At 33.5% G+C, this 72,089-nt stretch overlaps 6 protein-coding genes across 6 annotated transcripts in view; 5 read left to right on the top strand and 1 right to left on the bottom strand.

Moving 5' to 3' along the window:
* The window catches only part of LOC129291844 (protein LURP-one-related 10-like), a 1,642-nt gene extending 977 nt beyond the window's left edge, over positions 1-665 (top strand). Inside the window, exons 2-3 of the mRNA XM_054929395.1 lie at positions 1-80; positions 360-665. The exon at positions 1-80 is cut by the window's left edge and continues 151 nt beyond it. Of these exons, the coding sequence (XP_054785370.1) occupies positions 1-80; positions 360-530 (251 nt within the window). The 3' untranslated portion in view covers positions 531-665. The remainder of the gene's footprint in view (positions 81-359) is intronic.
* An 11,060-nt stretch (positions 666-11,725) lies between these two features.
* On the top strand, positions 11,726-16,112 carry LOC129291487 (alanine--glyoxylate aminotransferase 2 homolog 3, mitochondrial-like). Its single transcript, XM_054928861.1, has 9 exons — positions 11,726-12,058; positions 12,312-12,542; positions 12,886-13,056; positions 14,033-14,176; positions 14,368-14,547; positions 14,786-15,011; positions 15,170-15,283; positions 15,387-15,473; positions 15,875-16,112. The coding sequence occupies exons 1-9, from the start codon at positions 11,813-11,815 to the stop codon at positions 15,922-15,924; spliced, it is 1,449 nt and encodes a 482-aa protein (XP_054784836.1). The 5' UTR covers positions 11,726-11,812; the 3' UTR covers positions 15,925-16,112.
* Positions 16,113-21,125: 5,013 nt separating this feature from the next.
* On the top strand, positions 21,126-22,376 carry LOC129290086 (receptor-like protein EIX2). The gene has a single exon (XM_054926793.1). The coding sequence runs from the start codon at positions 21,126-21,128 to the stop codon at positions 22,374-22,376; it is 1,251 nt and encodes a 416-aa protein (XP_054782768.1).
* Positions 22,377-24,595: 2,219 nt separating this feature from the next.
* LOC129290085 (receptor-like protein EIX2) lies at positions 24,596-25,803 on the top strand. The gene is made up of 2 exons (XM_054926792.1): positions 24,596-25,535; positions 25,577-25,803. Exons 1-2 carry the CDS (start codon positions 24,596-24,598, stop codon positions 25,801-25,803), a joined length of 1,167 nt encoding a protein of 388 aa, XP_054782767.1.
* A 10,919-nt stretch (positions 25,804-36,722) lies between these two features.
* On the top strand, positions 36,723-56,858 carry LOC129289800 (regulatory-associated protein of TOR 1-like). The gene is given in 25 exon segments (XM_054926566.1): positions 36,723-37,378; positions 39,622-39,724; positions 45,515-45,597; positions 45,683-45,841; positions 48,482-48,598; positions 48,716-48,873; positions 49,035-49,189; positions 49,311-49,455; positions 49,543-49,621; positions 49,810-49,911; positions 50,477-50,495; positions 50,498-50,559; positions 50,661-50,771; positions 51,676-52,032; positions 52,139-52,328; positions 52,778-53,139; positions 53,142-53,367; positions 53,516-53,821; positions 53,911-54,025; positions 54,699-54,823; positions 54,910-55,055; positions 55,179-55,277; positions 55,510-55,595; positions 55,870-55,954; positions 56,084-56,858. Coding segments are annotated over 25 exon segments (4,029 nt in total). The 5' UTR covers positions 36,723-37,078; the 3' UTR covers positions 56,423-56,858.
* A 3,595-nt stretch (positions 56,859-60,453) lies between these two features.
* Positions 60,454-66,307, bottom strand: LOC129291045 (TOM1-like protein 6). The gene is made up of 9 exons (XM_054928150.1): positions 65,794-66,307; positions 65,182-65,260; positions 64,950-65,048; positions 63,978-64,091; positions 63,124-63,287; positions 62,909-62,990; positions 62,749-62,834; positions 62,222-62,518; positions 60,454-61,749 (listed from the first exon to the last, which is right to left on the bottom strand). The coding sequence occupies exons 1-9, from the start codon at positions 65,904-65,906 to the stop codon at positions 60,690-60,692; spliced, it is 2,094 nt and encodes a 697-aa protein (XP_054784125.1). The 5' UTR covers positions 65,907-66,307; the 3' UTR covers positions 60,454-60,689.
* Positions 66,308-72,089: the final 5,782 nt, after the last annotated feature.

Here is a 72,089-nt window from a genome sequence, read left to right as displayed (position 1 = left end):
GTGACTTTAAGATCAAAGGAAGCTGGCTCGAGCGATCTTGTGTTGTCTATGCTGGCGAATCCAATACAATTGTTGCACAGGTATTTAAATTTTTAAATCTTTTTATATCTTGTAATTATTATTAAAACATAAAGAAGCCTCACATTCAAAGATTAAAAGATAGATTATAAATATATAAGCTTAAAAAATATTTAATCAAATGGCTTAAACTATTTTGATGGAATATACTATCCTTAAGCATACTTAAAATAAGAAATTTAATAATTAAAGGTAAAGAATTGTTATATTAAAACATGGAGCGCAATTATGATGGGAATAATATATATATATATATATATATATTGAATATTATATTGCAGATGCATAAGAAGCACACAGTTCAGAGTGTTATGTTTGGTAAAACAAATTTCATGGTGACAGTGTACCCCAACGTGGATTATGCTTTCATAGCGGCACTCATTGTAATTCTGGACGAGATTAATCAGGACAGTAAAAGTGATTCATCAATAGCTGATGAGTTACTTATGTAGTTTAATTTGTGGTTGATTTCCAGCTGATCTGAGTTCTATTTTATTTTATTTTATTCTGTTCTGGGACATTATTGTATAATGAACATATGTTGTAGCCGTTAGCTGGGCCTTGTGTTATATATTGCTTTATACGTACTACTACCTCTTCTTATTCTTATTATCAGAATCTGTTATTTACATAAATCTAAAAAAGTACTTCATCCATTTAAAAATATAAAGCGTTTTTAATTGAATCTCACTTCTCAATAAAGTAATTAGTTATTTTTAAATTGACCCTATCTTTTTTTTATTTACCTTTATCAAATATCTTATAATAAATATAAAGTCATTATGAATAGGTGTATTTTTTTAAAAAAAAACAATGATTATATTTTAAAAAATTAAAAATACTTTATATTTTTTAATATTTAATTCTTAAAAAATATCTTATATTTTTAAATGGAAGGAGTAATTAAGTCAAAGTAATTAACAAGGGGCAAATTTTTTTTAGTAATTCGTCAAAATTACTCTAAAGAAGTTGAGAAGAGATTGATAACAAGAGTGATGGGGGGATGGCATTTTTAGAAATTAAAATATTTTCGCTGGTTTTTATAAAGAATATTGCGTGAAGGATGATGATCGATGGATTTTAAAGGATTAATTAAAAATTTGTCAATATTACGTATCTCAAATTGACAATCTCAAAAAACGGATGCCTATACAATATGTGACAATGTAGATAAACATGACATTTAACAATACACTTCGATGATCGTTAGTGCAAACTGACTGACTTTTAAGTCATATTGCAGCTTAAATGATGCAAAATTCTTTGGTTAAAAAATGGTTGTAAATTTCCCCGCTTTATTGAACTTTAGCATGTCAATTACTCCTCTGTCGATATTTTACGGGTAAAAATAACCTGTTACTTAAAATCAATCTAAAACTAATATTTATTAGTTTAAAAGTAACATTGCAAAGATTTTGATACTTGAAGAGCACATTTCTCCAATGAATAATTTATGGAATACTCGTGAGGAAATAATTTATTAGTAAAAATACCTTTTGATCTGAAAACAAAAGCCGGCTTGGAAAAAACCTTTGCAAAGCTTTTACAACTTTTTTTTTTTGGGACCTCTTAGTAAGGGCAAGCCCAAAGTGAATAAGTTTATAGGAGCAGAAAGTCCAAAAACTTCTTCTATGTTTTTGGAGGGGGTGTGTGGGGAGGTTCAACGAAAAAAATCTCCCCACTAACTCTGGCTGAATTGAAATAACAAATTATTATTTTTTAATTTCATTTACAAATTAATTTCAATATATTTAATTAAAATTAAAAAACTTTAAAATTCTTTAACTCTTTTTAAAAAGTTAATAAATTATTAACTTTTCAATATACATACTTTAATAATATGTTTTTCTTTCCAACATTTAATAGATGATAAAAAGAGAAATTTTGTAATAAAAATTTTATGATGTATTTATAAATAAGAAAAAAAAACTTGAGTACGATTTATATTATTACTTTTGTTAAATCTATTCTTTTGGACTATTTGAGTATAAGGGCATGCTCGTCCGTGTCTCCATCTTCTAGCTTAGATCTGATTGATCCATCAAGACTTCCGAAATTTCCCCGTTTTTATCAAACGAAATCCTAACAATGACTCGTTTAAATGAAAACATTTCAAAAGGGAAGAAAATTGACAAAAATTAAAAATCCTCATCAGAAATTTTATTACTCTAAGATACCTAGAATTTATTAAATTAAAGGACCAAGGTCACTTGATCTTCGACCGTGTCGATATTTGAGGCCAATAAATGATTTAAATGTCTTTAATGAAATAAAACAGAAAATTGACCCAGATTCTTTGATGTCAATACGTGGAATCCTTCAGTGTCAATATTTGGAGTCTTGTACTGTCTATATACACTACCACATAAATTATATTGGTGCAATGATTGATGCACAAGGAAAACAAGTTGATGCACAAATCCAAAAAAATTAAGGAAGAAGATAATAGTGTTCAAAAAGAAGGAATTGATGATAATTAGGTGCTATAGATTTAGTCATTTGCAAACAAATCTCAATTTTAAATTGAGTTACATTTAAAATTTAAATATCTTATTTATAATTAGAAGTTTTGAATTTGCCATTATATTTTAAATTAATATTTACAATTTATTTTTTAAATTTTTTTACTGAAAACCTAATTGTTTTTAATTCCTCTTAAGATTTTTTAACTTTTATTCTCCCAAAAATGGTGTGCGCCTGCAGCCTGGTTTTGGCTCCTATCACAAAATGAATCTGGACGGCTCTAATAATTTAACATTGTTGGCTGCCTCAGGAATCAATCATCAATCAATCTATGTTCAAACTCTAATTTTATTTATCTACCTAATGTGACATAATCTAAACATGAATATTTAAAATTAAATATGTAAATAAAAAAAAGATAATATACAACTTTAATATAATCTAATTCAATTTGATGTATAATGAGTATGTAGTTGGCTCCTAACCTTCAGGTTCCTTTGGTATTATGTTTGGATTTTGTCCTCTGCAAATGCTATGGGGTTCTTTCATTCATGTGGCACACTTCAGGATCCAAAAGTAACGATGAAATTAAGAAGAGATTCACTTTCGCCATTCTTGATCATTGATCAACATGCCATTAATTTTCCCAAAGCTTGAATTAAAGATTTTTTTTTTCATTTTTTTGGTAAAATAAAGTTAAATGAGTTGGGTCTCGGGAGAGCTCATAAAAAATAAAACATGCCTCTAGATCGTTAAAAAATATTTAGATGTGTACATACAAATCGCCCACAAATTATTAGATATTAAAATAATAAATTATGATTATCTATTTGGTTTTGTTATCACGCATGCACATATTAGATGTATATTTGTTAGCTCTTTGATATATTTCAATACCCATTTAGTATGACTATTAGGAATGGCAAGAGCAATAATGGAAGTATATCAGATTTTAACTCAAAATTTAAGACTTAAGTGTATGATTTTTTTTCTCTTTATTTTATATTCGGTATTAAAGTTAACTTTATTTAACGTGAAGCTTTTCATATTATCTCAGGTTGATTCATATTTAAACAGCCTAATTTCAATTATGTGCCTTATTTGGAACACTCTCGAACTTGATTTTTAAATCTTCATCAATAATATGATTGATGATTCTGATTCCTCATTGAAAATGATGTCTTCCCAATGGATTTCAATAATATCAAATAATTTAAGATTATCTAAATGAATTGTGCAAATCCTACACGGCAAACATGCGCACAAACATTATCACCGTATGAAGTTATGATGTTGAAATTGACAGCCATTTTGACTCGTTCTTCTCAAAAAATGAAAGATAAAACAAGATGATCCTGATGATATGCATAAATTGTACATATGGTTTAGTTTCACTATATTATATATTCAAGGTTATTTTTAAAATTATAAAAAAGTACAAGACACACGATATAATGACAGAAGTAACGTGGCATAATGAATATAGTAATTCGTATTTGGCAGATACCCCTTAGTGATAATTTATCGCATATCGCAACAGCTCTGGCACTTGTGTGTTTATTTAAGAGATACCCTTATTTAATATCATTAGTTATGCAAAAAAAATATTTACACTTGTATGAAATTAAAGTTCTACTTCATTTTCAAATAAATTTAAATGATTTTTCTTTGGTTTGGCCTAAAAAACATATTTCCTTTATTTCCGTAAGGTAATTAGATGTGTGAGGAATAGTAGTATTTATTGGCCATAGCATATTTCTAACTTTATTTAGAAGCTTTGTATATATCTAATCTCTCCATCTTTATATGTACAGTCGTGTGAAAATTCTCGGTCATGGTTGTCCATATATAAGTTATTATAAAATTTATAGTTTATACAGATTCTGAGTTAACTAAATATATTTCTTTGGGGATTATACGAAATAAGTTTAATGTTTATAAATGGCAAATAATAATAGGACCTGTGATCAATTTTACATTTTACAGTGATTAAAGTATATTAAAAACCGGACCGATCATTGAATTGATCAAAGTAGTGATTTAAGGGTTGGTAGTCCAACCAGGGGTCAACTTGAAATTGGTCACAACTAAAATAACATAATTTAATTAAATATGCAAAAATATTTATATATATGAAAGACCGTAATATTTAAATAAAATTCATCAATTCTTGAGTAAATAAAAAATTTATTCATAAAATCTTATGCATGTTCTTATAGAAATAATAATTATAAGTTTATGATAATAATAAAACACAATAACATCAAAATTATTAGCTAAAAATTTATTTTTGATTTAAGGTTTAATATTTAGAAGAAGAAAGGAAAAACAATGAAAAATAAAAATAATAACATCTGACCCAAGTCAACCCATTAACCCTCCAAGTGGCTGAATTTGACCGGGTTGAAGTCGGGTCATAAGTGACTAATTTTTTTAATCAATTAGACAATTAGGTGATTGGTTTACCAATTTATAAATATATCCGGTCGAGTTAGTTAGTGGTGATTGTTACTTGGGAGCATGGTATGAAAACCTGAACCAAATCGGTCTGGTCAACCCATAAGCTAGCAATTTGGTCTCTTTACTAGTTTGGGTTTTCACTTAACCCATTCAGTGGCTGACTCAGTGTAACTTAGTCAACCCAAGGTTAACCTGGTATAATTCAATAGGTTGATTGAGTTATTGGGTTATTATTTTTTTCTGCAAAACCCCCAAAACGATGTCATTTTAGGGGATTTTTTTTAAATTTTTCAAATTTTAAAATTGAATGAAGAAATGAAAAACGAAAAATGAAATTAGAGGCAAAGCAGAGTGTATCAGTGTAGACATTCATCTCTCGCCCTAGCCTAATTAGCCAATCGCTCTTGTCTCTGTCTCTTCTTTTTTGCTCACCATAAACCTTTGCTTGCCATAAATCTAATCAGATGTTATAGTTCTTCTCACCGTTGACAATGTACAGCCCACCTCAACAGCTTAGCTCGGCAATTGATGCTCGAGTTTCACATCCCAGTTCATGCTTAAGTGATGCTATAATCAACCATCCTAGTGTTCGTGATCAATGTTCTTTCTCTTCTCACCTTCACTATCAAAGTCTTTTACATCCTAGCTTATGCTTGCATTCCCTTTGCATTAGGTCAATCTCTGTAGCTTGTGTCTCATCTTCTCTTCCCTCTCCCCTTTGCATTTTTTATTTTATTTTGGCTGATTGTTACTTTACACTTGAATATTTGAATGAGGTTAATGATGACTTTAGTGTTAGTGGATATTAGTTTTAGATTTTTTAATAATTAAAGAGTTGTAATTGTAATAATAAATATTTAAAATATTGTATTTTATTATTATTAGATTTTTAAGCGGTTGGATTTAATTGAATGATTTTACAATCAATGCCTTTTTATTTAAATTATATTATTTTAATCATGATCAGTTTGTCACCAACTCTCAGTTCAATATTAGTTGACCCGTGATCTAATATCATGATCGATTCAATGATGGATTTAATGTTACATACCTTGCTTGGGAGGGAATGTTCTTAGTGAAGATGAAGTCCACGGGAACAGAAAGTGTGAACGTGAGACGGAATCAAGGGCAGATACATTATAAATGGATGAGACGGATAATAGAGTTTGTGTATAGGTCTCGAATCTAGGCCAGGGATTGAGGCAGATGCATAGCAAACTGTTGCATATATATGCGCGCGCGCTCGCAGACTTGCATTGTATTGTCGTTTAGTACAGAGCCTATGTCATTCATTATGGCCAATCTGCCATGCTTCTTTTTTATTTTTCACCCCTCAAAGAAATTACTTTTATAACTATTTCACGATTATAATTTGATTATATTTTGTTAACAGTAGAAAGAATTGAATAGAAAGAAGAAAATGAAGATTTGTAAAGATGATGATTGAACATTACGCCAACATAATCCTCCACTTGAAAGATATACGACAACAAATCATGACTAATTTAAGGGTGGTGACATGTGGCCTCTTTATACAGGAACCAAATAATGAAGGATTACACATTAACTTTTCTAACTCAACTCAATAATATGTGCCCACTTTATATAGATTTAAGAATGCCAACATACTCTAATATTTTAACATACTTTTTAATTATATTCTCATTAAATGTTGTATATAAATACTTTAATATTGATAATTAAAATTTTAATGGACCACTTTTCAAAATAAATAATAACAAAATAATCTTTTACTTGGATGGAAAGAAAAATAAGGAAAAAGAAAATTAGAACAAAAATATTTTTTTTACTATTTTTGAAAATTTCTTCTTCCAATTTCGTTCCACTTTCCCCGTCATCCAAACAAACTCTGAGTATATGGTTAAGAAAATTACAAAAACTATCCAATTATATTTTTTGTTATAGGATTTCTTAAAAAATGTCTTATACTATAGACATAGGAACTAGGGGTACTAATATATGCTCATATTCTTTGCCAAAGTGCTTGGTGGCAAATGTCTCATTCCACATCTGAATTTTGTTTTTTAAAGAGATGACGAAAAAAGGTTATAGAACTTAGCGATGATAATGTATGTCGGATAAGTCATGTGATAAGAATAGGATGTGGTTGAATATTGTTGATATATATAAATATATATAGAATAGTTGGGCCGGGATTGAATATTTTTAGTGTAATATTATATATATATATATATATATATTGTCTTAATTAAGAAAAGTTTGTAAAACTATTTTTAAAAGATTGATCAGACTTCAGAGTCGTCTAAGATCAACCTTTTGCCTCTAATACTTTATTTTTGGCGCCAAAATGCATAACGTAATCCTTATCTCCGTTTCCGTTTCCTACTGACTAGCCTTAGTTGTTATGGATGCAGACGCCTCCTGTCACATGCATGTCTAGTTTGTGACAATGTTGGTTGTCATGACTTTTTTACAAGAATTCCTCTACCAATATACTATTATTAACTGTTAATTTTGCCTTATTTTGTCTTTTAATTTGCTTTTCCGTTCGCTTTGTGCCGTTTCCTTTTCTTTTGTAAGGTTGTATTCTAGGTTTTTTTTTAGTGTTTTTTGACTTTAATGCCAATGATTGTAATACATGTTTTTTATGATTAATAAAATTGATATTTTAACAAAAAAACAGTTAACAATCTTGAAAATTTAAAATTTTCAAAAAGAACGATTCTTGATCGAGTTGATTTTTTTTTAGTATTCATGTTTCGTATTATCATATTTATCTTTCATATTATCAAATTGACAACTAATTAATCTTACAAAATTTGTTATAGTGTTTGCATAAGAATATGACAAAACTTTTTCTTTTTATAAATTCCTTATACTAAGATTGTTAATTCTCGTGTGAAAATTGTCCGTGTGGAGTCATTGACATGAAAAGGTTTCCTTTTTTTATTCCCCCTTCTTAGCAAACTTCACTAGTATATTTTGATAAGTCTGACAAGTAACAAGTATCAATATTTTAGACTTATCCTTAGTTCACATAGGGAGAAATTTTAGATTTATCCTTAGTTCAGATAGGTAGAAAAATAGGATGGAGGAAAAATTAGGAGGGAACTTGTATTAATATAGTTGAACGCATGTATTGACAAAACAATTTTCATGTTTTTACAACATTACATTATAGTTTTTCTCATTTGGGCTCTCGGGCAATTTCAGATCCAATTAAAGAGCTTAACTTTCACCCTGTGCATAATGCAAATTACAAATTCACTTCATGAAGTAATGGGTCTCAAACTAAAGGCTCACTCAATTGACTTTCTACCTAAAACTTCACACAGCTTTAATACAACCATCATCTCTCTGCGCACATTTGCAATCTCCAAAATGTGTGAATGAGAGAGAGAGAGAGAGAGAGGTAACTTTTAATTCAAAGTCTTGTCCAAATACCCCCACTTTACCATCTTCATAATTCTGGACTGAATCATCATCTCTCCAAGATTGAATACAAGATTTGAGATGAAAAAAGGAAGTATGAGAAAGAAAAGTGGTGATATGAGACTCGTGCACGTGCCTTGATTTCGCCACCATTAGCCCCATTTATGACCATCAGAAGAGAGAGAATGAAGAGAACGGAAGAAGAAGAAAGGAAGAAAGAGAAGAAGAGAGTCACTAAAGTTGATTATGGAAAGGGCAAGTTAGTCATTTTGCCAAAAATATAATTGCAAAGCTAGTTGGATTTTCATAATAATTTTAAAGCAGTTAAGTTCTCAAAATAATTTCAAATTTTATTGGACCTTTCTACAAATTTCTTATTTTTAGGGACCTGAAGGCCATTCTCCCTAATTTCTTCCCTAAAGAGTACAGTCAATTTGAATTTTACTAACCCACATCAACGTCCTCAAAGACATGACGTGGCATTTGTGTATGAGAATCATTTATGCCATGTACTTCAATTATAATTTTTCATCCTCTTATCGGGGATCAATTTTATATTTCACATGGTTTAATTTGCTTTGGACCAACTTGGGAGAAATTTGACCCTTTCAAGAATTAATCTCTTTCAATACTCGTCTTCCAGGAGATTGAATTTTTTTAATGTTATTTGATATTTTCCCCATGACATCACCACATCTCTACCTGAAGTGTTGAATCTTCTTTTGAGGTCAGATTGTCGTTGACGTTAGGAATGATGATGCTATACATGTTTGTCATTGTTTTAGGAATTGAAGTTTCCGTGTTGTTAATTATATATGCCTTTTTTATACTTAAAATTTTACGTGAGTTAATCATATGATCATTTCGGTGATAATATTTTTGCTCATGGCATTTTCATGAGCTAACTGCAATTAAAGCAATTATTTTAGCTGGTAATTAATGCCTAAGATCACTTTAGTATTAGGACTACTTTTGATCAACCACCATCTTATTGTATTAATTAAGGTGGTGGATGATGAGAAGAAGTTTTCTTTTGATTTTATTTTAAACACATGTTTATGGTTATGTTATGTGTCCCTTTTCATTGAAAAAAAAAAATAAAGCAATTATGATGCAGTGAATCCAAAGGGAGATGCGTTTCGGGATCATCCCAATAGATGAACCTAGCTAAAATTCAGCCCTCGAGCTGCACATGCAAAAATTCTAGATTATTTTAAAGAATAATCAATATAATACATAAATAATTTTATTTTTAATTGTAGATTTATTATTTATTTTGACACATGAAATTTGTCCAAGGTTCGGTTACTCGGTTTTTTTTTTTTAATGAGTGCTTTATTTATGGAGTAGCTAACATTTAAATTCGAATAACCCAATGCTTCTGCAGAAGAAGATTTTTCTGGTTTCAGACTAAAAGTTCAGTTAACGGGGAAAAAGTTACAGTTTAAAGAACCTTAAAATTTTTTATTGAAATATTCTTTTAAGAATTTTGAAATTAAAGATATTTTAAGTTTTACTCCACTTACAAAGTGAATGTGTTAAATAGATTATAAATAAGTTTGATATAAACTCTCCCCTCATTCGGCTAGAAAACCGGCAAACGGGCGAACTCAACTCACATTGGTTCAGGCCCATAAGCTTGTTACTTTAAAATTAGGGAGAATGATAAAAATGTTCCTAATTGTTTTAAATTAGATCGCAGGTCTCCAATCTCAAGAATTTACAAATTCAAATCTTAACTTTATAATTTTATTATGATGAATTGCAGCTTATGTTTTAAATTTTAATAAATAAATAGATTTATTTATTTTTCAACCGTTAAAATTTAAAAAAGTAAATTATAAATTTATTATAAAAAAATTGTAAATTTAAGAAATAAACTTTCAATTTTTTGAAATTTGGGACTTGGGATAAGTTGAGGGGATCTCTCTCTCATTCTTTCTTAAAATTAATTATTTATTCCAGCAAAGCTCTTATTGATAGGTTTTGGATTGTGTCCACAAGCTTTTTTTTTATTATTATTTTAAAAGTTTAAATTTTATATGATAATATCATACATTCTTTTTCTAAAATACAAACTATAATATTTAAAAATTAAAAAAGATAATATAAATTTTAATTTTAAAGTATAAACATGTATTTTAAAGTATAATTCAATTTTAAAATAAAAAATATTTTCTTTTTTAGAATAAAATAAAAAATATACTTAAATACGCTGTTCGAGCTTGTCTGTATGGGGCTAAAATGAGTTAACTTTAAAAGCTTGATTACACTAAATTTTTTGAATCTTTCATCCTAAAAAGTGGACAACTCGCCAAACCCGACCTGTATGCTTGATTTTACATTGAGTTATCAATTACGTTCTCTTAAAATTTCTAATACAATTGTGTAAGATCTAATTTTGTACCTTTTATTTTACTAAATGTTCTTGACTTGCGTTTTTTCCTGACAAAACACGCTGCTTTTTTGCCTTTTATAAACACTCTATATTTTAATTCTATAGCTATGTTTTCTGGATTCAGATTTATTGTACCCACAAATTGAACGTGACAATTTTTTTTTTTTGGTTGCTAATTGAATATAGAAAGTGAGAAAAATGAATGCGGCAATTTAGTTGGGAGGATTCTATTTTTTATTTAGTATATTAAAACAAGCACACACATATCTATAATATATAATATATAAATCTATATATAAGATGTGATATAAAACTAAAAACATAATATTATTTATAAATTATAATGATAACTTCAAACGTACACTGCTAAGTCTAATAATATAGAATCCCATCCCATTAATAAGATTCTCTTCTAATCAGTAATATCAGTAACGATAGAGGGTGTGTTTGAATTTTAATTAGAAAAAATTGATTATAGAAAAAATTAATTATTAAAACATGATGATGTTGGACAAATTTTTAGAAATTGATTTTGATAAATTGAATATGTTTGGATGATTTTTTGAAAATAATTTTGAATGTGTAAATAAATGATATAAAGAAAAGGAGCCAAATTGAGTTTTATAAATAGAATACATTTCAATTTCTCTAAAATAAAGTTTTTTAAATTAAATAAATTTTATGAAATGAAGGTGTTTGAATAAATTTTTATAAAAGTATAATTTAATTTTAAAATTAATTTTTAATGAGTATCCAAACAGATTCAGTGTAGTCATTTTGGAGGGTGTAATTTAATAAGTTTCGTTATTACTATTTGTTACTTACAACTCACATCCCAATTTCTCCTTCCAATCAAATCAGGGAACCCCCTCCAAGTTTGTTATTTAAACCTTCCTCGGTTCTGCATTCTTCTTCATCTCCCTCTCCTTCACAAACAAGTAGAGTCACAAGCTCATACCCTCCAATTTTGTCGGGTCGGGTCCTGTAATCTCGGACCTCATGGCCTCCGCGCGAAAAATGGCGGGACTCGTATCCACGAAATTCTTTCCGCGAGGGAATCCTATGAGATGGAAACACTATGTATCTCAGTTGGCCGAGAAGCAAAACGACGCCGTGGCCGCCATCCCTGAACTCCCACCCTTCGATTACTCTCCCCTGCCCTACTCCGGCCCCTCCGCCGACGAGATCCTCGCCAAGCGCAAGCAGTATCTCAGCCCCTCCGTCTTCCACTTGTACAAGACTCCCGTAAGAATGATAAATTTATTTAAGAAGTTCAATGCTTTATAATTTCTTAAATTCACAAATATTTGACTTAGCACGGTGATTCGATTTCGATGCTGACGGCGAGGGGGAGCACAAAAGCCGTCGCCCCGTACACAAACCATCATTTCGTTACTAAATTGAAGAAATGTTCTATGAACTAGTTACAGAAATGTATAGTGTGCTTTGATTCTGATCCCGATTTTAATTCTGATGAATACGATGGTGGTGGTGATAGGTGAACATAGTGGAGGGGAAGAGGCAGTACTTGTACGACGACAAGGGGCGGAGGTATTTGGACGCGTTCGGAGGGATTGCTACGGTGTGCTGCGGGCACTGCCATCCTGATGTTGTGGAAGCCATAGTGAACCAGACAAAGCGCTTGCAGCACTCGACGGTTCTTTACCTCAACCATGCCATCGCCGATTTCGCCGAGGCTTTGGCTTCCAAACTTCCTGGCAATCTCAAGGTGCCTCTGCTGATCATGATTTCTATATTTCAGGGTGTTCTTGTTTGTTTGTTTGTTTGTTTTTTTTAAAAAAAAGCATCCGTATTCGTTCATTTCAATATGCGTGTTTCTGTAGACTCACGCTTGTTGCTCTTTTTTTGTTTTTTGGGATCAAGTCTTCACTTGTTATTACTCTAATGAAAGTATAATTCAGTCATGGATTAAACGACTTGAAAGAAGAAACTGACGTGCTTCACGTGAAACGACTACGAACATATATTACAAAAATTGATGACGACACTTTTTGGACATGAATAATAGAATTGAAATCCGTTGTGCTTGTGCTGACGAATTATGGACACAGGTGGTGTTTTTCACAAATTCTGGAACGGAAGCAAACGAACTGGCAATATTAATGGCAAGATTGTATACGGGATGCCACGACGTTATATCTCTGAGGAACTCCTATCACGGAAATGCAGCTGGGACGATGGGGGCCACAGCCCAAAGCATCTGGAAATTTAACGTTGTTCAAGTATATATATTTATTCTCTCCCACTCTTATTTATTTATTTTTTCCTGAACCACTCCTATTTAATTTGACTACCGTCATTCTTAATTTATCTCTAAACTAAATATTTTTTTCCCCTTGTAATTTCAATTCTACTCTTTTTTTTTTAATATTTCAAAGCATGTTAGAGATTATTGTGCGATAATACAAATTTGGTTACACACACACACACAAACACACACACATTAAAAAATAGACCTTTATTATTATATTTCAGAAATGAATTATGATAAACTATATAATTTCTTAACAATGATGTAAAATTTCTGGAGTTTTTTATAAAATAAGAACATAATTTATGTGTTTGTGTAAGATATTTGTATTTGTACTAATTAATAAATATGACTTCTGCGCGCCCGCAAGAGATACATACATATAATACTTGGTTTTTTTTTATTTTTATTTGGACAACCTTTAAATTCAATATTATATCACTGATTCTCTCAGAAAGGCTTCTGAATGTTTTCTAAATTTACCAAGACGAAAGAACACTATCACCAAGGATGTTAGTGGATTGTCACATCAAAGTTGGCTGGCGCATATTTTCACCAACCTTTTAGTTCCTTGCCAACGTAGGTGTGATAGTAACATCAACGGAATTCCGCATCGTTGGAGTTGGAGGCTTTCACTGATCAGCTCATTGAAGTTGGCTTTTACTTTGAAAGCAATGTCTAAAATGTGGACACACTTGGGAAAATAATGTTATAATGCGTGGTATCTGCTCTGGCCTTGCATTACTAGGAGGAAACAAAAATACGGCTTTCAAATGATGTCTTTCTCCTTTGTTTTATCACTTTCTTCCTTGCTATGTGAACTCATTATATGTTGACCATATAAAGTTGCATACAATACTTAACTTTTGGCCGATAGCGTGACATTTTAAATTTTCATATTACACAGTTTCTTAATATATATGCTGTTTTGCTGATGTGGCCAACAGACTGGAGTTCATCATGCCGTAAATCCAGACCCTTATAGAGGTATTTTTGGTTCTGACGGAGAAAAGTATGCAAGAGATGTCCAAGATATGATTGACTTTGGCACTTCTGGAAATGTTGCTGCCTTCATTTCTGAAGCTATACAGGTATTTCCTTTGAAATGAATTCGGCCACATGGAATTCTTCTGACTGTATGAAAGCATATTAAATGTGAAGTCTCAGTGAAAACTGCTTGAAATTATCACATATTTTTTCTAAACATTATAGCCGACCGAATCTATACGGAAATTTATCAGAAAACAAACCCTTTGACGCCACTGTTACTTACATGTGGCAGGGAGTGGGGGGCATCATAGAATTGGCCCCAGGTTACTTGCCTGCCGTCTACAGCAATATTAAAAAAGCCGGAGGGCTCTGTATCGCCGACGAAGTTCAGGCTGGGTTTGCTCGCACTGGAAGCCATTTTTGGGGATTTGAGGCCCATGGTGTTGTTCCTGACATTGTGACAATGGCAAAGGTGATTCTTCTCTCCCCTTCAGATGCTAAAACTGTAACAGTTTGCACCATGCCAACAAGGACTAGCTCAATTAGTAAAATCAAAACTGCAATAACTAAAAGATCATCGATTTCTATATTCTTTGTTACCTATCTAATTCTAGTAAATTTTGCTAACCGAGTAGAAGAAAAACAGGGTTTACCAAAGTGCACAATTGCTTTTGTATATATGTTATTGTCTTGTGATTTTCTTTTGTTAGGGGATTGGAAATGGCATTCCCTTAGGTGCAGTAGTAACTACTCCAGAGATTGCTGAGGTCTTGGTTCGCCGAAATTACTTCAACACTTTCGGAGGGAATCCTGTTTGCACTGCTGCAGGGTTGGCTGTTTTAAGAGTGATAGAGAAAGAGAAACTTCAAGAAAATGCATTTGTGGTGGGATCTTATTTGAAAGAGAGATTCTCTGCGCTCAAGGATAAATATGAATGTAATACTTCTATTCCTTCTTATTTCCTGACCTTGAATCATAGCCAGCTTTTTTCACATATATAGGGATCTTTCTTGATTGAAGTGGATTTATAATAATCAAAACATAAGAAACTATTTTTTACTTCATGATGGAAAACTAGCTGGTTTCTTGTGTAGTAATTGGGGACGTAAGAGGGAGAGGGATGATCCTTGGAGTTGAACTTGTGACTGACCGTAAATTTAAGACACCAGCAAAAGCTGAAACATTGCAAGTATTGGACCAGATGAAGGGTATATTTCATGGCCTTTTCTTTCTCTAGTTTTGGTTAATTATTCGTATATTTTCTCCTTTTTTTGGTTGCTAACTGATAATCTCTTTTACGTTTACAATCAGAATTAGGAGTCCTCGTTGGAAAAGGTGGGTATTACGGGAATGTCTTCAGAATTACACCTCCTCTGTGTTTCACCAAAGAAGATGCAGGTTAGTCTTTCTATTATATTCCTAAAACCTAAGAAGCACAACATTACTCGGGAATAATAGATGGCATTTCTAAGAACTTCTAGGATGTGAGATTTGTGAAAAAAAAACTTATTCTGTATTAATTTTATACTACAGGTTAAATTTTAGTTGATCTTTTGTTTTTTGTTTTTGGGAATACAAATGAGAAGGATAAGCTTGAAAAGCAAACCCATAACTTATAACTAGTCATCGGGGTGACTTTAGTGTGTAAGATGATGAGTGTCGTCATAGAAGACATTAAGATATTACATAATAGCAGTAGATCTATAATATTTCATATATACTAGACGTTATATTCCATTTTGAATTTTCTCAAATTAATTATTACTAATAATTTGTAAATCTATTTACTATGGATGCAGACTTTCTGGTGGACGCGATGGACTTAGCGTTATCTAGGATGCAATCATAAAAAAGATAACGTCAAATTGTAGATAAAGAAATATTTATGTGATCATATGATATTACCAGAACCAGATATCACGTTTCTGGTTTGTTAGTAAAGCTAGAAATATATTACGCAGGCTTGGATTAGAGTTACGTTACAATTTTCTAATGTGACCTTGCTAAAATTAAACGAGGAGTTAACATTTCGTTGTCTCGCGAATCTCATCTCTTATTGTAGCATGACTTTTATTTATCTTCTTTATCTCTCGTAATTGATTTCCCTGTATTTAGTTTTTTTTTTTTTGGTTAATTATCCACCATATTAAACTTAACTGCGTCCTCCTGTTTTGTTGAATACTTTAGATTCAAATTAAGACCTTTGGGTTAAATTTTCATCTATAGGTACATCAAGTGCAATGCTAAAACACATTTTAATTTAGACCGGAAGATACAAGTGAACTGTGAACCACTCAGCAGAAGTAGCAGTGGTACTGGTGTTTTCTGGCCAAAGTCATGGTATAGATAGGTTTACTTCATCAGTTTTCACATTTAATCAAAAGAAGGCCAAATGCAATTTTTAATTAAAATATTATATTTTTACTTATAAAATTTAGCATTCTATAATACACACACATTTTATGAAACAAGTTGAGGTGAGTTGAATTTTAAGATTTAACAGGTTTAAAACATGTCTCTAAACCTAAAAAACACTTATAGAAATGCTTACAATTATAAATTGATTTCATATTAACATGATTTAAACCACAATGTTATAGATTATTAGTCTATTTTTTTTCAACTAACTGCTAACTATATATATAATATAAGTTGTAATAATGTAAATTAATAATTAATATATTATTGTAGGTTCTATGCAACACACAATCTCATTATTTATTTACTTATTCAACAAGTGACAATTTAAACGCACATGAACCTGTGACCTTCCACTAGAAAGGATTTAAGGGGCCACATACACATAAATTTGATTGATGTAAATTAACTATTTTTAATTAAAAATAACAATTAAAACTAAGAAATTCAGAAATTTAAGCACGTTCAAAAAGGAAAAAATCGACAAAATATATGCAGTATTTTCCCAAGTCATGATTAATATACCTCGTTCTTAGATTTTATGTAATTAAGGAAGAAATTTATATATTTAGTTTTATATATATTTATGTGTTTATTTTCAATTAAATCAAGATATGGTTATCTTTTATAAATAATTTATTATATAATAAATCTTGTTATTAATTTTATTAACATATTAAAATTTATGTATTATAATTTGATTCGATATAAATATATTAAGTATATAAGACTAACTATATAAATCTTACCCTTGATGTAATGCATATATTCTAATATCAAAACCTGTATTAAGTCATATTATTAATAGATCATGAACGAGAGAAAGCAAATATGGATATGATGAATACTTCACAAATTGATATATAGTCCCACGCGGGTATTGCTGTTATAGATGGCGTTCATAACCAAAACCTTTCCTGACTATATAAGCAACTTTTCTTATATAACCAACCTATAACAACTTTTCTTTTAAATCAATTAACCAATTAAAACAAATTTAGTCTAAATAACATTCTTTATTTCGTGCATACGTAAACCTTATGTTAAAGTTAACACAATACTTCTAACAAAACAAAGTTAAAGCTAAGTTGGCGTTAGAGGTAAGTAATAACTGCCTTGAACATGATCTTTAATTTCTTTCTCAAAGAATATAAAGAGGAAAGGTGGTTGCTTGCAAATGGAAATCATGGAGAAAGCCCTTCTTGAAATCTTACCGCTTCGTTTAGACAAAGAGAGAAATAGGAAGGAAAAGGAAATTTAGGAGGAAAAACTCCTAAAAAAAAAAAAAAACTATTCCTCTTCATCCAAATCAAGCATATATAAGTATAATTAAATCCCTCTATTCTCATAAATCGATCCATCATGCCAAAACGAACATGAATATATATCAATTGTGACAATATTTTTGTTATACTTACGTCTCTTCTTCCAACCACGTGCTGTATTACCTACCTAAATTAGTTTGTACTGATAGATCATAGATCCGACATATATGTTCAAGTAAATTTATCAAAGCATCCCAACTCCACGAGGATATATAGACTTGAAGACAAATTAAAGCAAGCATATGGAACATTACTAGATACAATACAGTATGAAATGTTGACATAACAATTTACTATGTGCAGCACAATTGTAGTTAATTAACAATCGGGTCTAATGATCGTCAATGGTGACAAGGGAGAGTACCTTTGGGCAGAAACCGGTGAAGTTTGCCGGAAAATCAGATCAGAAAATCTTAATGAAGACACGAAAACGAAAGCCAGATCGGTGAAGAGATAGGAATGTTCATGGTAAACTTGCATACACTTTCTCAGAATTACACTGCTCATCATATATAAAAAGGTTCTCACGTCCATTGATCTTTTCTTCTTCTCTAGCTACTTCCTCTTCGTCGTTCTTCTCACCTTGTTGGTCTCCACCTTCTTGAGCTGATTAGTCAATTGATTGTTGTTCACCTACATCCTGATAGAATCATGTTGTTTTTACTAAAATACCCTCGCTTCTTCTTATGTCATAACAAGTTTCAGTATCATATTATATTCTTTTACGAGCCACCCTGCTAACTTTTTTCTTTTTTCTATTATTGGATGCACTGCATGTCCTCATCATAACCATAACCTTAGTTTTAGTGTATGTATGTATGTATATATATATATATATATATATATATTTTAATGGATCAAAAACACAGACCAACATATCTACCCCTTCCCCCACAGAGTAGGATGACTCTTATTTCAAAAGGAAAAAGTAAAACACGCTCACTACACCCACCCCTTAATCACATGCATGGGTTATATAATTCACAAACCTTCTTTTTTGGTTTTAGTACTGACCTTGCACATTTGAAATAGTTTACGTTTTTTTTTTAATTCAATATAATAGGAAGCAAAACGCTTAAAGAAAGAAACAACTTATATCAACCAAGCCAGATCTGTTGGGTTCATTAATGAGATCATAGTCCACATAATAGCTAAACATTCTACAATCCTGTGAGAACACGTGTCTAATGATAAGAAGAATACACATACGTGCAAGCCAATCAGCACGGTATTAGCCTCCTTGAAAATGTGGTCATAGAAAACAGCATAGTCTCATATAATCATTTTCCTTACGCGATGCGAGTTTAAGTTTTAATTATTTCAAAGAATGATCGATAAAAAAAATTATTTCAAAGAACGAAATAGATGAAGATAAAGTCAAATGAGGCTAGCTGATCACGTGGTTAAAATTAAACTTAGGGTGGGAATGCAAGTAGTAGCAGTAAGATGTGAAATTCAATTCTACAATGAATGCTATAGAGAAGAGTCAAGAGAGAATAACAATAGGAGGAAGGAAATGACATGAGGGGTAAAAGGGTAATTTAGATTAGATGCGTGAGGAATGAATCAAATAGATAGAAACAAAAATGGAGGTCAGAAGAGAGCAGCAAAATGAGGACATAATGAACACATTCCCTTGATCCCTACGACCGTAGATTTCGCTGAGTCTCACTGTGTTCAAATCTTTCTCTGCATCTTAACGGCTATATATCATCTGGATGTCGACACCGGTTTCTACATTTTAAATTTTATGAGCTGGGAGCTTCCAAAATGCCTTCTAATGTGATGGCGGTTTCCTTTTTTTTTTTTCATTTTTTATAATTAACTTCTATATAAAATAAAACACATTTTAATATCTTGAAGTCATGAAATGATAGAGTTTTTGTAATATGTTATGATTTTTCAAGGAAAATTATCATAAAATTTTGTAGTTTTGATATATATATATTATATATATATATATATATAAAATGTAAGAAAAAAAATATAATACTCTAGTGTTTCAAGATTTCAAGATACCAGGATGTCTCTTATTTTATGAAAGAAATCAAGAGAGAAGGAAATAAGGTTAGGAAAAGTATCATACTTTATTTATATGAAGAGCTTATAATATATAAATTGTCCTAATAATAACTAATAAATATTCTAATAATATATAATGAATATAAAATAATCTTAAATCTCAACAAAATATAAATTTGAAAAGATAACAAATCTCAACACAATAAATCTTCAAAGATGATATATCCTAATACTTTCCCTTAAACTCAAGATACTTAATCTCAAGAATAAATCTCAATAGATAATAAATTTCACCACAATAAATCTCCAAAAATAATATATCCTAACATCTTATATAGAAGACAATAATCTAAAAAAAATGAAAAACAAATTGAAAAGGTGAGGTATTACAATGGACATTAGAAAGAGGTATATTAAAAAGCCCTTGTCCCATATTTTATAGAATTGCTTTTTCAATTATTGTATTTTATATTTTATTTATGATTTATGTTTCTCGATCCTTCAATTTTGTTAATTATCAATTGTTTATGAATGTTTTTATCTGTTTTCCCGGAATAATTATTTTCTTGAGAACTGCCCCTGAGTAAAAATAAAATAAAATTTTACTTATAAAACCCCAAGCGTGGGTGTAATATGGTTAGTTATGATAATTATAAACCTATAAACCAATTAAAACTTATTTGGTCCAGATAATATGTTTAAAAATGATCATTTCACCCCAATTAAAAATATTTACAAATATTATTTTAATTGAAAATATTTATCATGACTAGAAGCCTGGAACAAAAGAAACCCGGGATCCGGCAAAAATCTTCGTATGGCGCCAACATTGGGCTTCATCATGTTCCCTGATGGCCTGGCCCATTTATGTATAGGTCAAGTCATTTTGCGTGTTTATGAAGTTGCTGTGCCAAATCTTGAAGACAATGAAAAGATACGAAGGTGATAAAGTCGTTGTGCAAAAATAACAATCACTCATTTCTCATTGACCCGTGTTTGATGGGTCATGGCTTGTTCAACTCTGTAATCAATTCTTTGGGGAGAAAAAAGTAGTGTCACAAATATGAACAGTTCATATAATTTATTTCTCACATCTTAAACCAGTTGTAGAATTTGTCTTATAAGCACACTTTATACCTACTTGCTTCTTAAATCGCTACGAATTCTCTCTTGTTTGGCCATGGCTACCTCCACTTCCTAAGCTAGTTTTCTTTTGATGTGGATGATACTATTTGCATCTACCTTGCACTTAGGCTCTTGTTCATTAAGAACCCGTTGCAATGAAATGGAGAGGCAGGCACTCTTAAGCTTCAAGAAAGGTGTCATTGATCCAACAAGTTCCCTCTCTTCTTGGTCTATCAAGAAAGATTGCTGCCAGTGGCATGGTGTTCAGTGCGACAACATCACAGGAAAAGTCACTAGTCTTAACCTGGGTTGCTCACCAATTGATGTAAGTTCCAATTGCTTGAGGTTAGGAGGTGAAATCATCTTGCCTTTATTTCTGCTTGAATCTCTGAACTCATTGGATTTGAGTGGGAATGACTTCCAAACTTTTCATTTGTACCCTTCAAATGCATATCGCAACTTGTTAGGAACTATGCCTCCTCATTTTTGTGGAAATTTCTCCAACCTTAAGTATCTTGACTTGTCATATAATATAAACCTTCACATGGATAACATTCAATGGATCTCTCATCTTCCATCATTGAAAATTCTTGATCTTAGTGGTATTGATCTACACAAGGAAACTCATTGGATCCAACACATGAGTGTGTTGCTTTCACTGTCAGAGTTGTTGTTGAGAAGTTGCCAACTTACTGATGTAATTCCTGGTGTTGGATGGTTTGTCAATTTTACTTCCCTTCAATATCTTGACCTTTCGGAAAATTATTTTGATTTTGAAATTTCTAAACTAGTGTTAAATCTTAGTGATGAATTTTCTGCTCTCATCCTTGAAAGCAATAAGTTAAAGGGCCCAATACCAGACACCTTAAGAAATCTTAGAAATCTGGAATACTTGATGTTATCTGGAAACGAATTGAATGGAACAATTCCAGATTGGCTTGGTGAATATAAGCATATGCAATATCTTGAATTTTATGGGAATTCATTGCAAGGTCCCATTCCTGCTACCATTGGAAATTTGTCAGAATTAATCTCATTAGAGCTCAGTTACAATCACCTGCATGGCTTTTTCCCATCAAGTCTTGGAAAACTCTCAAACTTGGAAAATTTGCTTGTTGGGGGAAATTCATTGGTTGGGGTGGCGTCAAAAATGAATTTCACTAAACTCATAAAACTGCAGATGTTAGATTTGAGTTCGTCAAGCTTTATCTTTGATATGGATTCAAATTGGACCCCTCCTTCTCAACTTGCTTATGTATATTTACATGCTTCAAAACTAGGGTCTGTCTTTCCAACATGGTTATATTCTCTTGAATATGTTCATTATTTGAACATTTCTAGCTCAGGAATATCCTCTATAGTTGAGGACAAGCTCTGGAGCTTGGCTAAGAGAACCACTTGTCACGGATGATATTTCCGTGACCGTGTAAAGACCAAGATAATGAACGATCCGCTGGTTAGCCTCGCACAATATGGGTAAAGGGGGTGACATTAGCATTGGGGGTATTCTGCCTCAGTCTTCGGACTGAGTGCACAACTGGTCGGAGGCTGGTGCCGCCTCCCTGATGAGCCCATGGCAGGGCGAAACCAGTGTGATCCGTATGTGGTAAGGCTTGTCTTGAGGATTATGGGGTCCTCCAGGACGCCGCACGGGCGCCGTGTGCTGCGCCAGACTCTCAGCCCGTGACAGAGAAATGTCACGGATGATACCTCCGTGACCGTGTAAAGACCAAGATAATGAACGGTCCGCTGGTTAGCCTCGCACAATATGGGTAAAGGGGGCGACATTGGCATTGGGGGTGTTCTGCCTCAGTCTTCGGATTGTGTGCACAACTGGTTGGGGGCTAGTGCCGCCTCCCTGATGAGCCCATGGCAGGGCGAAACCAGTGTGATCCGTACGTGGTAAGGCTTGTCCTGAGGATTATGGGGTCCTCCAGGACGCCGCACGAGCGCCGTGTGCTGCGCCAGACTCTCAGCCCGTAACAGAGTGGTATCAGAGCAGGACGTACTTTACTGTCGTGTGCGCGTGGGGTCCCACGTTGGGACTGGTCGGCCTCGGCACCGCTCCAGAAAGGCCTCCGAGTAGGTGGGTCCAAAAGTGGGGACTCGGGCGGGAAGGTTGGCCGTTGTCGACTTCACTCCTGTTGGCTCGCGGGTGCGAGTGGGTCCGAAGAGTGCAGGACTCGGGTGGCCACTCAGCAGTAAGCTGATGTGTTTGTGGCAGTACTGTACGTACGATCCTTGGGCGGAGTCGTTCTCCCCTAGCACGAGGGCGTGCTAGATTGGGTGTGGGAGAATGTCACGGATGATATTTTCATGACCGTGTAAAGACCAAGATAATGAACGGTCCGCTGGTTAGCCTCGCACAATATGGGTAAAGGGGGCGACATTAGCATTGGGGGTGTTCTGCCTCAGTCTTCGGACTGTGTGCACAACTGGTCGGGGGCTAGTGCCGCCTCCCTGATGAGCCCATGGCAGGGCGAAACCAGTGTGATCCGTACGTGGTAAGGCTTGTCCTGAGGATTATGGGGTCCTCCAGGACGCCGCACGGGCGCCGTGTGCTGCGCCAGACTCTCAGCCCGTGACAGAGTGGTATAATGTCACGAATGATATTTTCGTGACCGTGTAAAGACCAAGATAATGAACGGTCCGCTGGTTAGCCTCGCACAATATGGGTAAAGGGGGCGACATTAGCATTGGGGGTGTTCTGCCTCAGTCTTCGGACTGTGTGCACAACTGGTCGGGGGCTAGTGCCGCCTCCCTGATGAGCCCATGGCAGGGCGAAACCAGTGTGATCCATACGTGGTAAGGCTTGTCCTGAGGATTATGGGGTCCTCCAGGACGCCGCACGGGCACCGTGTGCTGCGCCAGACTCTCAACCCGTGACAGAGTGGTATCAGAGCAGGACGTACTTTACTGCCGTGTGCGCGTGGGGTCCCACGTTGGGACTGGTCGGCCTCGGCACCTCTCCAAAAAGGCCTCCGAGCAGGTGGGTCCAAAAGTGGGGACTCGGGCGGGATGGTTGGCCGTTGTCGACTCCACTCCTGTTGGCTCGCGGGTGCGAGTGGGTCCAAAGAGTGCAGGACTCGGGTGGCCACTCAGCAAGTAAGCTGATGTGTTTGTGGCAGTACTGTACGTACGATCCTTGGGCGGAGTCGTTCTCCCCTAACACGACGGCGTGCTAGATTGGGTGTGGGAGAATGTCACGGATGATATTTTCGTGACCGTGTAAAGACCAAGATAATGAACGGTCCGCTGGTTAGCCTCGCACAATATGGATAAAGGGGGCGACATTAGCATTGGGGGTGTTCTGCCTTAGTCTTCGGACTGTGTGCACAACTGGTCGGGGGCTAGTGCCGCCTCCCTGATGAGCCCATGGCAGGGCGAAACCAGTGTGATCCGTACGTGGTAAGTCTTGTCCTGAGGATTATGAGGTCCTCCAGGACGCCGCACAGGCGCCGTGTGCTGCGCCAGACTCTCAGCCCGTGACACACTACTCTCGATTTGTCTAACAACTTGATTAGTTGTGACTTATCAAATGTTCTGCTAAACTCTGGTGTGATTGACTTAGAGAATAATAAATTCATGGGTGGGCTCCCACGTTTATCATCAAATGTTTTGGTGTTAAAGATGGCAAATAACTCTTTATCAGGATCTGTTTCATCACTTTTATGCCATCCAATGAATAAAAACAGCCAATTGAGGTATCTGGACCTGTCACAGAATCTTTTGTCCGAGGAACTTCCAGATTGCTTCACAAACTGGAAATTTTTGGTTTATGTGAATTTAGGAAGCAACAACTTGAAGGGTAGCATTCCTGAATCTGTGGGCTCTTTATCTAATCTTCAATCTTTGCATTTGCCTAAAAACCAATTCTCTGGTGATTTACCTTTGTCTTTGCAAAATTGTAGAAGCTTGAGACTTCTTGATGTTGGGGAAAATAACTTTTCAAGATTTGTACCTAGTTGTATGAACCAGAACATAAGAGCTCTTAAACTGAGATCCAATCAATTTACAGGCAATATTCCCTCAGAAATATGCCAACTTTCTTCTCTTATGATATTGGATCTTGCAAATAACAAATTTTCTGGATCAATACCAAGGTGTATTCATAATATCACCTCCATGATTTTCCCTAATGCTTCAATAGAGCACGAGTTTAACATTGTCTCAAGTAAATCAAAATATGTTAGTGATTATTCTGACACTCTCATGCTTCTTATGAAAGGTCAAGAGTTAAGCTACAGTAGCAACCTCGAGCTAGTGCATATGATTGATCTTTCAAGGAACAATTTATCTGGAGTTCTTCCTCCCGAATTGTTTGCACTTACAAGCTTGCAATCTTTAAATTTATCTCAAAATCATTTGGTAGGCAAGATGCCAGAAGAGATTAGAGACATGAAGCTCTTGGAATCATTGGATGTCTCAAAGAACAAACTTTCTGGTCCAATTCCAGAGAGCCTATCTATCCTATCTTTTCTCAGTCACTTGAACCTATCGTTCAACAATTTCACTAGCAAAATCCCTACAGGGACCCAACTTCAGAGTTTTGATGCACTAAGCTATATAGGCAATCCTGAACTTTACCTTTGATAAAGAACTGCACACAAGGTGAAAAATTAGACAAGAAAGAGCAACATGGAGAAGAAGATGATTTCGAAGAATTCTTGTTTGGGTTTTATGCCAGCATGGGAGTTGGATTTGCTGTAGGATTCTGGGTAGTCTGTGCCACCATTTTCTTCAACAGGAGATGTAGACATGGTTATTTCAAGTTTGTTGACCATGTGAAAGATAAGCTTTATGTCTTCATTGTCTTGAAGATGAAGTCCCTCCGTTGAAATCCATTTAGCTGCTATCTTGTTGAAATAGTAAGCAAAAATAAAAGAAGTTTTGTATGAATGATTTAAAACTTTGGTCAGTCCTATATAGTATTTATAATTTCCAACCTCATATTAAGATCCATCAATTATCATCATCATTTATCTTCATCTCATTTGATTGAAAGGTATCTCTTTTTAATATTACTGTTTCTTTATTTTACTGCAAGTCTTATAAACTATTGTAATCTCAATATATATGATATATATTTTAGGTGAAATTTTATGTGAGATGGATTATAGGGGCTTATCAAGTTAGCATATAGTTCACAATTCAAAAATCATTTATAAAAGTTTTTACAGGTTGTCTATTTATAGGATTCAAGCTTATGTCCTTCTAAGATATAAGTTGTATTCTTATTAACTGAATCAACCTTAAATATATTTTTAGACAATTTTTATCAAAATATGTGAAAACACTAGAAAATTCAAGAAAAGTGATTACCTTTTCCAGTATTTTAAAAACTAGATTGATTATACCGTTGGCCAAATGGCATGATGGCTTGATTTTCTTCAAAAAACTATCCATAGGGTTAAGCCTGGTAAAGAATTGGAAATCGATGTTAGATCGGGAATCAGACTAAGCTAGACTTGTTTAATGCTTTTTTTTTAAAAAAAAAGAGTGAATCCAAATTTTTACTTTTAAATGACAATATTGGGTGAGCTGAACTTGAAACCAAAATTGTAAATCCTCAATAAGTGTACTTTTTTTATAATTCACATGGCAGGTGCTAATTCTTTTATGCACATTTTTTAACAATTTCATATTTATATTGTTATATATGTGTATAATATTATTTTATTTAATTATTACATCATTAGTTTGACAATCAGTTTGACCATAAGAACTATGAGCTTTTGGCCTTTTCAGTTCGTGGTCTAGTTCAACTTTTAAAACACTGCCTTTTCCTCTCTCTTTTTTGGCACATGGAGAAGTGAATTCTTTTATGATTTTTTTAATCAAAATGAATGGTTATATTTCAATTTAATTTCTTTCTTGGGATTTCAATTTAATTTTTAAACATAATTCGACATAAGTTTTTAAATCCCTTGTTAACTTATTTACTTAGAAAAACGTCTTGATGGAGGGAAAAATCAAAGATACTTTATACTTTTGGTGTTTTTCTTATCATTTTGTTCTCTTTGTACTATTTTGTTGTGGAGTTATGCTTTTCTTGGTGTCATTGTGTTTTAGTTGTCTTGTTCATCTTGCTTGTTTGTGACTATGATGTAAATTATGCAATAAAAGATGGCTTATCCCTTATGACAATATAAAGCTACTACCCTACATGTGGAATGTTACTTTCACATGTAAAATAAGTAGTGTTATAAAGATGACATAATTTCAAGAATATAATATTTTGACAACATCCTTTTCCTCTAATAAACAAACCAACACTTGTTATTTTTACATAGAATTTGAGATAAGTCAAACTATTTAAGAGATTCAAGATAGTGAGTATCCCATCTTTAATATTGTTGATGATATCAGAAAACTAATGTTACAAGATTGGAAGGTTGCCTGCAAATATGTTTACAGAGAAGTTAAGAGACTACATGAATTGGATCGTGACTTTAGTTGTAGTATCAATATTGAATCTACTATTATGATTAGAACTTTTAGATCACGTTTGATTATTAAAAAGAAATGGAATTGAATGGATTGAAAGAATCAAAACAAAAATAAACTAAATCAATTTTCCCCCCATAATAACATGTTAAAACTCATTAATTATTTTTGCCTTCATTTTTTCAATCCATTTTATGTCATTCTATTCTAATAAACAACGTGACCTTAGAATTGTAAATATTTGCTTAGTTTGGAATTGTATTATGGGCAATAATACAATGTTCTTCTTTCTAACTTTATTGGTCTTCCTTCAAACAAATACATTTTTCTTTGTATTAACAAAACTATTTATAACTAGTAAGTTATAGCTCAAATGCATGATCTTTCCCTTCTAATGCAAGGGTTTTTGAGATCAATCCCCAAGTGGTCAAAAATGGGGAATAGTGTGTATGTGAGATGCATGCGATATGTGTGAGATTTCCTTTGTAGGGAAGAGTTAAATATAATAGAAAAAATTGTATATAATTTATAAATTATATTGCTCTCTAAGGTAGTGTTTGGATTTGAAGATTTGGATTTCAAATCCCACATTTCCAATCCATATATTTCAAATTCCTTGTTTGGATGCTTAAATAATTTCAAATTTCAATGTGAAAATTCTTTGTTTGGATTGCACAAAATTTCAAATAATCATAATTAAATTTTATTTTTATCTATTCCTACTTATAAAAAATTATATTTTTAATGTTTTGCATTTAAATTATCAACCAAAATTGACCCTTCATCCATATTATCCGAATTATTTTTTTTCTATAAAATTTGATCAATAGATAAAGACTAAACTTTAATTCAAAAACTTAATCATTCAACACTAAAACAAAATATTAGAAACTTTATTAAAATATTCGAGTGCCAAAATAAAATATTCTCAATACCAAATAAAGCAAAATGTAGAAAAGCTTGTATAGGGGGAAAAAACCTCTGACTAGAAATTAGTTCCAACATAAGAAAAACTTGTATGCGATATTCATATCATCAAAATGTAAATCTAAACTTTTAACTACTCCATATAGTTTAAAATATATTCCATGTGATTTTAAATATAGGAAAAATATTAATTCACACAATTTAAAAAAGTTAATTAATTAGGTATGCTAACTATGATTGAAATTAAAAAAAAATTGGACTAAATTATCCCATAATTAAGGAAAAAATTTTATTTAGTAAAAATAATATTAATTTAATGAGGGACAATTTAAAAAACTATAATAAATACTTCTTGAAATTTGTAGTTTTACTTATAAATAAAAAAGGTGCAAATATTAATTTATTTTATATTAAAAAAAAGGGGGAATGTGACATTTTTTTATCAACTAATATTGGTCTACAATTTAAGTTGCTTTGTAAAAAGTCAAATGCATTGATTTTTTCCACAAATGTCATTATTAATTTTATTGCAAAGAGATATTTAATTGAAGGCTTAATCTTGAAAAAAATAGTGATAATTTTTTACTTATTTAATGATACAAATTACAAATCATTTTTAACTACTTTTCTATAATACCTGTAAAGATAGTTAAAAAGTATCCCATATTTTAGACAAAAAGAAGTAATTATTCAAAAGAAAGAAAACAAAAATTGGCCAAAAAAAAATCTTCAACTACAATTCAATTCTAATATAAGAAAAATTTATATTGTTCTATCAACTTGATATTCATTCCACATTTGCATAGTTAAAGTATCTCTATATGTTGTCCATTCATGTGTTGCTTGAATACTTCTAATATTCTCCTCATCTCCAATTTCACTCTCAACTTCCAAAAAATTTTCAAAGTCTTCATCCACCTCTTTGAGCAAGTCATCTTCAAACATCTCTTCTCTTACAAAATTGTGAAGAATAAAACATGCATTTATAATTTTGACTTGAGTTTGCTTATCAAAAAAGCTAGCAGTTCGTAAAATAGCTCATCTCTTCTTTAATAGCCCAAAAGCCCTTTCAATGGTATTTCTTGCTGACAAGTGTCGAAGATTAAATAACTCTTTATAATTTGTTGGTGTGTTTCCTCTCTATAAATTAAGATGATACCTTGTTCCTCGATATGGTGCTAAAAAGCTTGGACCATTTGCATACCCAACATCTACTAGATAATACCTATCTACAAAAGTATTTGAAATAATTAGTTTGTATTTTGGACACAAATTTCTCAATCTTAAAGTGATTATTTAAGATTAGTGAAATCTTACTAGCTGGAATCTTTAAACCATGACGCCTATGAAGAGTATCACCTAAAATTCGAGAATCAAATGTGAATCCCTCCCAACTAGGTAGCACATATGAGAATATCATTTGAGGATCACAAACTATAAGAACATTAGTGCTTAACTCACCTTTCCTATTTCGATACCTTGCCCGATCTTTAATTGGAACAGTCATTTGAATATGAGTACCATCAAGTGCATTAAGCGCACCCTAAAAAAATTATCATTATCAAATAGTTAACAACTATATGAACTGAATTACAAACTTTTGTTACTTCAAAGAATTTTCACTTGTCATTATCTTGATAATTTGCATCTGAGTTAATCTCTTTGATATAGTATTTGCCTATCTTCATAATAGCCTTGAGAACCACATGAAATTGTTTGCTAATCGTTTCTCCAAAACGTGCAAAAGCTGCCTTAATCCATCTATATTTTATTCCATGAGCAAGAATATGCACAAATAATGCTACAATTCCTTTAATTGTAACATTTCTTGAAGCCATAAACCCTCCTTTAGATTGCAAAATGCCATACAGTTTTTTGAATGTAGCTGGATTAAGGCATAATAGCTATATGCTTGTGGTTTCACATTCTAGAATTTTCATTCAAAGAGATCTACGGTGAGCATGTTCACTTTCATCCTATGAAATTTCTCGTAATCTATACTTATAGTTATGTGATGCTCCAATGATCATTGCAATAAAACTTATTATAAATAAAAAAATTTCTGATTCTTCTTCCCCCTCAATCAAATTCTTTTAATCTCTAGTACGCTTTCTCCTAATTTGCAAATTTTGTTGATTACTATCCCTATTGAACAAACTGCCTGTTACATGAAAGTACTTTAGCATCAAAAACACCATTGGAATAATAAGGAAAAAAATGCTATAAACTAAACAAGTTTGCAGAAAATAGCAAAAGGTATGACATCACATTAAATTTGTGCAAGAGAAGGTAAATTTGACATATCAAAGTTGAGATTGAATTAATTAATGTATAGAATAAGGGGACAACATTATTTTTAATTTGTCTGTTGTAATTGACTCAAAATATTAAAATTGACAAAAATAAGAGCATGTGAGTTATGAAAATTGAAAAGAAAGGAGGGTAAGTAATTGAGTATTATAATGAATACAGGTATACTAGTCACACCTTTTTAATTTATGATATCATGTGGTTGCGGTTGGGAAAAGAATGAGCTAGCATTAAAACCAACAAGGCAAGGTAAGCCCATGAATTATTAAAGGTCAAGTCAACACTTCCATATCTATCTCTCTCTTTCTCTCTCAGTCTTCTACAATTAAAGTGAAACACAGTGAAATTGTGAAAGCTAAAGTAACATAAATAGAAGTTGCATGACAGCTTTTCAAAAAGTAGATTAAACAATTAGCACAAACTAGCATGTTTGAACTTCTGAAGTTTGAACAGAAAAACTGTATGTTCGTGCGTGTCTAGGCTCTTTTTTGGGGGGGAGAAATTCATAAGAACATGATAAGGAGAAAGAGGAATTGAATGATGGACGGACGAAGTAGAGGAATTTGCCATACATAACATGAAACAGACTGAGTTTCTGAGGGAAGATTTAGTCAACATATATATTATGAATAAGTATATCTGTATATGGACACATATAGAAACATGAGTATTTATCTTTAAAAAACTTGTATCAGGGACAACATGCTCAGGATGAATCAATGTTTTTGAACTTGGTAAAGAAAAGCATAAGGATTCTTTTACCATGTTTGGTTGTCATTCTTGCGTTGAACTTTTCATATTTCACATGAAAGTCAATATAACTTCTGTGAAAATGAGAAATTGGTAGTTTTTGCTGAAAGTAATGTTGAAATGTTATACAAACATTTTTTTGTTTACATTTGCGTCAAATTAACAATCACCTTCTTGAAGACCAGTTTCAGGCATTAGGTAAAAGCATGAGTTAATCTACAAAAATAAAAAGATGATGATAAAATAAAAAGCAAAGTTCTCACTCTCATGCTCTCATTCTACTGCTCTTCCCAATAAAATCTTACTTAACCATCAAGGCTTTTAAGTAGTTCCCACATTTAATAATGCATAGAAACCTTTTAACATGAATGATCCTTTCTCCACCACAAAATCGCCATCTCTTCCGCCCCCAAAACTGAATATGTAGAAAGAATCCATAGCAAAAAGAATTTAGCCTTCTCAGAGATGTATCATCTTCAATTTAATACTCTACATAAAAATAGACCGTGGTTTTTTAGAATGAAAGCATTAGGATTTTAAATGAGCTATGGCATAATTAATTAATGTCATGAACAGAAAAATGGCCCCTCAGTTTCATTCAACACATACCATCATGTTTCTTAATCAGACTTCTTGTAAATAGCAAGCATATGACTAAAAATGCCACGCCAGCTGCCCCACCTAATATTATAACCACTACCTTCTCTGTATTTTGCCTTGTTATTCCCACCAATCTGCAAGCTTCTCCTACACAATTCCCCAAGATGCTTAATTATTTACCATCCTTTGTTTTGTAGGTGTATGCTCGGTACATCACATTAAATTAAGATGTCCAACCTTCAAACCTTTCCCATAATTCAATTTCAAACTCACCTAAAATCACCCCATCTTTTGCATCACAAGTAGCTACAAAAATGGTGGGCCTTAATTAAGACTGATCAACTAAGAAATTCAATATTTTTTCCCAACACCCTTTATGTCTCAATACGGAAGATTTATGTGAGGATTGAACAAGAGGGATGGCTAGCTAGCTTTCATGTTCATATTAATTGTATTGAAGAGTATCCATAAATTTAAATCATCGTGCGTGGTTTGAAGAGAGGGATGCCACTTGGTGAATAATAATCTGCATATGATTCTAAACCTCAACATTCCATAAATAGAACCTGGCCAGTTTCAACCATAAAGTATTGCGGAAATAACAAATTTATATTAATTAAACACTTTATGTGTGGTTTTCAATTTGCTAAAACTCCATTTCCTGAAAGTTAATTTGGCAAAAATTAATTTAATAAAAGTCAGTTGTTGTAATGAAATTTGTGTTTGGATACATTTTGTCAAAAGTCAGTTTGGTAAATTGGTTGTTTCGATTATGACAGTGAAATATACTTTTGAATGTACAATTACTAAAAAAGACATTGATTTAGGATAATTTATAATTTTTATTATATAAATGTAATATATTTGAAATATTTAAGAATGTGATAAAGATTTTAAATAAAATAAAATTTGATCTATAATGCTAAAAAATTAGTCTCTAATTATTTGTATTGTTTTAATTTGTAATTTTAAAAAATATGATAGAGATTTATAATTTTTATTATACATTAGTGTTAAAAATTAACATGATTAATTATTCAATTTATAATGTTAAAAACTTGATATCTGATTATTATTATTTAAATGATAATTATATTTTTAATGAATTAATTATTTTTTAAATAAAAGAATAAGCGGGTAAAATAACATCCACATTTTAAACTCACATTTGAAATATAACAAAAAGTAGAGTCATTTCAAAGCTATTTCAACTCACTTTTTGAAAGTCATTTTACTCCCTAAAAAATCACCTAAACAACTTTTAACATCCCAAAAGTTCAAAAGTCCATCCCAAATGTTTAATAAGAGAAAATCAAACGCACCCTAACTTTGTTTAGCACTCAATAGCCCACATTACAATATCTAACAACTCAAATTTCTTCCTAAAATGCCAAGGGTTTATCCAAAATTTTAGCCTTAACCTCACAACCTTGTAAAATCCTCAAAACTAGGTTTACTAGTATAAAATAACTCTCATTAATTCTATTAGAACCTATGGATTAGATTCATAGCCTCCAAGGTTCGAAATCACATCCCCTAGCCATAAAACTCATTTCTGGAACGTGTAAAAGGAAGGAGAGGTGTTTGTCATCAAGTGTTACTACAAGCATACTGATTATCACAAGTGCAAAATATTCTAGAGATATTGTTCCCATAAAGATTTAGACAAATGAGGGTTAAAAATTCACCACTAAGCTTTAAGTTAGGTTGAACAAAATCAAGTCTAGTATTTGTGTGAAAGTATAAAAATTAGATTAAAAAGGTATTTTAAAATAAGTAAATTAGTTAAAATTATGAATTCAAAATAATTTATAATGAAAATAAATGCTAGTATAAGATTCTAATTTATTTGAAAAAGCTTTCTCAAGTCAAAATTACATATATTTTGGAACATTAAAATTTTACAATCTCTTGAAAATGATTGGTAAAAATAAGTTTTAAGCACCAATCATAATATGCTTGTGAAGGGTTGATAAAATATCTTTATTTTACCAAAAAAACCATCCATTTATCTTTGTAAATTTCAAGTTTAATACTATTTTATTTAAGTTAGCTCTCTCAAGCACAACTTACATAAACAAAATCCAAATGGTGGCCAAATACTTTGAAATATTAAGCATAGGATAAAATAAACACATATATCTTATTAACTATCAAAAGAGAGGAATAATTAAGTCTTAATCCATACAAAGGTTTGAAATAATCCTAAAACAAGTAAACTAGCTTCTCATGTTCAAAAAAAGAACAACAAACAACAAATTGTTCGGCACTCATATTGGAAACACAAAGATAGAAAGGAAAGGAAGTAGAAAAACAAAAGAAAATCCACTTGAATCTCTTCAAATCTTCATTTCTTAGCCAAATCCCCTTTAAAAACCTAAAAATCTAGTAGAGCTTACCTTCAAGAACTTTTGAAAATCGTGTCTTCCTTACTGGAGGCGTGGAAATGAGCATATGCAACCCTAATTTGCATTTTGCAACTCAAAACGCTCAGCAGCATTTAAGCCAAGCATCGTGACGTGATGTCATTACGCTGTGGTGCATGTGCAAAATTGTGAAGTGCGCCGTAGCATTTTGTCATTGTGCTACAATGCATGTACAATTCTTGAACACCCCTTCTTTATGCCACATGTTGTAGCATACTGTGCATGCGCTGTGGCACATGGCATAAAGATCTTAGTCTTCATTTATGGGTAACTTTTGGCTACTTTATGTTCCCAAACATGCCTTCAAGCATCACTTAGCTCTTGAATGTCATGATTACCCATTAGACATTACCTGAAACAATAGATACAATTATGAGATCTTTCAAAGTTTAAATCAAGGCAATATTCTTTACAAAAGTTGCCAAAAATTTGATCATCAAAGCTAAATTCAACCAAAGCCCATTTTCCTATATTTGAACCCAAAATAATCACAATTAGGCCAAATAGTAAATGAAAATATAGGAAAATGTGTTGAATTGGCATCAATTTCAATAGGTTATCAAGAAGGAGTGAGGAAGACTCACCAAGATGAACTCAAACTTAAATCTCCTCCAAAATGCCAAAGGACACATGTCTTATCAGCCCAAAAGCACTCTCTCGTTGCCCCTTCTCTACTTTATTCTCCCTTTCTTCTCTTTCTGTAGATCGCGAATCATAAACTAATGATTTAAAATTTTCAACCATCTGCCAAGGAATGGGCCAGTCCAAATTACTTCTTAAATTTGAGCCTATGTGGCCCAAATCACTTTCAGGTCTTGATTTAAAGGCTGCATCTAAAACCTTGCGATCACTAGCCATTATTAAATTAATTAACACTTAATTTTGCTTAAATACTCTTAGTTAACTAACTCAAGCTTGGAATTAAAAATTTAAGATGTTATAGAGGCGAGTGTGGTGGTAGTGTCAACATCTTTAGGTCAGAAATTGAGGAGGTCATGGATGGATTTGTTAGGGGGACTATAAAGATGAAGGAAGGCTAAGGAAGAGGGGAAGTAGGAAAGATTGGAGAGAGAGAAGGGATTTAAGGACATACTTGGGAGGGGACGTAAGGAAAACAAAGGAAAGAAGATGGAGGTTGTTGACGTGAGCTTAGGAGGATAGAAGTTGAAGCCTTTTGGGAAATGATGGAAATGGCGAAGGAGTGATTGAGAGAGTGAGAATATGAAAATATAAAATTTAAAAGTCAAAGCATTTTGTCAACAATCAAAGTTAACAACAATCAAAGTTAACAACTATTTGCTTCAAGGTAACATTGCTACATTTTATTTGGTTGAGGGATTTTTTCATGCTACCTCATAATTTAAAATATCTAATATTTCTTGAAAAATAATTCATAGGTAGATATGCTTCTTTACCCATTTTTAATTAAAATGCCACGTGAAAGTTGACTTTGACGTAAAAAGAAAAAAAATATTCTACAAAAAAGTAAAAATATGTTGAGTTATTGTAGAAACACTTTCTTTTATAGAAATTTATTTATTTGAAAAACTACAAATATATTTTCTGCATTTATGGGATTTAAAAGGAGTGAGAAACCCTCATTAATAGTCAACACCATCCGTCTATCAAATTTAAATTTTTAAGACTTCTACATCCTATGAATGGTGCAATTTCTTTTAGATTTGGTATAACTAGAACAATAATGTTTGCCCGTGCAATGCATGAGTGTATTTTAAAATGGTCGCTTTATGTGTGCATGATTTCTTTCAGACATTGGCCTGCTTTTGAGTAATAATTAACAAATTACGATTACCTATAAAAAAACATTTTAAAAGCTAGCACAAAAAAATGCAGTTTAAGGTGAGTGATGATATAATCAAATTCTATTGATATACTAATTTTCAACAAAAATTATACAATGATTGATGATTGATGGGTGATTTTTTATTCTTTCAATAATTTTACATGATTTTATTTTTATGTTTTTATATATATTTCAACATGATTGAAATATTAAAAAGATTAAGATAATATTCTTAAATAATTAGGGTAAAAGTTAATGGTAAAAATGTAATGTAAAAGGTACTGTTGCACGGTAGTTCGATTAATGATGATTTTGTGGACCAGCTAGTTCGATTAATGATTAACGATTAACAATTAATTAATTAATAATTAGTATTAATTAACAAAATAACGATAAATTGACGATGATAATGGAAGAAGAGGGGAAGACCAAACAGGGCATAACATCAAAGCGAGCGCACACATGCAATTCCGAAAATCTCATTTTAATTTTATTTTATGCTCGCTTCAGAAAATTGCGTTACCGGAGAGTGCAGCCAGTCAGCCACTGCTCTATGCGCCTCCATCGTCCTCTCCGTTATCTAGGGTTTCTAGGGTTTTCGGACGCCGTCCTCTCGTTTTCCAACGCTATTCGAGCTGGAGTTCCTCTCCTTCCTCTCGCGAATCTCTATGCGCCGCTGGTTGAGTGGCTTTGTCGATTAGCTCGCGGCACTCTCTCCCAGCTTCCCCTATCATAAAGCTTTCGATAGAGCTCACCTTTCTTCTTCGCGTTGTTTATGGTTGTCCGGTTAGGACCATGCTGAATGATCAGAGGTAGGTTGTTTTTGTTGTTCAAGGGTTTTGGATTTGGATGGCATTGGGTGACTTAATGGCATCTCGATTTTCTCAATCCTCGGTCGTGGTGGTGTCGAACCACCTGGACGATTATGTATCATCAACCCCTGAAGATAGTGATTTGAGCTCGCACAGAAGGAATACGGAGGCTGCGAGTAGCAGTTATGTTAATGCCTCGCTTTCCACCTCAACCACCATGGCCTATTTACCACAAACTGCTGTATTACGTGAGCTTCGACACGAGGCGTTTGAGACCTCTGTACCCACCGGTCCCTCAGAAAGTGGGCTGGTCTCGAAATGGCGACCCAAGGAAAGAGTAAGGTTCTGCCATTCAATTCATTATTTTCTGATAGCAGCTCAGAATTAAAGAATGAGCAACATTTCTTGATCTCAATTGCTCATGTAACCACTTCATTGTTGAAGTGGACAGTTGATATAATTTGTTACCATCATTGAGCAGTTCCGAGCCATTTAGGGGTCCTGATGGTTAACGGTATACTCACTTAACAGTGATGATATCGCAAATTTTCTGGTGTATGTAAATGAGGCGATCGCTTTCTTTGACATCAAGGCAATTCATTCGGCCAATAAAGTGGTTAAATGCCTTAGTTTGTGTAGGCATGAAATATTTGTGAGGATGTAGCATTCAACCTGTTGAAAACTCAAATTTCATTAAATAAACATAAGTATAATATGTGCATCATGGAGGCTCTTTTAAGACTACATTTATAATTTCTGGGGTCCTGCCTGGCTTATGAACTCACTATAAACTGGATAGATTTGCTGGAGGATAAGACTTCTGCTTTGATTTTTTGTTTTTTGGAATGGGTTCTGACTTTTCAACCGAAGCAGGCAAATATTAGTACACTTGCTTCATTTCAAGAGTGAAAAAACTTTAAGCATGGCATGATTGATGCTTCCTGGGATATTTGAATGATTAATAATCATTAACTACTTACTCATATTTATAATTGCTCAAAATTCTTCAAGTTCCCCTTTTTTAGAATGCCATCTGTAAGAATTTGATTTGATGGAGTCGGACTAATGTGATAATATAGTGCAGTATCAGATGGCAATTGGTTGTAAACAGTAGTGAGAAGTACCTGAATCTTCTTGTTTATCCTGGCTGCTGAATCTTGTCAATTACATTTCTTCACAACTTTTCAATAGACAAATAATTACTCCCTCCGTTCAAAAATTCAAGTCATTTTGAGGGGTTGTATGTTAAAAAATGTAAAGCATTTTGAGTGTTTCAAGGTATAATCATTCCATGTTTTCTAGAAGTACCCCTAATGAAAAAATTACTTTATATTTATTTTAGAGTGAAACACCCTATTAAATAGGGGTAAACATGGAAAGATGGTATTAGTTTGAAAATAAATAACTACTATATTGGGAGGCTGGGATTTTGTTAAAAGTGTCTTATATTTTTAACGAAAGAAGTATGTCAATTTGTCAGAAAATGATATAATGCCACATATACTCATTTACAACTATAAAAAAGTGCGCATGCTTCTTGTAATTTGTTTTGAATTGAAATGGCCTCATTAAATTTGGGACACAAGTGATCCTCTGCCATAGTCTGATTGTATCAAACTATTTGTTTTTGTTTATTGGATGGCAGTTTTTTAACCAAGTAACCTTTCTCTCGAGTACAAGCTAAAACTTCTGCATTTGCTTTTTGCAAATTAATATGAGGCTACTTGATTGTAAGCAATTGATTCAGTGAAGTGATGACTACCACCTGTATTAGTGAATTCATACATCTCTGGGAGAACAATGAAAATCACATAACATTATGTTTTAGTGTACTCATTTCTACTGAATTTTCTTTCAACATAATGGATGTGACTTGTTAATGAAGGAGAAGTTCATTTAAGAAACTGAAAATTGGTGCTATCTTTAGAAAGTTTAACATGCTCATATTTTCCAAGCCACTGGTGACTTCTATCTTGAGACTGCCTGGTGTCTTGCTTATAATGATATTTTTGAGTTCTATGTAAGGAACCCGGTTAGTTGCCTTCTTCTTTGAAGGTTTCCTCCCTTGGTTTTCCCATAAATGTTTTGTTCTGTAGTGTTCTTTTGTTTAATTTATTTTTTAGGGGGGATTGCACTGTTTAGAGTCATGCAACATTTTCTTCTCATTTAAATTGATGAATTGGTGTACCTTTATGAGGAGACAAAAGTTCACTGACATTTTATGTTTAATAGTTCCTAATCACAATACTTTTTCAAACTAAGGATATGTTTGGTACGCAAAAACTCCAGGTTGGAATGTGGAAGAGAAGGAGAACGTGGTGAGAAATGATCCTTGCGCCTCTACATAAAAAAATCAATAAAAAGTGACATACTGTTGAGAAATATTAATGAGGGCATTACATAATAAATAAGTTTCTTGTTTTCCATGATTACCTTTTCCTCCGCCTTTCTTATGAGCTACTAAACATGAAAAAGTGTTTTTTGTTTTCTTTTTGATGTTGTAATGCTTTTAGAAATGCTTATAGATGTTATACTTGCTGAGAAGTCTGCTTTGATTTAACTCCTGATTTTGTGGTGCAGATGAAGACGGGATGTGTAGCGCTAGTATTATGTTTAAACATTAGTGTTGATCCACCTGATGTAATTAAGATATCTCCCTGTGCCAGAATGGAGTGCTGGATAGGTCTCTTTTCAATCTGCTGATCTTATATGTATTCTTAGTTTTAATTTTCTCTGGTTTATACAATTAAGTTCAAATTTGGCTTTGGGACTTGGGCATCATTGTGGTGCTCCAGTATGTTTGGAAATTGTTTCTGGTTCCTTATTGTTATAATTAGGGTAGAACAGCACTGATATTTTATTCATAAGAAGTGTTTACATATACAGAAGAGATGAGAGGAAGAGAATCTACACAAATCACTAATATCTCTCCTATAATCTTGGCAAATCAAATCAGATGCTGATAAGAGATAAAATCAGATATTAATAACAGATAGCAGATCTTATTTAAATAAGGAAAATTAGGTCTAATCTTGATATGGGCCTATGGCGCCTTAGGACCTTATCCAACACTCCCCCTCAAGCTGGCGAATAGATGTTAATCATTCCTAGCTTGCTTTTGAGTCCTTCAAATTTGTTTTGGGTCAAGGATTTGGTCATAATATCTGCAATCTGGTTCCCTGAAGGGATGTAAGATAGATCTATCACCTTAGCTTCAATTTTTTTCTTTGATGAAGTGTCTATCCATTTCCATATGCTTCATGTGGTCATGTTGTACAAGGTTGTTAGCGATCTTTATGGCTGACATATTATCATACCATACTAATCGGACCATTCAGATCAATCTTCAATTCCTTCAAGAGACGAATGATCCACATTCCTTCACATATTCCTAGTGATAAGGCTCGGTACTTTGATTCTGCTGAACTTCTTAACACTACTGGTTGCTTCTTACTCCTCCAGCTCACTAAATTTCCCCACACATAAGAACAATGCCCAGTAGTTGATCTTCTATCACTCTTTGAGCCTCCCCAATCTGCATCAGTGAATAATTCAACAGTTCTGATGGTATTCTTTGAAAAAAATAGTCCTTGTCCAGGATTCTTCTTCAAGTATCTAAGAATCCTGTAAACTGCTATCATGTGTTCCTTTTGAGGAGCACTAGAGAATTGACTCACAACACTAACTGGAAAGCATATGTCAGGTCGTGTGTGGGACAAATAAATCAGTTTTCCCATTAACCTTTGGTATCTTTCTTTGTTTACTACAGTGCCATCTGGTTTAATTGTTAACTTCTGATTTAGTTCCATTGGAGTGTGTGTAGGCCTTGCCCTCAACATCCCTGTTTCCTTTAATAAATCTAGAGTGTATTTCCGTTGTGATACACTAATCCCTTTTTGTGTTCTTGCCACTTCCATTCCCAGGAAGTATCTTAAGGGACCAAGATCTTTAATCTCAAATTCTGCTGCCAGATTTCCCTTTAGTTTAGTGATTTCTTCCACATCGTTCCCTGTCAACACGATGTCATCCACATAAACAATAAGGACTGTTAATTTTTCTCCCCAATGCTTGACAAACAACATGTCATCTGCTAGGCATTGTTTGTATCCCCAGGACTTGATAGCTCGAGAGAATCGGTCAAACCAAGCTCTTGGAGACTGCTTTAATCCATATAGCGATTTGTACAACCTGCAAACTTTATGAGAGTTTTCAGAATTTCTCAAACCAAGAGGAATCTCCATGTATACTTCCTCATCCAGATCACCATTTAAAAATGCATTTTTAACATCCAATTGGTGAAGTGGCCAATCTAGATTAGCAGCAAGTGATAATAATACCTTAACTGAGTTGAGTTTGGCCACAAGGGAGAAGGTCTCTTGGTAGTCTATACCATAGGTCTGAGTGAAACCCCTTGCAACTAATCTAGCTTTATATTTGTTTATACTTCCATCAGGGTTATATTTCACAGTGAAAACCCACTTACTGCTAACAATAGATTTTCCCTTTGGCAAGTTGGTGACCTTCCCAGTTTGATTCTTGTAAAGTGCCCTTAGTTCTTCATCTATAGCCTGCTTCTATTTATGATCAGTTATAGCTTCTTCAAAACTATTAGGAATTTTCACTTGTTCAACATTTGCCACAAATGTCTTCATATGGGGAGAAAGTTTCTTATAGGAAACATATCTTGCAATGGGATGTTGGGTACAACTCCTCTTCCCTTTTCTAAGAGCAATAGGCCATTGTAGGTCTTCAAGACTCACCTCAGGTGTGGAGTCATGGCTTTGCTTCGGAACAAAAATGGGTTCAGCTCTTTCTCTGTTATGGTCCTGTTCACTAGCATGATTAGGTTCCTCCACCCTAGTTTCGAGGTCATCAAGGAACAGGTTAAGAGGTTCAAGAGGGTTAACATCCTGAAAATCTGATCTGTTTTTGGAATTTCCAGAATTTGTAGAGTCTGTTTGGTGAGGATCTGAACTGATTCTTGGTGAAACATCAGTATATTGAGGAAAGGTTGTAGAATCAAAGGAATCAGTATGTTCAAAGGTGTCATCTAGTGATATATGGGGAACATCCTGTTTCTGTCCAGATTTGGAATATTTATAATGATCATTACAAATCAGCCATTTATTCTCAGATTTATTCTCAGTAGTCTCCCCCTGAATGGGTGATTTGGAGTAATAGGGTTGTTTTTCAAGGAAGTGAACATGCATGGTCTCATATACTTTATTGGTGATAGGAGAAAAACATTTATACCCTTTTTGACTGGAAGAATAACCCAAGAAAATGCATTTTATGGCTTTAGTATCCAATTTTCCTGCTTCCTTATTATAAACAAAAGCTGTGCACCCAAAAATCTTTTGAGGGATGTTGGTAGTAAGAGGAGAGTTAGGAAAACTTTCCGAAAACTTTTGAAAGTGTATGGCAAAATTTAAAGTTTTGGAGGGTAAGCAATTTATAAGATAAGCGGATGTAAGAATAGCATCCCCCAAAATTTGTTCGGAACATGACTTTCAAACATAATAGCTCTAGCTACTTCAAGTAAATGTCTATTTTTTCTTTCAAACATGCCATTTTGTTGGGGTGAGTAAACACAAGATGTTTGATGATGTATGCCTTTTTCTTTCAAAAAAATTTGAAAATTCAGGTTCACATATTCCCTCCCATTGTCACTTCAAAGAATTTTTATGGAAGTCTGAAACTGATTTTGAACAAAGGCATAGAAGTTTTTGAAGATATTGAAAACTTCTGATTTTTCTTTCATCAGAAATACCCAAGTCAAGCGAGAATGATCATCAATAAATGTTACAAACCATCTTGTTTTAGAATTTGTTTCAAATTTGGATAGACCCCAAACATCACTGTGGATGAGAGCAAAAGGGTGACTTGGTGTGTATTTGTGATGGATAAGAATTTTGAACTTGTTTAGCAAAGTGGCAAGTCTCACAATGAAATTCAGAAACTGACTCTTTATTGATATTTGGAAATAAAAATTGCAAATAATGTGGACTAGGGTGGCCTAACCTAGAGTGCCATAACATCAAGTCTTCATGAGACATAACAGAAAAAACACCATAACTTTTATTTGATGAAGATCCATGGATATAGTAGAGCCCATTTCTCTCCTTAGCATTGCCAATCATCCTCCCCAAGGCCAAGTCCTGAAAATCACAGCCACTTTTGTCAAAAATAGCGCGACAATTTAATTTAGATGCCACACATTTTACAGACAATAAGCTGCACTTAATCTCAGGTACATATAACGCATCCTTCAACACAATATTTTTAGAGATTATCACAGTGCCAGATTTGAGTACTTCAGCGTATTGTCCGTTTGCAACTTCAACAGTCTCATGCTTAGAAAATTCACTAAATTTAGAAAACAAATTCCTAAAACCTGTTACATGATCAGATGCCCCAGAGTCGACATTCCAAATATTGTTGGATTTTTTCATACTATCAAAAGTTTGAGTTAAAGCTGTACCTGCTTGTGCCATAGTCACAGAAGGAGTATTATTCTCACATATTTTTGCAGACGCAGAATGTTTCTCTGGAACTTTCCTTAAGACCAGCAGCTCTTTAGTGCTTAATCCCCCAATTTCAGCTTCTGTTGTGGTCACTGACAGTCCCTTGCCTTTCTGTTTGAAATTCTGAGGCTTGCCATGTAACTTCCAGCAAGTTTCTTGAGTATGTCCGTTTTTATTGCATTGATCACACCTTCCAGACTTCTTACCCTTCATATCTCCTTGATTTCCTTTGACAGCAAGTGCAGAACCTTTAAGTGAAGTAGAGGAAGGCGTAGAATGTTCCTGGGTCAAAATCTTTTGACTTTCTTCGCATTTGAGCATGTTAAAGGCATCTTCTAGTAATGGAAGAGGCCTCATGCCCATTATACGTCCTCGGACATCCTCAAAGGAGTCATTGAGTCCAAGTAGAAACTCATAGCACCTTTCTCGATCAACGATCTTTCTGTAGTACTCTCCATCTTGCTGGCAAGTCCATTCATGGACCTCGTAAATATCAATTTGTTGCCATAGCCTCATGAGAGCACTGGAATATTGAGTGACAGATTGCTCTCCTTGCAAGAGATTTCGAAGCAATTGCTTCACTTGAAAAATGGCAGCTGTGTTCTCCTTGACTAAGTAGGTGCGCTTTGTAGATTCCCATATTTCTTTGGCTGTAGTTGCCAATAGGTAATTTTCGCCAATCTCGACAATCATAGAATTCACGAGCCAGGCCATGACCATATTGTTTTCTGCCCACCAAGACTTGAACTTAGCATCTGGAATTGCTGGAGGATTCTTTGTGAGGTATTTCTCGCGATTCTTTCCTTGAACAAACATCATAATATGTCGCGACCATTGGAGGTAGTTGTTGCCATTAAGTTGATGAACAATCACAGCTTGCGAGAACGAATCGTTCCTTGAACTCAACGTCCCGAAGGGAGAGTTCATGCTGTGCGCATTCAAACCAGTACCTTGTTAGTCTTCTTTGGCTGATGATATTGGGCCATCACTTGTGGTGAAGACTTGTGGCTGGTTTGTTAGAGCTGCCCTATATGCCATTGATCACAGACCAAAGCTCTAATACCATGTTATAATTAGGGTAGAACACCTTGATATTTTATTCATAAGAAGTGTTTACATATACAGAAGAGATGAGAGGAAGAGAATCTACACAAATCACTAATATCTCTCCTATAATTTTGGCAAATCAAATCAGATGCTGATAAGAGATAAAATCAGATATTAATAACAGATTGCAGATCTTATTTAAATGAGGAAAATTAAGTCTAATCTCGATATGGGCCTATGGCACCTTAGGCCCTTATCCAACACTTATATTATTCTGTTCACTGTTTCTCCATCTTTATTGTCCTAAACTCTTTACTTGGTTTTACTGGTTCCCATTTCTAATCAGTCCAGACAAATAATTGTTAGTGCCCTATTTAGCAGTAAAGCAGTTGTCTATTTGCATCTTCTTTGCGCTTATTTTTTATTGCACCATGGTTCATACTTGTTGTTCAACTAGTTCTTGAGTTTTGACATTTTTTATTTCTAATTTTATCATCTTTGTGTTATTTGTATGCTTCTTATTTGTTAATGAGTAATACTAGATAAATTGTTAAAGCTGAATATAATGATGTCGCTGGTATATGGGTAGCCTGAACTGAATTAATAATGTTTATCTCCTTTTTATAATAATGCATTGTTTCCTTTTTTATTTTTTTTCCAACAAATGTATTAATGTATTGTTAATTGCAGAGGAATGCAATACAAGTGATTGAAACTCCACTTATTTACAATCAGGATTGTCATACTTGGGAACTTCAATGAATTTCAAATCTTTTTTTCGATTATTTAGATTAAAACCAAATAAACAATAGGGTCTTTGGGATTTATTGTTGACATATTTTTTTTCTCGTTGATCAAGTCTGATTCTTTCTTGTCCTGTTCTTTTCTTTATCATACTGTAGATCCTTTTTCCATGGCACCTCAAAAGGCATTGGAATCAATTGGAAAAACCTTAAGTAGTCAGTATGAAAGGTGGCAACCAAAGGTGGGGACATTTGGCTAATTAACCTCACATCTCATATTACCTTTTGAAGGTGATTTATCACTTCAATTTTTGGGTATATTGACAGGCACGTTATAAGTGTCAACTTGATCCTACAGTAGATGAGGTGAAGAAGCTTTGCACTACATGTCGTAAGTATGCAAAGATGGAGAGAGTTTTATTCCATTACAATGGACATGGCGTGCCCAGGCCAACTGCCAATGGGGAAATTTGGGTCTTCAACAAGGTTAAAATCTTCCTTTTAGTTCTTAATTTAAGTTCAATGTTTGAGAGATCACCTTTTCTTTGGTTCTGAGCAAGTGGTGTTAGGTCAATAGACAGATAGAAATTCATGATGGTGGGTGCCTGAAAATCATATGTATCTATCATGGAAAATTTTTTCTTTGAAGTTCCCTCATACCACAGATATAGTTTTGTTTGCTTGGCGGGGGTATAGTTTAGTTTGCATGGCAGGGATGAAAATGAAAATGTTGAAAATGGGTGGATGATGATAATGAATAAAAATCATCCTGTACTTTTTAAGTAGAATGGCTTAGACAACAGATGAAAAATGGATTAGCCATACTTAGAGATGAAAGAATGTGGTGTTACACTAAATAGATGAAATTTTAATGTAGGCTTTTCAGAACAATACAACATCAAATAGTCTTGTCTCACTTGGTGGGGTTGGTTACATAGATTTAATAACGTCATTATAACACAATTTCCATAGAATAGAAATATGTAATATTAAAATCTTAATTTTGTACTTGGCAAACTAATTCATGTTTCTGGGCCCACTCATCCCTAACCGATGTATTTAATTAAAGATTCTATTGTTTGCAATTTCATTACTAGTTATAGAAAAATGATCATCAAATTTGTGCCTTTTATGGTAGCAATGAGAAGTAATTTTTCTTTTGCAATATCTATTATAAACCTGTTAGTTTTAATTAAAGTAGTTATTCTATTCTAGTACCTTTTTTATTTAGGGGCAGAAAAGACATTTCTCATCCACAATAATGTTTTTTTTTTCATTCCATTCCTTCTATTTCATCCCATTTTGTACGCCAAAGTCTTTTGAAATTAGATGCTCTAATATTTGCATTACTGATCAGTTGCTCAGTTCTCACAAGTTTTGGGCTTCAAATTGCTATGCAAATTTTCTAGCTAAATTGGGCTTGATTCTGACCTGTGAATTGAAAAATAGGAATGTGCTAGGCTTTGGCCAATTTTTGTGCTAAGCTTTAAGATTCTTGTGTCAGCCAAGCTGCAGGTTTTTCACTTCTTTCTTAACATCAACCAATTCCTAACTGATATGAAATTCTTAGCAACATGAAAGTGGGGGAATTCCTTGTAAGTGTTATTTCACATATTAATGCGGGAGAGGCACAAGAGGAACTAGAGTTGGGAATACAGGTGGGCCTGGCCTTTATGGGCCTGAGCCCTAAAGCTCGGTTCCTTATTTTGAATCTCATTTCTCAAGCCCGGCCCTTATGTAAAGGGCTCAGGGCCGGGCCCGCAAGCCCTTTTTCAAAAAATTAAAAAAAATAAAAATAAAATTAAACATTATAAATTAATTAAAATATTCTAAAATTAAAAAAAAGTAAAATTCTCATAATTTTTTAAAAATTAAACAACACACATTTAGAAGTCTAGTAATAAAATTTAAATCTTGGTAAAAAAATAATTCATTTTTTATAAATACACAAACATAATAATTATAAAAAAATAAAAAATATCAAGAATTTTATACTATACACTGATATTTATTAAATTATATTAAATTAATTTTAGAATAAATTAAAATTAATAATAATATAATACGTGTAGGATCAGATGAGCAGGTCATTAGCTTCAAATACATGTTCCACCAAAGAAAATAAAAATAATAATAATAATAATATAACAGGACTTGAAGGGTTACCCAAGCCTGAGCCTTTTTTCACAGGGCTTATTAGGGCCAAGCCTTCAAGTTCGATTACTTGAAAAAAATTTATTTTCAAAGCCCAAACCCTTATTTAAACAGGGCCTCTAAGCTCAGCCCTTCAGGCCTGGCCCTTATTCCCGGCTCTCCCTCGATCTTTGCTTTAGTGTAGCAATTCTTAGATGATGTGGTTTTACCATTTTTGTGTCCTGACTTATGTCTTTACAATCCTTTGCAAACTTGTAATTCTTGCTCTGTCAACTAACTCTAAATTTCATGTATAACTATTTTATTTCTAGTTCTTGGTTGATAATTATTCTTTTCTGGTAAAATTCCTTTTTTCCTTTTAAATAGTGATAGACTTAAGTTTCATTAACACTTTTCAATTTTTGTTCCTTTGTTGTTTTTCCTCTTCGCAACCTTCTATATGGTTAAAGGCCAATAATGCTAATAGTTTTTGAGTAGTCAATTATCTTCATAATAATCAAATCAAAATACCAAAAAAGGTAAAAACTAGTATTGAAACGTGTGAGCTCTCAAAATTTTCTCACATTCAAAGTTATATTTTATATTTTTGTCAAAGCATCTTTACACATGTCTCTTGGGCCTGCCCGCCAATAAAATTTATTTAGCTTTTCCCACACGAATAAAGCTAAGTGGAAAAAAGAGGAGGGAAAGAAGAGAACTAAGAGAATGGGGGAGGAGGAACTATAAATGTGAGAGGAGAGAGGGGCAAATCAGGAGTCAGTAATACAATGACTTACAAAATAAATGGGTAGTAAATTTAAACCAATCCTTATTCAGGCAAACAAATATTCTAATTCTACTATGATAAATTTTTTATAGTAGACATTTTTCCTTATGACTGATCAGACTCTGGAATATGTCATACTCTTGCGAATAAAAGAACTTCATAATTCCTACTCTCATGATCTCATTCTTCACTAGTTCATGTTGCAGAGTTATACACAGTATATTCCATTACCAATCAACGACCTTGATTCCTGGCTGAAGACCCCATCGATATATGTATTTGACTGCTCTGCTGCTGGCATGATTGTTAATGCCTTCATCAAGGTACCCACGCTGAGCCATAGCTAGCATTAATGTGTGCAAAGATAGCTAAGAACACACAGAATTGATTTTGTCTTTTTTTTTTTTAATGTCAAATTGGTTGATGGACTTGTTATCCAGAAGCTCCATGAATGGGATGCTTCTAGTTCGGGATCTGCTAGGGATTGCATTCTGCTTGCAGCATGTGAAGCACATGAGACTTTGCCTCAGAGTGCAGAATTTCCAGCTGATGTGTTTACATCGTGCCTCACAACGCCCATCAAGATGGCATTGCGATGGTGAATCTTCTCTTATAATTTATTTTCTTATTTGATAAACTTTCATGTTAATTTATTTTCTCTTATAATCTGCTTTTTTTTTTTCTAATTCTTGAGAATTTATGTGTTGCTAGACATACATTTGTTATTGATAAATCATTGTGTGGCAATTGGTTCCCTAGGTTTTGCACTCGTTCATTGCTTCGTGATTCCCTCGATTATTCACTTATTGATAAGATCCCTGGCCGGCCAAATGATCGAAAGACGCTTTTAGGTGAATTGAATTGGATTTTCACAGCAGTAACTGACACGATTGCCTGGAATGTTCTTCCTCATGGTATGTCCCAATCATCCAAGCTGCTCCACTTAGGAAATTAGCATGGCATATCCTTGAAATCCATCACTTTATCTATTCAATATTTAAGTGTCTTAGCATGATATTTAGTTTTGCTCTACAGATCTTTTTCAGAGACTCTTCAGGCAAGATTTGCTTGTTGCCAGTCTATTCCGAAACTTCCTACTTGCTGAGAGAATCATGCGATCTGCAAATTGTTCTCCAGTCTCACATCCAACATTGCCGCCAACCCATCAGCATCATATGTGGTATCTATCTATCGTGGAAGATGATTTTCATGTTATCGTACAATGTGAGAAAATTAATGATGTTACTGTTATTAATTAATGCTGCAGGGATGCTTGGGACATGGCTGCTGAGCTTTGCCTCTCTCAGCTCCCCTCATTAGTTCAGGATCCTAATGTAGAATTTCAGGTATAAAAAAGTTTGTTATGCTACTAAAGTCAGTTTCCTTCTGGCAATGGCAATGCATATTATGAGTTTTTTTTTTAATTTTTTTTTCATGGCTCGGGTATTTAAGCATCATGAAATTAACCTAGGATCGATCATTCTTCATCATGATTGGCCTTGCTTGGTGTTGAATATATTTGTTTTCTTTTCAGCCAAGTACATTCTTCACTGAGCAGTTAACAGCATTTGAGGTATGGCTTGACCATGGTTCTGAACATAAGAAACCTCCAGAGCAGTTGCCTATAGTTCTTCAGGTGCGTCATGTTTCTTGGTCTATGTTACATTCGGAACCGTCACTTTGGTTCCTAATTCTTTTGTTATGTAGGTTGCCTGATTTTTGCCAATTCAGCTGGCAGGACCTGTTCATTAATTAGGTTTTGGTGGGTAAGATGGAATAAGGTGTTTTTCTTTGTTGGAAATTGTTTCATTTTGGTTGTTGACGATGTCCTTCTGATGGAAATGTGAAAAAATGTGTATTTGTTGAGTTTCTACCACTAGAGCCAGAAGCAATCTTGTAAGACGTTAATTTTGGGTTTTGTTTCCATGATAAATGGCATAATGGATCTGTCTTATTCATTTTTCCTGTTTAGATTTAATAATCATATGCTATTTAGCTGTATGATGACTAACGACACTTGTGTTTCTATGATGTGTCTCGTGTACTGTGAAACCTATTTCACAAATCATCCTTTTTGTATTTTTGTTTGTGCTCTCAAGCCAAGGTTTCTCCTTCTACACACAATTTATATTTTGATTGTGTGAAGATTTTATGTGTTTTGCATTTTGCATGCTTTAAATGTGGGAGCATTTTGATTTCAGGTTTTGCTTAGTCAATGCCATAGCATCATGCTTTGTGGCTCCTTGGAAGGTTCCTTGATATGGGGCCATGGGCTGTAGAACTGGTAATTACTCCTCTTCACTGAATTAATTCATAACCTTTGTTGCAATTGTCCCTATGAATGTTTGTGATGCCATAACTTGATACCAAATTTCCTATATGCAGGCATTATCTGTTGGAATATTTCCATATGTTTTGAAGCTATTGCAAACAACTACTCCTGAACTTCGTCGTATTCTTGTTTTCATATGGACAAAGATTCTTGCACTTGATAAGGTACATCTAGAGGAGTTTAATTATTCATAGAAGTAGACCTATGTTTTATGAGGGGCATGATTGCTGTATATGCTTTACATCTTAGCCCTCTTTAACTGTTTTCTTGTTTAGGGAAAATGACAATTAACAATCCATAATTAGAATTAGTGATTGCTAAGGACCTTAAAATTCCTCACAAAGTCCACAGAATAAGTTATCATTGATGCTTTCCTGAAGTTATCACTTATTCACGTGTACTTTTTAAAGTTACAGCTTGATCCCCCCACTTTTACTATGATGTCTTAATTTTATTACTATCTTTGGATGAAAAACACCCTTGTAACATCTGCAAGAACACTTAAGGGAACTAGACAATTGTAACTTATATCGTGTTAGAGAGGAATTTTGACTCTAAGGTATTAACTGTCATTAATATAAATTATTAGTCTTTAACTATTATTGTTCATCAAGTGCTTTACTTAGTGAGTCCATCATCCATGCTTAGCTCATTAGCATGAATATTACCTGTTGACGTTTTTTTGCAGGTTTGGTGTTGGGTGTTGGGTGTTGGCATGTGCTACTTGATTTCTAATCCCCTGCCCCCACCCCAAATATTCAACTAGTTAACAGCCTATAATAAATCCTGCTATTGGCAAACCCAGTTCTTAATTTTTTCGGAACTGTACTTTGCGTATTGCCAATTAGATTACAACTGCAATCTAATTTCTAAATTTTCGGACAATCCTAAGTAATCTAAACTACTAATTCCATATATATTCTTAAACTACACAATAAAATTTATACCTTATAGTTACAAGAATCATATATCTTCTTTAATCTCTCTCCTTTTTGGTTTCCTTCTATTTGGCGTAGCTCTCCTTGTTGGCTTCATCTTCCTGACAGGGTACTTTCTGTTGGATTTTAGTCATGTCAGGTTGATCTAGTGAAGGATGGAGGTCATATCTATTTTATCAAGTTTCTTGATAGTGTGGAAGCATCGCCAGATCAACGTGCAATGGCTGCTTTTGTCTTGGCTGTTATTGTTGATGGGCATAGACGTGGCCAAGAAGCCTGTATTGAAGCTGGTCTGATCTGTGTTTGCTTGAGGCACCTGCAGAGTTCTCCTCCCAATGAGGCACAAACTGAACGCCTGTTCTTCCTTCAGTGGCTATGCCTCTGTCTAGGGAAACTTTGGGAAGATTTCACTGAGGCCCAGATAATAGGCTTGCAGGCAGATGCTCCTTCTATATTTGCACCCCTACTATCTGAACCCCAACCAGAGGTTTACTTTAGTAACTTCAATTATTTTTTAAGTTACCATATGCATATCATTTTATGAATCTTTTAATTTAGATCAATGCTGTAGTTTTGATAATTTGTTGTCTCAGGTCAGGGCTTCTGCTGTTTTTGCACTTGGAACCCTTCTTGATGTGGGATTCGACTCTTGCGGCGAAGGTGTTGAAGGGGATGAAGAATGTGATGATGATGAAAAGTTTAGGGCTGAAGTTACTATAGTTAAAAGTCTTTTGAGTGTTGCTTCAGATGGGAGTCCATTGGTGAGGGCAGAGGTAGCTGTTGGTAAGTGATCAAGGATCAGAGATTATAAATCCATTTTCATTGCTCATTTTTAAAGGTTTGCATGTTTTTATGATTTGACAAGTATCAATTTTTAAACTGATTTTGCATTTTGTTCATTCCTGCCAATTGTCAACAATCAACTGTTTTTTGGATAGCTAGCTGTTTTAAAACTTAGTAGTCGAAAAAAATTGAAGAGATTTTTCAGTATGTTAAAAGGTGAGAGGAGCGGATCAGCATGATTAAAAGATTTAGCTCGCATAACCTTCATATGTTTGTTGCTGTGCTGCCAAATATTCTCTTGAATTTTTTTCCCCCAGAGTGTGAGAGTATTGAGTACATTTGCTTTATCTGTTTTTTTTTTTTTTTGCATGTGTCTGCTGGGGGGTTTTAGGGGGAGGCAATAGTATCACAAATATATCTTGGTAACTCTTTTTGCTTGCGATCATCAGCTCTGGCACGCTTTGCCTTTGGCCATAATAAGCACCTAAAATCCATTGCTGCTGCATGTTGGAAGCCGCAGACAAATTCCTTGTTCAACACCATACCTTCATTGTTGCATATGAAAGGTTTGGGTGGTGGATATGCTAGCCAAAACCGACATATGCCTCATGGAAGTATCATTGCATCTCAAATTGGTCCCATTTTGAGGGTTGGGAATGACAATTCAATAGTAGTGCGAGATGGACGAGTCTCTTCTAGCAGTCCTCTAGCAAGTTCTGGAATGATGCATGGTTCTCCATTGTCAGACGACTCTTCTCAACATTCTGATTCAGGAATACTGAATGGAGTGTTGGACCACTCAGGACCAAAACCTTAGACATTGAACTGTATTCACAATGTATAATTGCTATGTATACATTAGCAAAAGATCCATCTCCACGCATTGCAAGCCTTGGTCATCGGGTACTGTCCATAATTGGGATTGAACAAGTAGTAGCAAAACCATTAAAGACCGCTGCTATTCAGACTAGTGAAGCTACAGCATCTCTTAGTCTTGCGGGATTGGCTCGTTCATCCTCTTGGTTGGATATGAATGGAGGTAGATCTCTCTGTTGTCCCTTTACCTTCTTCATGTGTGATCATTTCTAATTTTAAGTCGGAGTTTCTGTTTGAACCTGTTAGATTTTTGTGACAAGTATGTCTTCAATTTGTTACTGGCTGTTTACTTGTGCATGCTGTTCTGTTAGGTCACTTGCCTCTAACCTTCAGAACTCCCCCAGTGAGCCCCCCTCGCCCTAGTTACATAACTGGAATGCGGAGAGTATGCTCGTTAGAGTTCAGGCCCCACCTCATGAATTCTCCAGACTCTGGATTAGCTGATCCACTTCTTGGTTCTGGCAGAACTTCTGATCGTGGTTTTATTCCACAATCAACTATATATAATTGGAGTTGCAGTCACTTCTCCAAAGCAGATGATTTTGAAGAAGTGTCATCTAGAAGAGAAGAGAGGGAAAAAATTGCATTGGAGCACATAGCAGAATGCCAACATTCTGGTTTGTTTTATGTTGACTTACTTTATTTAATCAATCACGTGGTTTAAATGCTCTTAACTAGAGGATTGATGGCATTCCATTCTGGTCAGCTGTTAGCAGGCTAATAAATCCAATTGCTAAATGGGACACAAAGGGTACACAAACGACATTGATGCATCCTTTCTCTCCTATAGTGATAGCTGCTGATGAGAATGAACGGATCAGGTATACTGGAAGGGGGTTATAAATAACTGTATTGAACAGGAAGGGGTTATAAATAACATCATTTTTTTAAATGTTGTTGTGGTTTTTTGAGCTAATATAAGTTTTCGTCTTTCTTCCCAAGGATAATAAAGTGTCTGCTTTATTTTTAGCACTATATGTTTGACTAATACTAGATTTAGACAGGCGACAAGACCAAACCATTTTGAAAGCCTTTGGACAAATACTAGATATAGACTGGAGACAAGACCAAAAAACAAACCATGTTTGACTAATACTAGATAGAGACAGGCGACAAGACTGGAAAACAGACCATTTTAAAAACATTCGTGAAACTATTTGTGTTTGTATTTCTCAGTTGATTCACTCAAAACAAAGTACATATATAGATGTTACAGGGACGACCGAATCTGATTGTATCGGGCAAGAGAATTAAAACAGAAGCAATCCCATATATTTGGGGATATAAAAAATAAATAGCAAATATCTAATAACTAGAATATATTAGGTAATTAGGGCAGACTTCCCTAATGGGCCCAAGAGGCAGCAAGTCCACTTCCAACAATTCGGAATTCAATTTGTTGCTTAGGTTTCAGATCTCAGTGGATGTAGTTTCTGTTGTGTTATGTCACCTTGGTTTTTATTTTTATTGACTAGATGTTTGAATGCCCCACAGGATATGGAATTATGCAAAGGCTACACTTCTCAACAGTTTTGACAATCACGGTTTTCCTGATAAAGGAATTTCTAAGCTCTGCCTAGTGAATGAGCTTGACGATAGTTTGCTTCTGTCTGCTTCATGTAACATTTACTGTTGTTTGTTTTACTCTCTATTGTCAAGATAGATTTGTAATGTTACCTTTCTTAATGAATTTGTGTTTGTGCAGCTGATGGAAACATTCGAATTTGGAAAGATTATACATTAAAGGGTAAACAAAAGCTTGTCACTGCTTTCTCTTCAATCCATGGCCATAAACCGGGCATGCGAAGTCTGAATGTTGTTGTTGATTGGCAACAGCAAAGTGGTTACATGGTATGCAATTCGAATGGAGAGCGTGTTACTGCCTGCTGCTGAAATTAACTACAAGAAACTTCTATTTCTGCCCCCCATGTTACATTCATTTATTTTGATCTTATTCCTTGTTATATTTGTTAGTATGCTTCAAATAAGATGTCTACATTGCTCTGGGATCTGGACAAGGAGCAGCTTGTTAATACTATAGCTTCGTCATCAGATTGCAGTATCTCAGCTTTGGTAAGCCTTGCCTTTGCAAGACAGTGGCAGTTATTCCTGAGCTATGTTTGTTTCTTTTTTTGGCATGGCAATTAACCATCATATACTATACGATGGGGAGTTGAGGTTTCCAGATTACTTTTTAGGTCTAACATGTCAATTAAATCTAGAAGCATTTGTTCTGAAATTCTTATCAGGAGGCATTGTCTGACATTCACGATTCTGTCATTTTGTTGGTTTATTTTTGTTTCAGGCTGCTTCTAAAGTTCATGGGAGCCAGTTTGCAGCTGGTTTTGTTGATGGTTCTGTCAGGATTTATGATGTCAGGACACCTGAAATGTAAGCTCCTCAAATAGAAGTTCCTTCGATGAGAGAAATGTTAATGCGTTCCCAGCATGAGGTTGAATTAAGCGACACAAGCATCTGTGATATTTCTCTATTGTCACGGTTTATATAATATGCATCTAAAATAAAATATATTCTGCTATTCTAGTGGTCGCTGGTATTCTAGTTCTAATTGAATTTAAATTGAGAGTGCAGAAATTTCTGTTTAGATGACGAGCCTCACTCTCTTACCTTGCCATTTCTCTTTAATGACAATGATGTTTCTTAGGCTTGTCTCTGCTTCACACCCACATACTCACAGAGTGGAAAGAGTTGTCGGGATTGGCTTCCAACCAGGTCTAGACCCGGGAAAGGTAAAACGACGATCTTTACCAGTTTCATACTTTGTAAATAACCTGTATTATGAAATTATTACTTATGGTCCATGGATTTTGTTGGGAAAAAAAAATGATGATATCATGTGGCATTTATTTTTCCTTCAGATTGTTAGTGCTTCTCAGGCCGGAGATATCCAATTTCTTGATATAAGAAATCACAACGGTGCCTATCTCACCATTGAAGCTCACAGGGGCTCACTTACAGCTTTAGCTGTACATAGACATGCTCCAATTATTGCGAGTGGCTCGGCCAAACAAATAATCAAAGTCTTCAGCCTGGAGGGTGATATACTTGGCACAATTCGATACTACCCTACCCTAATGGCCCAGAAAATTGGTGCTGTAAGCTGCCTCAATTTCCACCCATACCAATTATTGCTTGCTGCTGGTGCCGGGGATGGGTGTGTATCTGTCTATGCCGACGATAACACTCAAGCAAGATGAATCCACGCGTCTCCATGATAAGTTTCATTGGCACCTAGGTGGTTCAAGAACATACTTGAGGACGGCCACGCATATTACTTGCAGTTGGATTACCATGTGATGATTCCACAATCCGCAGCCTGTGTGAATACGTTCGGAAATATTGGTTGATTCTGCTAATTAGTGTATACGTTATCTATTCATTAGTCTCCATTGTTGAGGGTTGCACTCGGCAGGAAGAAAGTCCTGCGTATGTTTGTTAGTTTGGAGGCTTAGGCAAATAATGTCAATTTGGTAAATGTGTGTATATATATCCTCATAATGTTATTCTTTTCCTCGCTCGTGTGTCATTTCTCACCCTATTTTCCAATCTGTAATTCAGAATTCATAATTGAAATTGTTTCTGGCGGATAATGAAGGTGGTGGAGTCCGGAAAATCTGGGCTCTTTGCGTTAAATTGGTGGGCCCCAGTTCCGGTGGTAGTAAACTCCAATATTCCGGTATGAGCGAAGTACTGTTTATTATTACTGGTCTGGATCCGTAAGTTCGCATCCTTCGAATTCCTGACAAATTACTTATCCTTTGGCAATTTCTGCCGTGGCATCAACAGGAAGGGTTGTGTCTTGAAAGAGAGCCGTCAAATGTAGGTCGAAGGTTTCTTAATTATTTTGAAGGACTACTTTTCCCTAATTTTATGTTTGAGAAGTGCTTAGTCTATTGTATTAAATGGTGGGATAATATTTTTTTATAAATTTTTTTATGAGCAAAATTTTCCTTTCGTTATAGATTCGTTATCTTCATTATCAGTTGATGTTGAATTGTTGCGGGACGCGTGCACAGTGAGAGCTTTGCATTTTGACACATTTTTTCCGCCGCTTCGATGATAAAATCAGGTGATATCTGTCATTATCATTGCACTTACTACCTTTTTGGCCCACATTAGATTGTTAAAATGAGTCAGAATGTCTTGTCACTGTATGCATGTTTCACAACTATTTCACGTCAGTTGGTGATAAAGAAAATGATGGGTTTCTAACATAAATACGATTTTGTTCTTGAAAAAAATTGTTTATGGAGAATATTGCTTGTTTTCAGTACAAAATACCCACTATTCTTTAGAGAAAAAAAATGTCTTTAAGTCTTATTTTAATTTAAAAAAAAACTCCATAATTTGACTTGCTAATTTTGTGGCACGAAATTAACAAAAAATAAACAAGAGCGGAAAATTCTTTTTCGAGGCTGTAACTGTTATGAGGGAGGAGACTTTCCTTTTCCAAATTCTGATGTAAAGTGATTTTTTTTTTCAATTTTTTATTTAAACTGATATTAAATCACTATCATTGGTAGAATTATGATTCATAGAAGAATTAACATCTTATACATGTAGGAAACTAAATGAGTCGGTGAATGAACTACGGATATTAAAAGTTTCCATCTTTGATATGCAGGGAAAGGAAGTATTATTGATAAGGAGTAGAAGAAGAATATAATAAAAGTTCATAAAATTTAAGATAGAATTATCTCTTTAAAAATTATCGTTGGACATAAGACTGTTAATATTACTAGCGTTTATCTCAAGTTGAGGCAAAAGTTGATCTTACTAAATTGTTTTGAGAAGGGTTGGAGAGGTTGATTCAAAGCATGGGAGTGTTTTTAAAAGCCATCCATTTATACAATAATATTAAAAATTAGGAAAGATATCGTATAACTAAAAAGAAAACTAAGAAAGCTTTAAATAAAGCCAATTTTGAAATATTTGAAGAGTTTTACCAGGTCTTAGGACAAAGGTTGAAAACAAAAAATTTATAAGATTGTTAGGATTAGGCAAAGAAAATCAAAAGATTTGGAACAGATAAGATGCAAAACGGATGAAGAAGGAAGATTTTTTTATTACAAATGGTGATATTAAAGATAGATGGATGACCTACTTTTACAAACTTTACAATGATTAAGGGAGCTCATCTAATAGCTTGGAGGACTTATTAACTTATGAAAGAGAACAACATTTGTCATTCTATTGAAAGATACGCAATAATGATAAAATTTGTCATTCTATCAAAAGATACACGATAGTAAAGTAAACAAAGCTCTTAAGAAAATGACAAATAATAGAATTAATGGACCTGATTGTATCCTTATTAAAATGTGAAAAAGTTTAAATGAAGAGAGGGTGTGGTGGTTGAGTTATTTAATGAAATCTTACAATTCAAAAAAAATATCTGAAATGAGAAGTACCTTAGTTCCTATTTACAAAAATAAAGTGAATATTCAGAATTGTACAAATTACAAAGTGATTATGCTCATGAGTCATACAATAAAATTGTAAGAAAAAGTGATTGAGCTTAGGTTGGTATTGAAGATTGGTATTTCTAAGAATCAATTTCTCTTTATAAGGCAACTACAGAAGTGATTTATTATTAAGAGGATTGATGAAAAAGTACCAAAGCAAGGTAAATATTTACAAATGATTTTTGTTGATTTGAAAAAAGCTAATAACCAAATACTGAGAGGAGTACTTTAAAAAGTCTTCAAAAAGAAAGGAGTCTAGGTTGCCTATATTAAAACCATATATATATATATATATATATATATATATAAGGGGGCAACAACCAATATAAGAACCCCTGGCATTGAAACAAAAGACCATCCTATAAGAATTGGACTACGTCAAGGATAATTTTTAAGTCTATATTTGTTTGACTTGATTCTAACTGTTTTGACTAAGCATATTCAAGAAGAAATCTCGAAATACATGTTTTTTATAGATGATATAATTTTTATTACAAAGACGAGAAAAGATTAACAAAAACTTGAGCTATGGAGGAGGCCCTTGGAGTCGAAAGGTTTCCGACTAAAGAGAAATAAGAAAAAATATTTACATTATAATCTTAATAAGAGGTCAATAGTAATTTGGAAATAAGATTAAGATCAAATTATACATCAAGTGAAAAAGCTTAGATATTTGAGAGCTATTATTCTACATGATGAAAAAATTGATAAAAATATTGTACATAGGATACAAGTTGAATAGTTTAATTGGAAAAAAGCTAAATGAATTATTTGTTATCAGTACTTTATAAATTTAATAGGAAGTTTTATCAAACTGCTATAAAACCAACTATGTTATATGGTAGTGAATGTTGAACTTTAAAAAAATAGCATAATATAAAGTTGGAGTAGTAGATATCAGAATGTTAAGATCGATGGATGGGCATACACAAAAAAAAAAAAAAAAAAGAAAATCTAATGAGCATATACAAAAAAAATGAACATAGCATCTATTGACAGAAAAAACATTGAAAATCATTTTTATAAATGTTTAGACATGTATTGAGAAAGCCACAGGAGACAACAATAAGAAAAGTGAAACATATAATCTTGAACCTTGTAAGAAAAAAAATATATCAAAGAGAACACTCATAAAAATTATTAAACAAGATCCCTTAGATAACTATATTTTAAAAAATTTCATTGATGATAAAGCTCAATGGCGCCCTTCAATTGATGTAACCCACCCCAACTAGTGAAATAAAACTAGCTATTATATTATTAACCAAAGGTTCTTGTGCTATAATTTTATTGACTATTCACTTCAGCTTTTAACACAATAATGTAAAAGAAATTCACAAAAAACTTAGATGTGAATAAAATAAGAAATGAAAAGAATAACAAGTGTAACTCAACCGAATGCTATCTTTGAATATATATATATATATATATATAGATTTAAATTTAGAGCAAATCAGGCATCAAAAAATTTATGGATTCCCCCAAATCAAAATTGAAATCTAAATCTAAATTTTATCTTGATTCCTTTATAATTTGAAAATATAATGAAAGTCGTATTTTGTCAAAGTAGCTATTCAACATTACGAATAGTCCAAACACAATTCACAACATCCATGAATCCAAATATAAAATTGGAAGACTGGTTGTCAATGGACAAAGTGTACTTGAGGTCAAGGAAATTCCAGACTTCACGAAAATTGAGAACAACGATGCAGCAGAGCAGAGATTTATGCGGGAAGAAAGTTTAAATATCAAGAAAGAACTTACACAACGAGAGCCACGAGAAACTAAATCATATATGAAAGAATGTTCCAAGGATGCGCAACACTCCAGCTAAATACAAAGATGGGTTGTGACTAGTGTTATCTGTGATCATCTTAGACATAGAAAGGTGTCACTTTTTCAACTTATATGACTTACATGTTGCAAACGTGAAAAAGCTACCAATACTGATATACACCATATTCACATCACATGTTCGCCTTCAAGAATTAATGTCTCACTTACGCCCCCCAACCATACCTGGGCCCATTGTTCCTGACAAACTAGATGACGTGCCACTGCTGGTCATCTTAATCCTTCCATCTGTGTTCCCAAAGACATTCAGATCTTCAAACAATTTGTAAGATGGAACAAAGGGCTTTTGTCCAGTAGCACTGGTATTGTTTCCCAGTCCAGGATTTCCCCTAGGATCTCCAGTCAGAGGCCCGCTGGTTCCTTTAGAAGAAAATGAACTGTTATTTTGCAAGGCCCTGATTCCTTGGGCTGGTCTATAACATGCTGATGTGTTGGCTGGAGGAGTCAAAAACATATTAGGTGAAGACAACTGGTTTTGAGTGCTGGGGTAACCAGGCGTGGCAGCCCATGGTGGAGGAGGGTATGTTGAGGGGTATTGAACATGTTGATTCTGCAATTGCAACTGGGGTCGAGGTTGCATCATTTGTATTGGTTGGGGTTGAGTTTGAGATTGAAATTGAGGTCGGGGTTGGGGCTGGTGCAGGGACTGTACCTGTTGGGGTTCAGGATGCGGATATTGAAGATGTTGATTCTGAAACTGTGATTGCTGGGGTTGGAGAGAGGGCTGAGGCTGCAATTGTTGGGGTTCATGTTGTGGATGTAGTTGCTGAGGTGAGGATTGAGGTCTATAAATATGTTGCTGGGACTGGGGTTGAGGTTGAGAGTCTGATTTAGATTCAGGTTGAGCCCAAGGAACAACATAATTGCTAAAAGGCACATTTCCAGAATACTGGGGAGCATAGGGATAGCCTTGCGTGCTAGATGGAACAGATGTATCAGTTTGCTGGCTGGAGGCTGACAGAGGAGGAGGTATCTGGGGAGATGACGCTGATGACGAGGTAGACAAAGTGATACTCAGCAAGTCAATAATGTCCTGCTCTTTAGAAGTGCTAGCTGGTGCAGCCTGATCTACAATCGCCAATGCACTGACTGGGACAGAGGCTGCAGGATCTGATGTTGAGCTGTTGGTTTCAACGGTTGCCAAAACATCAGTTGATCCATTTGTAGCATCTTTAGAAGGCACTGGCTGTGCCTTGGAATGCCTGCATTGGTTGTCAAAACTCAAAAGTTAATTATGAATCAATTAGATGTATGATAGAACAATTCCACTTGGCAATTGGCATGCACCAGAATAGATGTTGCATCTACAATCTTTTTCTAGACAAGAGCCTCGAATAACATTTTTTACGTATTTCTCTTGACGAAAGCAAATCACAAGCTCATAACAGAGACATTCTAACTGAGTTGAACGGTAACGAATGCAGCAGAGTGAGTGCATAGGAAAAACAATGCCTTGAGCAAGGCTTCATACTTCACCTGAATGAAAACCATGAGTAAGTTTTAACTTGTTCATGCCAAACAATGCATCTAACACATTCTTTTCCTATAATTAACTTGAGTGCATGCAGAAGGTTGTCTAATCTAAGCCAGTCATTTACTTGGACAAGAAATAGATTCCTAGTTTCACATCCAAAAACTCAGAAATTCATTAAAATGTTGTTAGGTATGAGCAACCTTCGAGCTAGCTGTGCAAATTCATCCTCTTCTTCCTCCTCCTGATCAATCTGGCCTTTTTTTACGGAAGGAACTGGGATAGAAGAGTTGGGTTTAAATGTTGGATCAGAGCCTCTAGAGATGGAGCTCCTCTCTTCTGTTGGATTGAAACTGGAAAAGCTAGCTCCAGTTGACTGAGCACTAGAACTAGCATATTGAGATGGAAGGGGGGCACCAGAAGCTATTGCATCGTGCTTTGCAAGCAAACTTTGAATACTATCATTTAATTCAAGGCCTCGCCCAAGAAGCTCCTCATCCCTGTCACATAACCAAGATAATAAGAATTATCCAAATTTTAACCTTGGATGAACGAAATTAATAAATTAATAAAAAATGCAAAAGCATATTTCAGAAAATACCACATCATGATATACAAGAATAAAGATCATGCCAAGTAATATGAAAATAAATTGGAGAACAATTTAATCGTGTAGACATGCATGCATGAAACATACAAGGCATTGCCAAAGTCTAAGGACGTAACTAACCCAGTGGTTGTTAACATCTGCATCAATTTTCTCTGGTTGGTACGGCAACGGTCAACGAGGTCAACAATCACCTCATCTTTTACAGCCTACAAGCAAAAGAAGAGCAGTTAATCATTTTATTTTGTCTCAAATAACAAGGCTAGACAATTGTTCAACATACTGCTCGATCATTAGGGTTCACAGCCTGTAGCATGTCGCTCAAAAGCTCCATAACATGCCGCATAGAATCCAAGCTTGACAAACTACACATTTAACGATAAAAAATTAATAAGCTTAAAGACAGTTGGCAGGAAGATTTCAAGCCTCAGCGCATAATCTTAGAAGACAAAATATAATAGCATAAGCAAGGGTGATGATGCAAAAGTGAAATTTCACCTTAAACTTTCAATCTCTGTCGCCATTGTTTCATCAAGTCTCTTTGAAGAATTGCTTGGCATACCATATCCAGCTTGCAAGTGTCTTAAAGCAAGATGGGTAGGAGGAGGAGTAAATATCGGAGCTGCATCTGGAGAACGCTTGGGAAAGACTACACCAGATCTCTGCCATTCATATAATGCAATATAATGATATGATCTACTGGTCATTAAGAAATTAAAACTACATGGGACATTAGTTAAAGTTATGATAGGTTCTACTGTTGTAGTGGATAACACTGACTGATCGTGAACATGTTTTTTTTTTTTTTTCACTCCACTGTTTTGACCTTTCTTGGGTTTCTCTAGAAACGAAAACAAGAGGATCAAGCATTCATTTATCTTTTGCTGTTTGTGAACAGACAAGTTTGTAGAATACAGGTGCTGTTAGCATATAAAAGTTATTAGCAAAAAATGACTAAATTTTACCATAAATTTGTAAATGCTGCACTAGGATGAGGCAGGCAAAAAATGATTCGTCAAAATAATCACAAATGAATTGTCAAAATAGTGGAACAAGACTAAAATGACAAAAACCATGTCCCAGAGCTTAGAGATGTGAGCCAACTAATTTAAATGAAGATTAAAATCTGTGAAAGGGGGTCTTAATCTAGTTTAAATGATCCAATTACCGGACGTTATGATGATTATAATATGAAGGGAGAGGCAAATCATTTAACATAACATTATCCAGCCCAATCCAAACTAATATCAATGTTTTAATCTGGCATCCCACTCTGGACAGACAGTTAACAACTTCAGACACAGCTAAAGCACCACTGAGAAATTTTGTTGAGTCATCAGCCTTATACTAACCTTTAATTCCTCATATGCCCAATAATAGTGAGGATGCTTTCCACTTGGCCCACCAAATGCCTCTTGCCATGAGTCTAGCAGCACTAAAATTTTATCCCTCACTTGCATGTCTGCCTGAAATATCACCACATATATTTCAAGTTAGAGGGGATAAGTTAAGAAGGAAAGCTGAGAAGACAATGTTAGTCGCCTCAAAACAGTGATTAAACCACAATATTGCACAAACAAAAGGCATCAACTCTAAGATTCTGTCGTGACTTGTCATGGTAAATAAAACCAATATATTGTGATTGAATAAGTATTTTTTGTAATATTAAATCCCAAGGGAATCAACACACAGATTTTAATTTGATATGTAATTGGATCCCACTAAAATATATTTAGCATGAAATGACCTATTGATCAACTAAACTATCATTGGGAAGAGATGTCATCCGACCCTAAGATGCTTGGCAATTAAAAACAGGTATCTTGATGAAAAATTGTCATCTGCTCCAAGCGACAGTTGGGGAACCACTATAGAGACCAAGGATTACATACAGTAAAAATGAATATAAAATAATACCAGCTCCTGCTATTGAACTTTCATTTATTATTCCAGAATCATTTATAAATCAATTACTAGATTTTAGGCAACAAAAAGGGACAAAACGCACAGGACTTATGTAGAGGAACGTATAGTGATGAAAGAGAAAATTTAACAGCAGTGCCAAAGCACAGGTGAAATTCATGAGATCACATATTAAACTACCTTAAAATGGGTCACTTGCACAGCTAAAAGAAAAAATCAACCTAGCAAGCCGAAACAGGGGTTCTCCCTCTATAAATATTATAGATGTCAGTAACTTAAGTAACATAGATTTTAACTTGATTTGACATTCACAAGGAAAATCCTCAAAAACGCAGTAACAATTTGATGCAAGAATTAAATACACAGATCTTATCTCCATGTTCCACCTGAAACCACCTTACCTTCTTCCTCACAATTTTGATCATCTCATCCAGTATATTCCTCTCAGCAATTTGAAAATGGATATACTCACCACAGTTCTTCACCATTGTCTCCAGCAGCTAGAAAGTAGACGTGCAGAAATTGTAAATCAAAATCCGTACAATCAGATATGGATTTAAGCATTAATGGGCGCATCGTTATACACACAAATGCATATAAATGTGAAAAGCAAATTCGGTGCAAAAAGACCACCGTCAGAGAGAGTAATTGAACTTTGGAGCTCTTATGCTGTAATCTCTTCTTCACGGCTTTGACCACATCTTTTGGCTGCCTGAGAAAAATGATTGTACTTGTCAAAACCAGACAGAATGTTTACTATTATTTTCCCAAATACTATATATCAGAGACAAAGAGACAAATCCATTAACAGTACGAAAAACTAATGGTCCTAGAATTTTGCAGCCAACTCAATTATACGATGAAAAAGTTCAGGAAAGTTATAAACATGTAATTACTGACAGAATAATAACTGGTTTGTACTATATTCCAGCTCATATATTTGCTTATCCAACAAAAGGGAACGCTTTTTTCCATCCTAAGCAAACCGGAAACTATTATTTAGTCGCTGTTAAGTCGCTGTTATTCACAAATTTTATCTCATAAAAAGCTGTTACGAAAACTATGCGTGCAACATAACATAAAATCATCTGCATGAAATATCATCATAAAAACAAGGAAATTATCCGAATAGCGAAACTTCTGAATTCCAAAAATGAAGAAGCATAAATATTGTCAGTTGATCAAAGTCAACCCAACAAAGAAAGAAATAGAAAGTCTCAATTCTTCGGTTCCTTAAAAAATTACCAGCGATTGGAATTGACAGAATCACATATTTCGATATTCATGGTCCAATCAGGGCCCATGAGAAGATCGCTGGTCGCCTTCTCCACTGCTACAGTAGCTGAAGAAGAAGACATGCTTCCCTGCTTCTCTCTATCTCTCCCTGTTTCCGAAGCTCCAAGGGAAGGGAAATAGATGCTTTAAAAAACAAAGAAAACCCCAAAGCTTTTTCTCCCCGTAAAATACAGCTCCGAAGTTGTTTGGAGGAGTGGAAAATTCTGAAACCCTAGCTAAGAAAGCTTGAAGTGCCTTTTTCTTGCAGCAAAATAATCAGAATTTGTGGCTTGTTGCTTTGGAAGAATATAGTTTTTCCCTCAGCTAAAAGAAAATCATACAACCTTTTCTATCTTCCATTCCTCTTTTTTCCCGGAAATTTCGTAATTTTCCTCTATCTTTACTGTTTTGCATCGAAAAAGCAAGAAACGTTCCGATTCTAGGGTGCCTTTCTCTGGTCTCCGACGCATGCGCACTCGCTCTTCTAAGTCTCTCTTGCCACGCGCCACGTGCCCAGTTCAGTGCAAGTCATGTCTCGGTGATGGTCGTGCTTTTATAAATCGTATTTCTGAGTTAAAAATCTATATTTATATTATAGTATCAAATTCATTTTACATGTTCTTGGAAAAAATATTTTATATATCATCAAAAATTATTTTTTAAAATTTCAATTTAATCACATCTAATCTAATCCTTTAATAAAAGTAGCTTGCTACTAAAGGTGTTTATTTGACATTTATTTTCATAGTATTATAAAAAAAGTATTTATTTGAAAAATTGAGATCTAGGGTTGGGGATTTTGAAAATTAGATATTTTTATATAAAATGACTTATATGCTCAACCCATTCAAACCTTGGTAAAATGAGCTTAGACTCAGGCTATTTATTTAAACCTGTATTTTGTTTTATATAAAAAATGGGATATTTTTACTTTTAAATTAAATTTAAATTTTAAAATATGTGTTCATAATTTATATCTTATGATTAGAATTCATATTACTTGATTTTAATTTTTGAATATTTTAATTTTTGTTTTAGAAAATGAACATTTTATATCATAATGTAAAAATTAAATTTTTAAAAATAAAAAATGAAAATGAATAAAAACGAGCTTGGAAACTCAATCCTAAGTCTGATGAATTAAGGTTGAGTTTGAAGAAATGGTTGATTTTAATATAACAAGGTTTTTGAGCCTGAATCCATATGGCTCAAGCTCCTAAAAGCTCATATAGATTAGGATTGCTTGTTTATTGGCTCTATTTATTTGACATGATGAATGAATTATGATTTTTCAAAGTTTATATGATCATATCAAGTTGGATTAAATGAAGGTAAAAATTGATTAAGCATGAAAAATTAACAGATACTTTAGTTTTATCATCACCAAGAAAAATCCAAGTTCAAATTTAGTATAAAAAATGTTTTTGAAAGAATTATTTTCATTTAGATTCGATAATGCTCTTGTGGAGTTAGATATAGTTGTTTCACAGTTTTATACTTACAATGAGGACATTCTCATTCCTGCCAAGTATATTTTTTTTCAGAACTAATTATTTATAATTAATCAAAATCAATAGTGAATTGTGGTTCTAAAACCATTTTTAAAGATAATTGTACTCATCAGCTTGACTTTCGGATCCTTATACTTTTAAAAAGATATACAAAAGGTTACTAAAAAATCAGCTGGACAAGAAACAGAGACACGCCAGCTTTAAAGATTGGTTAATTAGCAATGAAAAGTTCGAAACTTCCGTGATGGAAAACTGCAATTCTTTTTCAAATGAAATTTCATAAAAAAGCTCTTAAAAAATAATAGAACTATATATTCTTCAATATACTCTCTTCTCATTAGTTAAAATTTAGTTTCAAAATTCAAAACACCTACTATCCGAATATTATTTTGAACTCTAATTAATCTGCATTGAGTATTTGAATCAAATTAAACAATAAGGATGATAAAACTTTCCCCCAATATATTGTCAACGCAACTCTCTAGTATCTACCATCTCATTAATTTTCAGGTGTTTGTAATACATATTAGTCATAAGTTGTTGGATCATAGGTAAAGGTACGTTGAGTTTTAATTTGCTTCCGCTTAGAAATTAGAATTCTATAAAATCAATAATAAAGAACACAAGGTCCATGTTGATGATAATTTATTGGGTACATATTTGTGGTGTTTTACATTGATTGATCAGATTTGTCAATGGGAAAAACTTGATGAGTTTGTTTCGAGTCTGACTTTGTTATTTTTAATAAAAGAACATGGGTGCATAATGCAAAAGTTAGTTGAAGAATTTGATTGATCTCACACATGTAAGACCTCAATCTCTTTTGTTTTCCACATTTATTGCAGAAAAAATTAATCATTTGGTCTACATAATTTTAACTTAATTATAATTCAATTTTTAAATTTTAATTTAATATAATATAATGTAATATAGTCATTAGTTAAAACTCAATTCTTAAATTTTAATTCGGTGCAACTTGATCGTATAATTTTTGCAATTTAAAACATCAGTTCTTAAGTTGCAAAAAATATTTTTAGTCATTATAATTTTACTTTTCAAATTATAGAAACTAATGTTTTTAAATGATTAAAACCACACGTATTGAGTTGCACCAATTTAAAATTTAGAAATTAATTTTTTTTCAATCAAAGTTCAAGGATTAAATTTTAACTAGACCAAAACTATAGAAACTAAATTATTTATTGTTCTCTTATTTTTTTCCTTCAAATTATCCCTATTGATTGTACGTGTTTTTCCTAAAATTAAATTTCCAGTGTAAACGATTAAAATGAGTGATATGTTAAAAAAAAAATCAACACATAATAATGATAAATGACTAACTTAACTACTTTTCTTGTTTTTGTTTAATTGGTTGATTAACTGCTATATTTAAAATTGGAGGGAGTACTTGCCCCAAAAAAAAATTAAGGGAGAACTAATACACTCTTGGATGAGTCTAAAGACCACATTCATAGTTTGAAGCTCTACGTATGATAAAATTCATTAGTGATTAGTCTAAACAAAAATACTAGTCATTAATTGGCAACATCAAATTAATGCACAAAACACACGCGCGTTAACACAAAAGTTTAATGGCCATATTGAAGTTGGACGAAAATTCAACAGTCTCACAAAGGAAGTCACTCTTGAACTCCCCTTCTTTCAAAAGTGTCCTAACCTACATAAATTGAAAGGAAATTAAGGGGTTGTGGGGTGGTGAAATCATACCATAATCTTAATTAGTAGCAAGTAGCTAGGGAAACACAATAGAAGGGAGGAGTAATAAATGAGGCATGCAAATGAATGGCTATCAAGTTTCAATTATATCATCAATTCATCCACATCAACATACAATACACAAGTCAAATGGTATATACTTTTTAATCCTATTTATAAATCACTTTCAATATATTTCATCAAAATTAAGGAATACCTTAAATTTTATTAATTATAAATTAAAATTTAATAAGTTTTTGCCTCAACCCAGCTTAATAAGAACAAAAAAATTATTTTTAATATTTTTTTCAATATTTAATAAGGGTAAAAAGGTAAAAATAAATATAAAAAAAAGTGAAGTGCCTTATAAATAGAATTAAAAGTAATCTTCTCTCTTTATCTAGGACCAGGTAAGAATATTCACGGGCATATCCAATGGTACCAACTGAACCATTATACACAAGGCGCTAAATCCATCACACAAAACAAGTCTACTAGGCACCAAGTCAGAAAAAAACCTAATAGCTAGCTAGCATATGAAAAAGAAATAAACATGCTATTCATATGCTATTGGGCTTCAATGCATACAGTGGTCATCAGCATGCAAGTTAGAGGTACAACCATCTTATATAGCAAAGCTAAAGTGTATCTCCAATACATCCCAATTACCTTTGCATGCGAACTATGATTGTCAAAAACAATAAGAAGGACCAAACAAAGCCTACAAAACCACTTCATACTTCCTGCCACTCGCTTCACGGTCTCAACGAGCCAAGTAACGTACGATATCTCAAAGCTTCGATTAAACTATCCACAACAATTATTCAAGCTAACATAAGCTTATATCGTAATGTTTCGCACTAATTAAATTTCACTCACTTGTTATAGCTAAGCTTCCACTAAACAGCCATAGTTTCTTCGAGAATATTTTTTGGATAGAGGACGGCCATATATAACTAATGAGGGAAGAGCATTGTGTTTAAAAAAAAAAAAAGTATTATACAGCAAATGGTATGAGCGCCAGCTTTGTGTTGTCTATTTATGATGATGGAACCTCGCTAGCGAGTAATTGAAATGAAACGGACCAAACTTCGGTCAACAATTTCAGGTATTTCTTCGCATTTTTGAATGGCCATAATTCAGTCGGCGCCACAGGCGAACAAAGAAATTATTATATATATATATATATATATATATAATAAAATAGACATTATTGTTGATTAAGTTTTGTTTATTCAACCAATTGATGTTAGTGGTCAAGACTTTTGTCATTTAAATAAGTAGTGAAAAGTTCACATTTAGTAACTTAATTGGAAAAGGTATGCTCTTTGCCCTTAGCAATTTTTCAAGGGAGATAACATTTGCGGATAGCAGAGCCTACCCTTCTTCAAAAAAAAAAAAAAGGTTATTCAGTGCTTACTTATGTATAGCTTTTTTTATAACAATTTATATACTCCTCCATTCAAAAATATAAGATATTTTTTGAAGAGTTAGATATTCAAAAATGTAAGGTATTTTTTATATTTTAAAGTGTAATCGTTATCTTTTTTTTAAAATGTTCCTATTGATAATAACTTTATATTTATTGTAGGGTATTTAATAGGAGTAAATATGAAAAGATAGAGTTAGTTAGAAAGTAGATAACTACTTTATTGAAGGGTAAAATTTAATTAAAAATGTCTTATATTTTTAAACGAAGGGAATATGTCTTTTTAGATTTAATAACCTCAAGCAATTATTTATTGAAAAAATGACAGATAAATTCCTTTGGAATAGAGAAATGGCAATTTGATCTCATGAAATGTAATAATAATAGTGAGATTTCAAAAGATTTTTTTAAAATTAAATTTCTATATGAAATTACTACCCTTTTTTGATTTAGGAAGTTGTGATTTTGTAAATTATTTTAATTATTGGTCGAAGCAAACTTATTAATATTGATACCAAACTTGTAAATCATATAAAATTAGTTGAATTTTGTTGATTAAAAAAATTATTAATTATAATTTTTTAAATCATTTTAATCATTAATGGAATCAAACTTGTGGATACTCATACCAAACTTATGAACTATATAAAATTAGTTACAGAAAAATGTTAAAATAATTTCATATAAAAATTTAATTTAAAATAATTTTTTTAAAATCTTACTATCATTATCACATTTTAAAAAATAAATTATTATTTTTTGTTTTAGAAAAATTTATCCATCATTTTTATTATATATTTTTATCTTGGAGTAATCTCGGCCAATTTTAATAGAGCCTGGCTGATTTTTTTTTTAAAAAAAAAGCGACAGTATATGCCTTAGTTATTACTTATTAGCTTTGTATGTGTCATCAGTCACGCGCCAGTAGGACGCGTTACGCTTTCCATTGTTTATTGTTATCATCAAAAATTAAAAAAACAAAACAAAACAAACACTTGCTGTCACGGAGTCATGGATAGAAGATGTTCAGCGAAGAATGAAACCCTCTCATGCAGAGTCTGCCATAGTGCAGTGGGAGGGAAGCTCTTAGATATTCTTTTGATTATTTAAATTTAGTAGTTTTAAAGGTATAAATTAATTCATATCGTTAAATTAAAATTTAATCTAAACAAATACAAAATCGCAACGAATGCCCAAGAGAAAAAGGACACAACGGGGGAAAAAACCAGGTATCTCAAAGAGAGTTTTGTGAGTTCGTTCATCCACACTCATCCAAGTGCGGGTAATTATTGCACAACATTTCTACAATTATTTATAATATATAAATAATATGGCTTGCTATCAACCTTGTTATATATATATATATATATATATATAATAAAATGGTGCAACTAATTTCAATCCCTTAGTGTTTGGAAAAGTTATCAATTTGATTTTTTAAATTTAATTTCTATCATTTCAGTAATTAGTGTTTGCTTCAATTATCAAATTAGTCTTTTAAGTTTTGCAAGAAAAATTAGCCCTTAAAAAAAGCTGACATATAAATTAGGTTATTAATGTAGAATATACGCATAAATTGACTAATATACATAAGCCAAATTTCTTATTTT

This window comes from Prosopis cineraria, unplaced genomic scaffold (genome assembly GCF_029017545.1).
Source record: "Prosopis cineraria cultivar Desert tree isolate PC_DT_omini unplaced genomic scaffold, ASM2901754v1 PC13, whole genome shotgun sequence".
Classification (NCBI taxonomy): Eukaryota; Viridiplantae; Streptophyta; class Magnoliopsida; order Fabales; family Fabaceae; genus Prosopis; species Prosopis cineraria.
The sequence above is the reverse complement of the archived record's forward strand: the minus strand, read 5'-3'. Positions and strand labels throughout refer to the sequence as shown.

Bases quoted from the DNA above. Each gene is read 5' to 3' on its own strand.
- LOC129291487 (XM_054928861.1), top strand. From the start codon at position 11,813: ATGGCCTCCGCGCGAAAAATGGCGGGACTCGTATCCACGAAATTCTTT. The intron at 12,543-12,885 runs GTGCCTCTGCTG...TTATGGACACAG, and splicing joins AACTTCCTGGCAATCTCAAG to GTGGTGTTTTTCACAAATTC. The intron at 15,474-15,874 runs GTTAGTCTTTCT...CTATGGATGCAG, and splicing joins TTTCACCAAAGAAGATGCAG to ACTTTCTGGTGGACGCGATG.
- LOC129290085 (XM_054926792.1), top strand. From the start codon at position 24,596: ATGGCAAATAACTCTTTATCAGGATCTGTTTCATCACTTTTATGCCAT. The intron at 25,536-25,576 runs GCAATCCTGAAC...ACTGCACACAAG, and splicing joins TGATGCACTAAGCTATATAG to GTGAAAAATTAGACAAGAAA.
- LOC129290086 (XM_054926793.1), top strand. From the start codon at position 21,126: ATGGAGAGGCAGGCACTCTTAAGCTTCAAGAAAGGTGTCATTGATCCA.
- LOC129291045 (XM_054928150.1), bottom strand. From the start codon at position 65,906: ATGTCTTCTTCTTCAGCTACTGTAGCAGTGGAGAAGGCGACCAGCGAT. The intron at 65,261-65,793 runs GTAATTTTTTAA...CATTTTTCTCAG, and splicing joins TCTGTCAATTCCAATCGCTG to GCAGCCAAAAGATGTGGTCA. The intron at 62,519-62,748 runs GTTAGTTACGTC...GTTATGTGACAG, and splicing joins CAGATGTTAACAACCACTGG to GGATGAGGAGCTTCTTGGGC.